Here is a 72,089-nt window from a genome sequence, read left to right as displayed (position 1 = left end):
CCCAATTCGTGTCTAGATTTTGGCGAGCATTCTGTGCTAGGATGGGCATAGATTTGTCTTTTTCGTCTGCTTTCCATCCTCAGACTAATGGCCAGACCGAGCGGACGAATCAGACCTTGGAGACATATTTGAGGTGTTTTGTGTCTGCAGATCAGGATGATTGGGTTGCTTTTTTGCCTTTAGCGGAGTTTGCCCTCAATAATCGGGCCAGTTCTGCCACCTTGGTGTCTCCCTTTTTCTGTAATTCGGGGTTTCATCCTCGATTTTCTTCTGGTCAGGTGGAATCTTCGGATTGTCCTGGAGTGGATGCTGTGGTGGAGAGGTTGCATCAGATTTGGGGGCAGGTAGTGGACAATTTGAAGTTGTCCCAGGAGAAGACGCAGCTTTTTGCCAACCGCCGGCGTCGGGTTGGTCCTCGGCTTTGTGTTGGGGACTTGGTGTGGTTGTCTTCTCGTTTTGTCCCTATGAGGGTTTCTTCTCCCAAGTTTAAGCCTCGGTTCATCGGCCCGTACAAGATATTGGAGATTCTTAACCCTGTGTCCTTCCGTTTGGACCTCCCTGCATCTTTTTCTATTCATAATGTTTTTCATCGGTCATTATTGCGCAGGTATGAGGTACCGGTTGTGCCTTCCGTTGAGCCTCCTGCTCCGGTGTTGGTTGAGGGCGAGTTGGAGTACGTTGTGGAAAAAATCTTGGACTCCCGTGTTTCCAGATGGAAACTCCAGTATCTGGTCAAATGGAAGGGATACGGTCAGGAGGATAATTCTTGGGTGACTGCCTCTGATGTTCATGCCTCCGATTTGGTCCGTGCCTTTCATAGGGCTCATCCTGATCGCCCTGGTGGTTCTGGTGAGGGTTCGGTGCCCCCTCCTTGAGGGGGGGGTACTGTTGTGAAATTGGATTTTGGGCTCCCCCGGTGGCCACTGGTGGAATTGAACTGGTGTGCATCATCCTCTCTGTTCACCTGTTTCCATCAGGATGTGGGAGTCGCTATTTAGCCTTGCTCCTCTGTCACTTCCATGCCGGTCAACATTGTAATCAGAAGCCTTTCTGTGCATGTTCCTGCTGCTAGACTACTCCCAGCTAAGTTGGACTTAGTCCTTGTTTGTTTTTGCATTTTGTTCCAGTTCACAGCTGTAGTTTCGTTTCTGTGTCTGGAAAGCTCTTGTGATCTGAAATTGCCACTCTGATGTTATGAGTTAATACTAGAGTCTTAAAGTAATTTCAGGATGGTATTTTGATAGGGTTTTCAGCTGACCATGAAAGTGCCCTTTCTGTCTTCCTGCTATCTAGTAAGCGGACCTCAATTTTGCTAAACCTATTTTCATACTACGTTTGTCATTTCATCTAAAATCACCGCCAATATTTGTGGGGGCCTCTGTCTGCCTTTCGGGGAAATTTCTCTAGAGGTGAGCCAGGACTATATTTTCCTCTGCCAGGATTAGTTAGTCCTCCGGCCGGCGCTGGGCGTCTAGGGATAAAACGCAGGCTACGCTACCCGGCTACTGTTAGTTGTGCGGCAGGTTTAGTTCATGGTCAGTTTAGTTTCCATCCTTCCAAGAGCTAGTTCGTATGTTTGCTGGGCTATGTTCTCTTGCCATTGACAACCATAACAGGTTGCTGACACTTTTCCCTCTTTTGACTTTCTGATTACACAGCTTGCATTTGACAAAGCAAATGTCATCTGCAACTGTGTCAAAAAAGGACCAGGCACTGCAAGTCTTGGGAACGCCCGTTTTGGCTTTTGGAAGAGGCATGCTCCTAATGGGTGCCGAAGTGGAGGCTACAGGCAACGCAGTCTTCCCCCTCCCTCTCCCTCCTTTTTGGGCCGTTCGGGGAATCTCTTTCTCAGAGCTGCTCCCACCACCTTCCTGTACCTCACGTTATGATGGGACAAGGAAATCATCATCTACCCTACCCTCTTCCAACATCTGCTTCTCCTGGGTAGTCTCGGCAACACGGTACGCACCAGAAAGTGGCACCTGACTCTCATCATCAAATGCGTACTGAGGTGTGCTGACCGTAGGCACTGGCCCACCCGCCTCATCGGATTCATAGAGACAAAGCTGTTGCGCATCACTGCATACTGCCTCTTCTTCAGTTTCTCGAATGCTGCTTGGCTGGCCCCCTCTTTCCAAGCCAAGAGATTCAGAGAACAGAAGTAGAGATGACTCCTGTCCTGGGCTCTCTGACTGCCTGGGCAATTTGGCAGCTGGTGAAGAGACAGATGGGTGCTCTTCAGTGCTCTGTGTCTGAGAGGATGTGGCACTAATTGAAGTCGATGCATTAGCTGCCATCCATCCGACAACGGCTTCAATTTGTTCGTCCCGCAGCAGTGGGGTACGGCGAGCTCCTACAAAGCTGCGCATGAAGGACTGTTCCCTGCTAAAACTGGGGGATGATGAGTCACTGGTGGCCGCGGCAGGCACAGAATCCCCACGTCCTCTCCCTGCAGAAACTCCACACCAATGACCACATGCCCTACTCCCTGCCTTCTTCATCTTGGTAGACTGATAAAGATAGGCAGAAAAGTACTAAGGGCTTAGTGTGCTTATTCCTGAACAGCTGCTAACAGGTATAAGAAACACTAATTTTATAAAGTGTGGACTAGACTTTAATATGATCTAATGTGGCCTACACAACTGTAAAGTGGAGTGTTTGGTGAACTTTATTAACTTTTTGTTTTTTTCACAAAAAGACACTGGATGTGCCCAAAGATGTAAAACTGATCGTATCACAAACTTTTTGAAGCGATTACAATGCAGGAAGGTAACCTACAATGCAATAGATGAGGCTCCAAAAAATAGGCTAATACTAATCTGGCTGGGGCTGCAGGGCACAAGGCTGCAGAAAGGCTCCTCTATGTACTCCTATATAGTGTTTTTCCGCAATCTAGCAGGATACGGATGGAAACCCACTAATAGGATAAATCTGGAAAAATGTGCAGCAGGCAGCACTAATTGAAAAAAGGACAATGGAACAGTATGAGGCAGTGACGCACGCTGAGCTGACTACAACCAGCTGTGGCTGCAGAACAGGCTACAGCATGAGTGTCAGGACTCTGAACATTTTTTACCTTTTGTGCATTACTGCCCTTTTCCAAGATGGCGTCTTTGGTCTCATGTGCACTGTGTCTTCCTGCTATAAAACTCCACCCCAGCCTTCAGTCTGTGCTAGAGTATTCTGCCTTGCATCCAGCTCCTGACCTCTGATTACTCCCTGGCTTTATACCTGCTCCTGTGAACCTGTGTGGTGATCCTGCTACTCTGCTCTGAGTTCCTGCTGCATACACCAGTTCCAGTAATCCTCCTTCATCTGCTGCTCGTATTTACTTCCATCTGCATTTGCTGGACATGTAAGCTGTTTGCTGCTCTGCAGAAACCTGAGACTATTAACCAGGCCTGTTATGGTTCTCAATGGCAAGAGAACATAGCCCAGCAAACATACGAACTAGCTCTTGGAAGGATGGAAACTAAACTGACCATGAACTAAACCTGCCGCACAACTAACAGTAGCCGGGTAGCGTAGCCTGCGTTTTATCCCTAGACGCCCAGCGCCGGCCGGAGGACTAACTAATCCTGGCAGAGGAAAATATAGTCCTGGCTCACCTCTAGAGAAATTTCCCCGAAAGGCAGACAGAGGCCCCCACAAATATTGGCGGTGATTTTAGATGAAATGACAAACGTAGTATGAAAATAGGTTTAGCAAAATTGAGGTCCGCTTACTAGATAGCAGGAAGACAGAAAGGGCACTTTCATGGTCAGCTGAAAACCCTATCAAAATACCATCCTGAAATTACTTTAAGACTCTAGTATTAACTCATAACATCAGAGTGGCAATTTCAGATCACAAGAGCTTTCCAGACACAGAAACGAAACTACAGCTGTGAACTGGAACAAAATGCAAAAACAAACAAGGACTAAGTCCAACTTAGCTGGGAGTTGTCTAGCAGCAGGAACATGCACAGAAAGGCTTCTGATTACAATGTTGACCGGCATGGAAGTGACAGAGGAGCAAGGCTAAATAGCGACTCCCACATCCTGATGGAAACAGGTGAACAGAGAGGATGATGCACACCAGTTCAATTCCACCAGTGGCCACCGGGGGAGCCCAAAATCCAATTTCACAACAGTACCCCCCCCTCAAGGAGGGGGCACCGAACCCTCACCAGAACCACCAGGGCGATCAGGATGAGCCCTATGAAAGGCACGGACCAAATCGGAGGCATGAACATCAGAGGCAGTCACCCAAGAATTATCCTCCTGACCGTATCCCTTCCATTTGACCAGATACTGGAGTTTCCGTCTGGAAACACGGGAGTCCAAGATTTTTTCCACAACGTACTCCAACTCGCCCTCAACCAACACCGGAGCAGGAGGCTCAACGGAAGGCACAACCGGTACCTCATACCTGCGCAATAATGACCGATGAAAAACATTATGAATAGAAAAAGATGCAGGGAGGTCCAAACGGAAGGACACAGGGTTAAGAATCTCCAATATCTTGTACGGGCCGATGAACCGAGGCTTAAACTTGGGAGAAGAAACCCTCATAGGGACAAAACGAGAAGACAACCACACCAAGTCCCCAACACAAAGCCGAGGACCAACCCGACGCCGGCGGTTGGCAAAAAGCTGAGTCTTCTCCTGGGACAACTTCAAATTGTCCACTACCTGCCCCCAAATCTGATGCAACCTCTCCACCACAGCATCCACTCCAGGACAATCCGAAGATTCCACCTGACCAGAAGAAAATCGAGGATGAAACCCCGAATTACAGAAAAAGGGAGACACCAAGGTGGCAGAACTGGCCCGATTATTGAGGGCAAACTCTGCTAAAGGCAAAAAAGCAACCCAATCATCCTGATCTGCAGACACAAAACACCTCAAATATGTCTCCAAGGTCTGATTCGTCCGCTCGGTCTGGCCATTAGTCTGAGGATGGAAAGCAGACGAGAAAGACAAATCTATGCCCATCCTAGCACAGAATGCTCGCCAAAATCTAGACACGAATTGGGTACCTCTGTCAGAAACGATATTCTCCGGAATACCATGCAAACGGACCACATTTTGAAAAAACAGAGGAACCAACTCGGAAGAAGAAGGCAACTTAGGCAGGGGAACCAAATGGACCATCTTAGAGAAACGATCACACACCACCCAGATGACAGACATCTTCTGAGAAACAGGAAGATCCGAAATAAAATCCATCGAGATGTGCGTCCAGGGCCTCTTCGGGATAGGCAAGGGCAACAACAATCCACTAGCCCGAGAACAACAAGGCTTGGCCCGAGCACAAACGTCACAAGACTGCACGAAGCCTCGCACATCTCGAGACAGGGAAGGCCACCAGAAGGACCTTGCCACCAAATCCCTGGTACCAAAGATTCCAGGATGACCTGCCAACGCAGAAGAATGAACCTCAGAAATGACTTTACTGGTCCAATCATCAGGAACAAACAGTCTACCAGGTGGGCAACGATCAGGTCTATCCGCCTGAAACTCCTGCAAGGCCCGCCGCAGGTCTGGAGAAACGGCAGACAATATCACTCCATCCTTAAGGATACCTGTAGGTTCAGAATTACCAGGGGAGTCAGGCTCAAAACTCCTAGAAAGGGCATCCGCCTTAACATTCTTAGAACCCGGCAGGTAGGACACCACAAAATTAAACCGAGAGAAAAACAACGACCAGCGCGCCTGTCTAGGATTCAGGCGTCTGGCGGACTCAAGATAAATTAGATTTTTGTGGTCAGTCAATACCACCACCTGATGTCTAGCCCCCTCAAGCCAATGACGCCACTCCTCAAAAGCCCACTTCATGGCCAAAAGCTCCCGATTCCCAACATCATAATTCCGCTCGGCGGGCGAAAATTTACGCGAGAAAAAAGCACAAGGTCTCATCACGGAGCAATCGGAACTTCTCTGCGACAAAACCGCCCCAGCTCCGATTTCAGAAGCGTCGACCTCAACCTGAAAAGGAAGAGCAACATCAGGCTGACGCAACACAGGGGCGGAAGAAAAGCGGCGCTTAAGCTCCCGAAAGGCCTCCACAGCAGCAGGGGACCAATCAGCAACATCAGCACCCTTCTTAGTCAAATCAGTCAATGGTTTAACAACATCAGAAAAACCAGCAATAAATCGACGATAAAAGTTAGCAAAGCCCAAAAATTTCTGAAGACTCTTAAGAGAAGAGGGTTGCGTCCAATCACAAATAGCCTGAACCTTGACAGGATCCATCTCGATGGAAGAGGGGGAAAAAATATATCCCAAAAAGGAAATCTTTTGAACCCCAAAAACGCACTTAGAACCCTTCACACACAAGGAATTAGACCGCAAAACCTGAAAAACCCTCCTGACCTGCTGGACATGAGAGTCCCAGTCATCCGAAAAAAATCAAAATATCATCCAGATACACAATCATAAATGTATCCAAATAATCACGGAAAATGTCATGCATAAAGGACTGAAAGACTGAAGGGGCATTTGAAAGACCAAAAGGCATCACCAAATACTCAAAGTGGCCCTCGGGCGTATTAAATGCGGTTTTCCACTCATCCCCCTGCTTAATTTGCACCAAATTATACGCCCCACGAAGATCTATCTTAGAGAACCACTTGGCCCCCTTTATGCGAGCAAACAAATCAGTCAGCAGTGGCAACGGATATTGATATTTAACCGTGATTTTATTCAAAAGCCGATAATCAATGCACGGCCTCAAAGAGCCATCTTTCTTAGCCACAAAGAAAAAACCGGCTCCTAAGGGAGATGACGAAGGACGAATATGTCCCTTTTCCAAGGACTCCTTTATATATTCTCGCATAGCAGCATGTTCAGGCACAGACAGATTAAATAAACGACCCTTAGGGTATTTACTACCCGGAATCAAATCTATGGCACAATCGCACTCCCGGTGCGGAGGTAATGAACCAAGCTTAGGTTCTTCAAAAACGTCACGATATTCAGTCAAGAATTCAGGAATCTCAGAGGGAATAGATGATGAAATGGAAACCACAGGTACGTCCCCATGCGTCCCCTTACATCCCCAGCTTAACACAGACATAGCTTTCCAGTCAAGGACTGGGTTATGAGATTGCAGCCATGGCAATCCAAGCACCAACACATCATGTAGGTTATACAGCACAAGAAAGCGAATAATCTCCTGGTGATCCGGATTAATCCGCATAGTTACTTGTGTCCAGTATTGTGGTTTATTGCTAGCCAATGGGGTGGAGTCAATCCCCTTCAGGGGTATAGGAGTTTCAAGAGGCTCCAAATCATACCCACAGCGTTTGGCAAAGGACCAATCCATAAGACTCAAAGCGGCGCCAGAGTCGACATAGGCATCCGCGGTAATAGATGATAAAGAACAAATCAGGGTCACAGATAGAATAAACTTAGACTGTAAAGTGCCAATTGAAACAGACTTATCAAGCTTCTTAGTACGCTTAGAGCATGCTGATATAACATGAGTTGAATCACCGCAATAGAAGCACAACCCATTTTTTCGTCTAAAATTCTGCCGTTCACTTCTGGACAGAATTCTATCACATTGCATATTCTCTGGCGTCTTCTCAGTAGACACCGCCAAATGGTGCACAGGTTTGCGCTCCCGCAGACGCCTATCGATCTGGATAGCCATTGTCATGGACTCATTCAGACCCGCAGGCACAGGGAACCCCACCATAACATCCTTAATGGCATCAGAGAGACCCTCTCTGAAATTCGCCGCCAGGGCGCACTCATTCCACTGAGTAAGCACAGCCCATTTACGGAATTTCTGGCAGTATATTTCAGCTTCGTCTTGCCCCTGAGATAGGGACATCAAGGCCTTTTCCGCCTGAAGTTCTAACTGAGGTTCCTCATAAAGCAACCCCAAGGCCAGAAAAAACGCATCCACATTGAGCAACGCAGGATCCCCTGGAGCCAATGCAAAAGCCCAATCCTGAGGGTCGCCCCGGAGCAAAGAAATCACAATCCTGACCTGCTGAGCAGGATCTCCAGCAGAGCGAGATTTCAGGGACAAAAACAACTTGCAATTATTTTTGAAATTTTGAAAGCAAGATCTATTCCCCGAGAAAAATTCAGGCAAAGGAATTCTAGGTTCAGATATAGGAACATGAACAACAAAATCTTGTAAGTTTTGAACTTTCGTGGTGAGATTATTCAAACCTGCAGCTAAACTCTGAATATCCATTTTAAACAGGTGAACACAGAGCCATTCCAGGATTAGAAGGAGAGAGAGAGAGAAAGGCTGCAATATAGGCAGACTTGCAAGAGATTCAATTACAAGCACACTCAGAACTGAGAAAAAAAAAAAAAAAAAATCTTCAGCAGACTTCTCTTTTCTCTCCTTTCTCTGTCAATTAATTTAACCCTTTAGGCCGGTCAAACTGTTATGGTTCTCAATGGCAAGAGAACATAGCCCAGCAAACATACGAACTAGCTCTTGGAAGGATGGAAACTAAACTGACCATGAACTAAACCTGCCGCACAACTAACAGTAGCCGGGTAGCGTAGCCTGCGTTTTATCCCTAGACGCCCAGCGCCGGCCGGAGGACTAACTAATCCTGGCAGAGGAAAATATAGTCCTGGCTCACCTCTAGAGAAATTTCCCCGAAAGGCAGACAGAGGCCCCCACAAATATTGGCGGTGATTTTAGATGAAATGACAAACGTAGTATGAAAATAGGTTTAGCAAAATTGAGGTCCGCTTACTAGATAGCAGGAAGACAGAAAGGGCACTTTCGTGGTCAGCTGAAAACCCTATCAAAATACCATCCTGAAATTACTTTAAGACTCTAGTATTAACTCATAACATCAGAGTGGCAATTTCAGATCACAAGAGCTTTCCAGACACAGAAACGAAACTACAGCTGTGAACTGGAACAAAATGCAAAAACAAACAAGGACTAAGTCCAACTTAGCTGGGAGTTGTCTAGCAGCAGGAACATGCACAGAAAGGCTTCTGATTACAATGTTGACCGGCATGGAAGTGACAGAGGAGCAAGGCTAAATAGCGACTCCCACATCCTGATGGAAACAGGTGAACAGAGAGGATGATGCACACCAGTTCAATTCCACCAGTGGCCACCGGGGGAGCCCAAAATCCAATTTCACAACACAGGCCTCCCTGGTTGAGCTAAGATATTATTTGAACTGCCTTATAAGCTTGTCTATCTATGTTTGGACTAAGACAAGGATTTATTCGTGTCAAGTATCCTCAAGAATAATTGTGCTTCATAGACTTTCTGCGTGATTGCATTTTCCTCTTTTCATTTTCATCTTGCAGGATACGGATGGAAACCCACTAATAGGATAAGTCAGAAAAAATGTGCAGCAGGCAGCACTAATTGAAAAAAGGACAATGGAACAGTATGAGGCAGTGACGCACGCTGAGCTGACTACAACCAGCTGTGGCTGCAGAACAGTCTACAGCGTGAGCTGCACTCACACACAGACCTTGCAGACAGCCATGAACAGCGCTGCAAGGCAAAAACAAGGTTCTCACACAGCGGTTGCTAAATTAGCCTGGGTAAAGCACAATGAAGCAAATCGCTATCTCAAACTATCCCTCAGTCAGAATAGCAGTGTCCTGTCCCTAACTGAATTCACAGCAGGGTGAACCCAAAATGGCGGCAGCGGCTTTTATAGTGCATCATGACATTATCTCAGCAGCCAATCACAGCCATGCCCTTACTTACATGCCTAACATGCATAACAGGATGTGCCCGCACTTCTTAGGATTCCTCATTGGCTGAATTAATTCAAACTGGCTCATTGCACTATGGGAACTTCCGATTCCAGTATTCGATATACTGAAAGTATCGGAACTCAGTATCGGAATTCCGATACCGCGAATATGGGCCAATACCCGATATTTGCAGTATCGGAATGCTCAACACTACTAATAAATAATGTATGCAGTTTGCATTGTGCAGTCTGGTGATAGATCCGCTTTAAAGAGGACCTGTCACCACTGCAACATTTTTTGCTCTTTTTATTTTTCCGCTGATCCCCTGAGTACCCTATATACACATGTGGTCAAAATTGTTTCTACCCCCCTTTTAATGACAGAAAAACCCACAATGGTCATAGAAATAACTTGAATCTGACTAAAATAATAATAAATAAAAAATCTATGAAAATGAATAAATGAAAGTAAGACATTGCTTTTCAACCATGCTTCCACAGAATTTAAAAAAAAAAAAATTAAACTCATGAAATAGGCCTGGACAGAAATGATGGCACCCTTATTAGGGTTGAACAATTAATATAATGTTCAATTCTCTAGTTGCCTACTCCTGGCCTAGTGGATATTGATCATGTGCACTAAAGAAATACACCAGACACAGTCAGCTGTAACTCTCCTTGATCAATGTGTGGCTCAGCTCCAAGAAGGGCTTTTATTAGTGAAAACACAATGTTATATATCTCCTGTAAGGGGGCTCGGTTAGCTCTAAAATGGGAGTGATCAGATGTATTCCATTGGTTAGTGGGTTGGGCATGAGCAAGTCCATGGGCGGATCCATGAGGTCATCAGGGTGGGTTGGTCCGTGAGGTCATCAAAGTGGGCGTCGCTGTGGGTGGATCCATGAGGTCATCAGAGTGGGCGTCATCTTGGATACCAGACCACACGGTCTGCTGATACAGGAAATGGCAGCCATCTTCAGTGTCTCCATTGTTCATCTTGGATACATTTAGCACACGGCTCTGGTAGAGGAGATGGCAGCCATCTTAAGTGTCTTACGTTGTCTGAGGAAAACTTATGTAAGGTTAAACAATACATGTTATAGGTTGCTTCCCTTAATTACCTTATGTGTTGAGGTTAATTAAGTATTTGATCTTATGGCTCTCCTCAACAGTCCCCCCTAAATACTTTATTAACCTTTTCTTTTATCTTGATCCCACCGTGGTTCTCTAACCCACCGATATTAAGTGTTATTATGACATCAGAAGCTTCATGACAATATGGATGCTATAGACACCAGAGAATGTGTGACTAATTATGGGTATACTGCGGAGGTATATCGGAACGTGTTACCAGCGTCTTCGGGACTTCCCAACCTGCTGGATCTATTACTCTCCAATCTCCCATCTCCATGGTTACTTGGAGTAAAATACACATGTGCGACTAACCCTGTTGTACACATCCTAGATCTGACCGTCTTGCCCGGGAGGCGGAATTGGAGTTTTCACCAGTTTGAGACAAGTTTTCCCTTGTGGAAAACCTCCCTTTGTAGCTGGACTTTGACAAGCAGGTCAGATCCTACTCTGTCCCTAACTGTCTAACAAGTTTATAATGTGAGAGATGGATCCAGGAGGCGCTCAGCAATCCTGACCGAAGTAGGAGTAGTCAGGAGCACTTGGTAGGGACCCTTAAATCTCGACTCCAGGAATGTTTTTTTCTGATGAACTTCTTTACCAGCATGTAGTCACCAGGTTAGAAAGCATGGGTACCTTCACTGGAATCTGGACCTGGAATGGATGATAAAACTCGTACATGTGTTACTGACAGTTCTTTAGTAACAACAATTAACAACAATTACAGAATTTACAAGAGTATCACTTCCCAAGGCTAGCTGTTGTGGAAAATATTGACCCAATCTTGGAGGCCCCTCCAAAAAGAATCTCGTATGGTGTGAGTTTAGTGGAACCCCTTGGAGTGTTTCTGACTGAGTATAAGGCAATGTGCAAAATGTCTGTCCAAGTCTGACCTCCTAACTGGCTTTCAGTATTTTATTTTTGAAGGTGCCATTCAGTGTTTCTACTTTCCCACTGCTGTGTAGGTGATATGGAGTATGTAAACCCAAATCAGCTCCCACCAATGTCCATAGTTCCTTAGTCAGTGCTGCAGTGAACGCAGGTACTTGGTCACTCTCAATTACCTCTGGGACCCCATATCTGCATACTACTTCAGTCACCAGTCTCTTAACAGTCACTCTGGCAGTCATGTTGGTTACTGGATAGGCTTCGGGCCATCCTGAGAACATGTCAGTCACTACCAGTACATACTCGCACTTCCCTACTTTTGGCATTTGAATACGATCGATCTGAACTCTCTGAAAGGGATAAAGTGGTTTAGCCAAATGTTTCTGAGTAACTTTCTGAGGCGGTGCTGGATTGCATGTTGCACACACAATGCAGGACTTGCAATATTTTTGGGTGACAGTAGAAATCCCAGGTGCCATGTAGGTCTTCCAAATCAGGTCATTCATCCGATTCTTGCCTCTGTGGGTGATACCGTGTGCCCATTCTGTCACTGAAGGGTACAGATTACGGGGTAGACAGACCTTTTTGTTCATCCTCCAGACTCCATCTTCATCCTTTTTAGCTCCTCCTTCTTGCCATGACTTCTTTTCATCATCTGATGTCTTGTCTTGATGTAGATGGATGATTCTCATAAGAGAGCCTTTAGTCCCTTCTTCAGTGTCTTGTGACACGTACACCGCTGCTTTTTCTTTCCTAAATGGATCCGCAGCATAGGTTTTTTGCTGTTTTGTCAGCAAAGAAGTTCCCCCTTGGTTCTGGAGAATCCAGTCTCCGGTGAGCTTTGATCTTGATCACTGCAACCTTTGAAGGTAGATCCAGAGTGACCACAAGTTCTTGCATGGTAGCAGCATGTTTTACAGGAGTTCCACTGGACGTTAGGTATCCTCTGGCTGCCCAGATACTGCCGAAGTCATGAGCCACTCCAAAAGCGTATCTTGAATCCGTGTAGATGTTGACCACCTTCTCCGTTGCTTCCTGACAAGCCAGCGTCAAAGCTTTAAGTTCCGCTTCTTGTGCAGACGTGCGGTGGTAGGGATCCGGCTGAGATGACCTGGTCATGTGTAACCATGGCATATCCCGTATGGAACCTTCCTGTTTCATCTGCAAATCTGGAACCATCAGTGAAGAACATCAGGTCAGCATGTGGGAATGGGTCTTCAGACACGTTTTTCTTGGAGGCTACTTCTTCCTGCATTTGTTCAAGACAGTCATGATCCTCTGAGTGTGTAGAGGCATCTTCTCCGAGAGCATCAGTATCATCCACATCCCCCCTGGAAAGAGGAAGCAGCGTGGACAGTTTGAAGATGCTGCAGCGGACAAGAGTGACATTATCCGGAACCAAGAGTCAACATTGGAGTCTCATATGATGCTGCACCAACAGATGTTTAGGTTCCAACAATAGCAATTATGTCGTGTGGAGCCATTAAGAGAACTGGATGTCCTCAGATGATATCAGGATTTGGGATTCCAAGAGCTGGTGCAGACTGTATGGCCTGTTTAAGACCGTAGAAAGCTTCCACGGATTTTGTTCATAGTGGAAACGCTGACGTCTTGAGGTCATCGTACAATGGCTGCATCAGCTTTGAGGCATCTGGAAACCTTTTGCGACAATAATAATTGATAGGTCAGCCAACTCATCCGAGGCCCTTGTCTTAGGTTCTTGGCAGAACAAAATACCAGAGTCCCATGTGGTGTCACTGGTGTCAAGGTGAAAATATACTTTCTTATATATCTTTATACTCTCTTTGTACTGCTATACTTTTATACTGTGAAACAATAAGTTTTTCCTATCTGCTAGTTAATGCAAATGTAATTGTATTTAAAGATGGCCGCCAGGGTTCAGTTTCGTTTCTGGTTTGTGTCTGGAGGGATGATTCATTTCTTCAGAATCGAAACTCAGGAATGTGAAGAAAGGGAGGATTCACCAGAAGACGTCAGAACAAATCAGGAAGACTGGATGCTAGCTTAAACCCCGCCTAATGCACGCCTTCCCCTAACACTCAATATAGTATTGTGTATTTTAGAATAAAGCCAGTTGGTGTGACCGCTGCAGACATGTGTGGATGCACGGGGCATTAACTAAGTTTGAACCAGCTACCTGTCTGATTTATTCTTATCCGGTACCAGATGCCCTGCACACATATTAATTTGGAATGACTGGTGAAGGAAGGGTATATTGTCGTTTTACGACCCCGACAATTTGGCAGCCCAACGGGGGGCGTGGCCAGCGATCCGAGGCCCCCTGGACCCATGCCTGGATGTCTGTGGATGATACCCGTAGTGGCTGACCTCGAGGACTGATCACCCTCTGCACGCGGTAAGTGGCGATCATATACATTGTATGTGTCACACTTGCTAGTGCCTCAGCCGTTATTGGTTTGTCTGTAGTCTCCTTGGGTCCGGGAGGTGAATGATCGAGTGGTGAGATCAAACGTGATCCTGTGCCACGCTCTGAACCAGCAACTGAGAGACGTCGCATCCTGTGCGACCTCTGTACACCACACCTCCCTCACCGGTCATTGTACTCCGTTCAATCATCCTACCCATGACTATTGTCTAGTAGTGAAGTGGACTGAAAAATTGAGCCAGTTGTAGGTTGTGGGGCAGCTTAGAGGAAGGGATAGGAGACGCAGCCTCTGTGATATTGTACCAGCTAGGTAATTAAGACGTCCCGAGCAGGGACCACCTGTATTTCTGTGGAGGGCTCTCACTAGGAGACCGCCTCCCGACTGTTTAGAATATCGTGGCAGGATAGTCTGTTAATCGCTGTGTTCAGGTTAGGGACAGAAAATATTGAGCGCGAGGCTCGTCTTTTTCTAATACGTTGAGCGAGTTTCCGTATTGTGGGACACCAGCGTTGATATCGCTGCCAGCGATCCTGAGCTATAGCAGGGCGTAGTATTCTGTGAGCCAAGCTGCGTATCTTAAAGCAGAAGAAGTCAGTGCCCCACAAGTTAGATGAGGATGCCGTGGAAGTCAAGACAATGGTCACGGGAGGGCAAGAAGGCAGTCAAGAATGTTGAGAGATTGTATAAGCATGTAGGATTGCCCTAGTCAGGGAGATTGCAGCCGGCTATGTGGCCCAATCTCATAGAAAATAAACGAGGCATGTTGAAAGATAAAGGATTGTTAGAACAAGCGCAAGCTCATCTGCGAGTTGCGCGAAGCTTAAAGAACAAAGGATGAAAATAGGTTGATGGAGAGGAAGGATCAGACAATGCGGAGCCCATGTTTGGTTATAAAATGCCTGTGAACTGTGATCTTACAGATTGTAAAATGGCCGCCGTGCCACTGATGATGAAAATGTAGTCCCAGCCACCGCCCTGTAATGGCGGCGGAAAGAGCTCTCCAAAAGCATAGGTGTGTCCTGTTTGTGTTGTGCAGAATCCAACCTGGGCGGAGACCTGCCTTGTGTGTGCGTACGGACCGTCCTTGGGGCTCCGCCCAGACCACGGAGGATTATAGGAAAGTTTTGTAGAAATTAGGTCTGAAAACTGCTGTAATTTGTGACTGTAGAAGATACGGAGCTTTGTATCAGTGCTGTGTACTGTGGGGGAGGGGCTGAGCAGACCGCTGCGAGATTTTTTTTTTTTTTTTTGTCAGTTCTCCTTATGTGCGCTGTGGAATGCAGCGAAAGTTCTTATCTCCGTGTTACCAGATGGGAGGGGGCTGTGTGAATCCCTGCGCGACTTGCTTGCAATTTTTCCCCTCGGTGCTGTGGGCTACGGGGGAGGGGGGGGTGCGGGCAATGTATTGCATTCCAAAGTTTTCTTTGTCCTTGGTTTAGTCAAAAGAATTTAGCCCAGCAGAAAAGATAAGGGTTAAATCACTAGCCGTAGCAGTTCTTGCTCGCTCACTGGCCCCCACCGTTGCAGCTGCGAGGTCATAGTGTTCCTTATCTCTATGTAACAGACTCCAACTCCAGTTCTCCCACCTTATATGAATTCAGTCCCCTACTCAAATATTTCTTTTAACCCTATGTCTGCAGACTGCCTTGCAGACAGAGCTCACCTATGCAGGACATGCTACAGGTGTGCTGACTCAGCTTCATGGAGACAAATAGAGACCTGTTGCTTATTACAGCAGCCGCCTGGATAGGGTGGCAAGAGGAAGTCCCTCCTGTATTTGGACTGTGTTGTCTGTCCAGCTATTGCTACACAAATCTTCAGAGATTGTTTTGGATTACCCACTGATGGTCCACACCCCACACGATGTATATAGTATCCCTAACCAAGTACAATCTAGCCACATGTCCATGACCAGACAGCTGCGACTTCAGTCTGCTATTCTCATGCCTACTAATGTGATATTGAAAAGGTGCACTGTCCTGAACCCCGCTACTCTTCTCCTAGTTCCCCTGGATCCAAAGGGGGGAGGAGTAGGTGACATATAGGTGACATGAAAAAAGGACACTCTTTTTCTTTCTAAAATGGATCCAGAGGAACAAGATTAGGTTTCCAAACCCCATGATTGTCTAGAATTGATGTCTCAGGAAACGGCTGGTCTCTAGTGTGCCCATTCTAATGCTGATTTTGAGCTTTTTGTAGATGGATCCCGTCACCAAGATGACCAAGGACGCTACTGTACCAGATATGCTGTGGTCTCAGAACATGAGATAATCAAGGCAGAGTCAATGCCAGCTCATATGTCTGCACAAGAAGCAGAGCAAACTAGCAGAAGGTAAGACTGTAAATATCTACACTGATTCCAGGTATGCTTTTGGCATTGCACACGGTTATGGGCCTATCTGGAGAGCCAGGGCTTTCCTGACAGCAAATGGCCACCCCTTTAAACATGCGGAGGCAGTCCAGCAACTTATGAATGCACTACAGTTTCCCACCCAATCAGGCATCATAAAGGTAAAGGCACATACAAAGGCACTGGTGGACGGACAAAGGGTAACGCACTGGCAGACCAGGCTGCGAAGAAAGCAGCAAGCACTCCTGTAGCCTCTCAAGTACATCACCTGGACACCCCACCATCTCCACTTGTGTTGAAAGACATCTTAGCCCGGTTACAAGAACAGGCAAGTAAGGAGGAGAAAGATAGGTGGCAAAAGATAGGGGCTTGCTCTGATACCGTTACCGGACTATGGGGGAGGGGTGAAAAGGTCTGCCTACCACAGGTACTGTACCCAATGATGGCACAGATTCTGCACGGGAATGTGCACCACTCGAAGACGGCCATGTGTGACACCCTATAGAAACAATGGATTGCCCCCGAGTTTTCTACCTGCGCAGAAAGGCAGGTACAGAGCTGCATGATATGTGCCACACATAATCAGGGTAGGACAGTGAAAACCCCATCCAAACACACTCCCCGGCCCTTTAACCCATTCCAGAGACTGCAGATTGATTATATTCAGTTATTTAGGGTAGGGAGTGGGACGTATGAGTATGTGTTGGTCTGCATTGATTTATTTTCAGGTTGGCCAGAAGCCTACCCAGTTGCCAAAGCTACGGCTAAGACAACGGCGAAGACACTGATGGCTGAGATCATATGCAGGTATGGAGTTCCTGAAGTCATTGAGAGCGATCGGAGTTCCCATTTTACTGGAGAGATCATGTCAGAGGTAATGGCAGCACTGGGGGTAAGTCAAGCATTGCATACTCCATGCACAGAGTAGTGGAAAAGTGGAGAGACTAAATAGAATTTTTAAGCTTAAAATCCAGAAGGCAATGACAGAGACCGGTAAACCATGGACAGAATGTCTCCCTCTAGCTTTGTTTTCAGTAAGATATACCCCAAACAGGAAGACAGGACTGTCACCGTATGAGATTCTGTTTGGCAGGAGCCCCAATCTTGAATGTTTCTTTCCACAACAGTTGCAGCTCAAGTACCAGGACTTGACTAGCTATGTGCAGGCCTTACATGGACACCTTGCCAAAGTGCATTTAACTGTCTTCAGTTCTCTTCCAGACCCAGACAAGGTTCCTGGACACCATCCCTTTGTGCCAGGAGACCTGGTGTATGTGAAAAAGTTTGTGCGCAGAGATTGTCTCCAGCCGAGATTTGAAGGACCTCACACGGTGATCCCGGTCACCCCCACTGCAGTAAAACTTGAAGGAAAGAGCACCTGGATTCACGCTTCACACTGTAAAAGAGACCGAACCAGTGTTTAGTCACAGAAGTGACTGAAGGGAAATGTTGCTGTTGTTTTTGATCCTGGAACTGAGGGCCATCCTCGCCCCTACCTCTTCGGCCCCTATTGTAAATAAGAATTCTGGTCCCACTATTCTCTGGGTAAACCTGACAGCCCTGGTAAATATCTGGCGATTTGATTTCTGTGATGTAGTCAAGTGTCCCGAGACTGAACGGGTGGTAGAGGAGATCATCCAGTTTTATATGTGCGTTACCAGAAATGACAACAATAACCGTTATTATTGGTCAGATGCTGCTTGGAATACGGGAGATCATTGGGGATATAAATCTAGTGAAGCCATGTTCCCAAGGATGGGACGGGTAGGAGTCTTCGTGAGAGAATGCATCTAACAGCCCTTCTGCAACCACTTAGGGGCTGTAAATGGGGTAAAAATTGTTACCCCCTCCTCCTGAATCTTGAAAACCCCTAGTCTGCTGATCTGCAGACGTTTGTACTGGGAAGATATTATAATTATGTATTTAGTAGTGGATACCATGGGAATTTAGGCCCAGGTGAGCGTTTGCAAAATATAGTTAATGAAGTGATCCCCATTCCAGGTCTCGGTTGGCAAGAGGTTTTCTCCATAGAAACACAAACAGCCCCAAGGAAAAACCTGTGGTTAGAATGGGTGAGATACAATGTAAGAGTCCAGAATATCTCTGTAGGATGTATTGCTTGTGCTGCTGCGAATACACACCTATACACACATGCATTGCTTTTTCCTGATGACACCACTGCCTGTGTCATGAATCTGTTGAAAGGTTTGAAGTCCACTGATTGCCCAGATTACGTCCCACTGATTCATAAGGAACCTAAACTAAAGGTCCCAGGAGAAGTAACTGTATTAGCTGACAATTACACCTGCTATAATTTCCACGACACCACAGGTACACCAGTAGGGATCTTCGAGACAAGTTTCTGCGAAGAGAACAGTTCTCTAGATACTGATTTGCTAATTAAACATACACAATATATGTACACCAAAGATACCTGATGAACCTACCAGAAAGAGGAGAAGTCTTGATCAGCTCCACATGAGTTATGAAGAAGATCCACTAGTATATATATTGATGCCATTGGAGTGCCAAGGGGGGTGCCTGACCAGTTTAAAGCCCAGAACCAGATCTATGCTGGCTTTGCTTCTATAATCCCACAGGTGCAGATTAATAAAAATGTTGAATGGATCAAATATATACATATATTACAGTGAACAAAGATTTGTCAATTATAGCTGTGATGCCTTCCAGGGTATAGTTGAGGATTTGGGCCCTAACACTTGTATGACCCGTGCTGCAACCCGACCTAAGAGAATTACACTGAATCCTGTCCAGACAAGATCACATGCAGTGATATAAGAAGCTGACACAGGATTGTGGTTGGTGGATAGTGGGGACATTAACTTTTGGGAGTAGGCTGACAGTAATCCTTTTGGGAAGGAGCTGTAGACCAGCATGTCATGTCGCCCCCCACCACCAGAGAACCAACCACATCAGGTAGGGCAAGACAGATACAGGAGTATTATCCCTGGAGGCCCTCTGACTAGCTAGCTATGCAAAAACAATTGGCTGACCCTGAGAACCAACCTTTCTCATTTTACAAACAAATAATGACAATATGATAGATGTATAAGTACACCTGGGCAGGCCTAGGTAGATAGTGAAAGCAATCTCGACTGGCACCTTCCTCAATCAAGAAGTAGACCCACCAGAGTATGATGGTACTGATCCAAGGGAGATCCCTAAGTACATTCCCCTCAAGAGAGTAGACAGAACCCCCCATTCTCAGATGATACTAAGATTTAGTTTAGGGACAGTGGGAGAACTCCATGTGAGGTTAGTGAAGGGTTCAGCTGCCTGGAGGCCTCTCACTAGGGGAGAGTTTCTGAGGTGTCTGGATGAAGAAATCCACCTCCCCTTTCCCCATCACATGGACAGTCTCGAAGGATCTTTCTTTAAGGGAAAAACTTAGTGTTTAGGGGGGATTGTCAAGGTGAAAATATACTTTCTTATATATCTTTATACTCTCTTTGTACTGCTATACTTTTATACTGTGAAACAATAAGTTTTCCTATCTGCTAGTTAATGCAAATGTAATTGTATTTAAAGATGGCCGCCAGGGTTCAGTTTCGTTTCTGGTTTGTGTCTGGAGGGATGATTAATTTCTTCAGAATCGAAACTCAGGAATGTGAAGAAAGGGAGGATTCACCAGAAGACGTCAGAACAAATCAGGAAGACTGGATGCTAGCTTAAACCCCGCCTAATGCACGCCTTCCCCTAACACTCAATATAGTATTGTGTATTTTAGAATAAAGCCAGTTGGTGTGACCGCTGCAGACATGTGTGGATGCACGGGGCATTAACTAAGTTTGAACCAGCTACCTGTCTGATTTATTCTTATCCGGTACCAGATGCCCTGCACACATATTAATTTGGAATGACTGGTGAAGGAAGGGTATATTGTCGTTTTACGACCCCGACACTGGCAAGTGAGGCATCATTGAATGCGGCCTCCATAACAGGCCAATATGCATCGCCCGCTTTAAGATTTGCCAGGGAAATGAGATCTTGCCACGTGGCTGAGTAATTCCTTTGTATTTGAAGCATGCTCCTGTAGAAAGGCATCGGCTGTTTTTCTGGATCTGGAAGTTGGTTCAACAGAGTAGCAGCTTGCTGGGGTGTAAACTTGACATAGATGGTGGGCTCTTCAGACATGAGCATTGGCACTGTTGGTGGTGGCACCTGAGGCGGGAGTAGAGATGGCACCGCGAGTACAGATGTAATCCCTTGTTTATGAGGAGCAGGAGGAGGTAACAGTCCTGGAATGAGGACCTCTATTTGGGCAGCTCCAGTATCATGGTGTGGGGTCCAGGTGATGCAGGCAGTCTTAAAAGCTTTAACAGTCCTGTCCTCATTACTAATTAACCTGATTTCAGAGAGGCAGCAAATGCTTGGGGGGCTACACTTGTTTATTATAATTTCAACAATTTCCCTTGTACATGCATGAACAGGGAAACCGAAAATGCCAACACCAATGGCGGGAATTGTCAAGGTCTCAATGTGCTCACTAATATTTGCATACTCTAAAATGCGAGTTATTGCTGCACGAAGTTGTTGAGCACTAACGTCTGGATGAATAGGGTCATAAGTAGGGGTCACAGCATGTATGATCATTCTACATGGAAGATTGCCAGCTTTAGTCACCGCTATGTCCCCAACAGCTATCTGACCACGTGACTCAACAATGATATGACTGTCAGCTTGAATAGTCGCCCCTCCTGCTTCCACTATAGCTCTAGCTACACCTCCATTGTGCTCTAACCGAGAATTGGCAGCATTAACAATAGCGTCTGTCTCCATTGTTGTTATGTCACCCTTTCCCACCAACTAACAAGGGTCCCTCAGGAAGTTCTTTTTCAAAAAAATAGGTTGCCAACATTCCCTCCCCTTTGTGCTTCCTGTGCTATTGGTATCCCCCTCCCAGATTGAGCCCCCCCTTGATACAGTCGCCACCGTCCCATACAGGTGTGCGCTTGGCTGCGAGACAGCCTGTGAGGTACTGGGTATAGGGTTATGTAGGCTGCGTGAGAGTGCTGTTGTGGAAGCATTGGGAGGAGAGGCCGCTGCTTGGAGCATCTCATGTGGGTGTGCGGCTAAATTGGCAGTGGAAGTGACAGTAGAAAGGGTAGGTGCTGGGGACGATCCAGCTGGGAGGACTGCTGGATTCACATCAGGAGTGATAGGGGAAAGGATTGGTGCCCCATTGGAAACACTGAGATAGGAAACATGGGTAAAGCCTTTTTATTTCCTGAAGGAATATAGTATTGGCCATCAGTGGTCATTACTGGGTAACAAGGATTTAGCGAAGTGGTGTGTAGCCTTAGTCTGAGATGTTCACCACCAGAACCAGCACATTCGCCATCCACAACATGGCCGCCGTCAGAATTATATTTACCACCAACAAGATGGCCGCCATCAGAATTATATTTACCACCAACAAGATGGCCGCCGTCAGAATTGTATTTACCACCAACAAGATGGCCGCCATCAGAATTATATTTACCACCAACAAGATGGCCGCCATCAGAATTATATTTACCACCAACAAGATGGCTGCCGTCAGAATTGTATTTACCACCAACAAGATGGCCGCCATCAGAATTATATTTACCACCAACAAGATGGCCGCCATCAGAATTATATTTACCACCAACAAGATGGCCGCCATCAGAATTATAGTTACCACCAACAAAATGGCCGCCGTCAGAATTATATTTACCACCAACAAGATGGCCGCCGTCAGAATTATATTTACCACCAACAAGATGGCCGCCATTACATTTAGCACCTGGCTCTGGGCCACCATTTTGGCTGCTATTACATTTAACACATTCGCCATTAACAAAATGGCCACCATTACATTTAGCACATGGCTCTGGGCCACCATTTTGGCTGCTATTACATTTAACACATTCGCCATTAACAAAATGGCCACCATTACATTTAGCACATGGCTCTGGGCCACCATTTTGGCTGCTATTACATTTAACACATTCGCCATTAACAAAATGGCCACCATTACATTTACCACATGGCTCTGGGCCACCATTTTGGCTGCTATCACATTTAACACATTCGCCATTAACAAAATGGTTTTGTAATACACAACTCAAAACTCTATTCTTTCTATTCCTTTTCTCTTCTACCCAATTTCCATTTTTTTTTTTTTTTTATATATAGACTTTCAGAGACTCTTTCTCCTGCCCTAGCAATAGACAACAATCCATTATCTTCTAGGATACCTTTTCTTTCTTTCAAGACAAGCTTCCACTCCAGGGGCTGTAACCATCCCCCCTTCTGGCATTCCACACAATTTCCACTAATGTGCATGAGTGTAACTTGCCATCTGAATTTGGCTTAGTGCCTATACGGCAGAACTGCATTAATTTCTCCATCTTTCTATAGATATACAGTATATATATATATCTATCTATCAAGATAACAAACACCAAACAAACAATAAGACGGGGGAGATTACTCAAACCTGAGATCCTAAAGGGAACTGAGTCTGCAGTACCCAGTTCCTATTGCTTCTTGTCACGTGGTCCCTGTCTGACTTCCGTGCTCCGTACTTTACAAACCAATTATTCCCTACTTTGTCAAATTGCTCCCTAACTTACCGGTCCCCGTGCAGAGTCAATTACTCGATGTCACGGGGCAAAAAAAAAGAAAAACTATAAATTTAATTGGCCCAAACTGAGCCAATTGCTCCAAGTTTCAATGAGCCGCTACACAATTTATTATGCCCGAACTGAGCCAATTGCTCCAAGATTTACCGGACCCCCTAGGCCGAGTCAATTACTCCAGGTCCTAGTCTCTCTTGTACAGAACTGAAAATCTTATCACAGGCGACAACCGTATACCACAGACAAAAATTATTTTTCTACACTTGCTTGCTTTCCTTCCCTAAAAAAAAACAAACTTGTTTTTCCCGTCCTACCACATGCTTTTCTTTCTGTAAACACTTGCTTTCCTTCCTAGAAACCTGTCCTGTTCCAAACACAATGCTTCTCCTAACTACCAGTGTAAAAACCCGTTTTTCCTGTTTTATCACTTGCCTCTAGCCCTCTGTAAACACTTGCTTTTTTTTTCTTTCTTAGAAACCTGCTTTGACTGTCCTTACACAATACTTCTCTTCACTATCAGTCATCTCCCCTCTTCACAACATGTAACAGGCAGTAGGCAACTAAAACATGTGACGGTTCTTGCAATTAAATGACCAGCAGCGGAGATACCCTTTCTGCCGTCTTACAGATACCAAGAAAACCGGACACGGTCAGGCAATCTGCACAGGATACCCCGAAGGACACAGGTAAAGACTACAGATTATAAAAAATCAGCAGACTTACCGTGTTCTGTTAAGGAGTTGATCAGTCTCCAGGTTCGGGGTACTCAGTGCATCCAGCCGTTCCAGTCGCCGGTTTTCAGGGTTCAGGGCTCTCCTCTGCTGGCCCCAGGTTGGGCGGCCAAATATTAGGGTTGAACAATTAATATAATGTTCAATTCTCTAGTTGCCTACTCCTGGCCTAGTGGATATTGATCATGTGCACTAAAGAAATACACCAGACACAGTCAGCTGTAACTCTCCTTGATCAATGTGTGGCTCAGCTCCAAGAAGGGCTTTTATTAGTGAAAACACAATGTTATATATCTCCTGTAAGGGGGCTCGGTTAGCTCTAAAATGGGAGTGATCGGATGTATTCCATTGGTTAGTGGGTTGGGCATGAGCAAGTCCATGGGCGGATCCATGAGGTCATCAGGGTGGGTTGGTCCGTGAGGTCATCAGAGTGGGCGTCACTGTGGGTGGATCCATGAGGTCATCAGAGTGGGCGTCATCTTGGATACCAGACCACACGGTCTGCTGATACAGGAAATGGCAGCCATCTTCAGTGTCTCCATTGTTCATCTTGGATACATTTAGCACACGGCTCTGGTAGAGGAGATGGCAGCCATCTTAAGTGTCTTACGTTGTCTGAGGAAAACTTATGTAAGGTTAAACAATACATGTTATAGGTTGCTTCCCTCAATTACCTTATGTGTTGAGGTTAATTAAGTATTTGATCTTATGGCTCTCCTCAACACCCTTAGCTTAATATTTTGTTGCACAACTTTTTGAGGCAATCACTGCAATCAAACGATTTCTGTAACTGTCAATGAGACTTCTGCCCCTCTTGACAGGTATTTTGGCCCACTCCTCAAGAGCAAACTGCTCCAGTTGCCTCGTGTTTGAAGGTTGCCAGCATGTTTCAGCTCTTTCCAAAGATGCTCAATAGGATTTAGGTCAGGGCTCATAGAAGGCCACTTCAGAATAGTCCAATATTTTCATCTTACCCATTTTTGGGTGTTTTTAGCTGAGTGTTTTGGGTCATTATCCTGTTGCAAGACCCATGACCTGCGACTGAGACGTAGCTTTCTGACACTGGGCAGCATATTTCTCTCTAGTATCCCTTGATAGTCTTGAGATTTCATTGTACCCTACACAGATTCTAGACACCCTGTGCCAGATACAGCAAAGCAGCCCCAGAACATAGAGCCTCCTCCATATTTCACAGTAGGGACAGTGTTCTTTTCTTAATATGCTTCATTTTTCCTAACAGTACGGCCCCGAGTTTGCCAGACAGAGAGTTAACAAGCCAGTACAAAACAGCAAGTGTGAGATGAAGAGAGTGTCTCGGGTAGGTTTCCCAAGGCATCAGCAAACAGAGAAGCTAAGTAAAGGCCAGAGTGGCAAGCTAACTCCCCCAAGAAAAAAAAAGACGTGGTACTGCGGGTTGAATTATAAGACACTCACTTACTGGACTATAGTACTGTGCTAGGTTGTGATGAAGACAGAGGAAGGTGGTAATAATCCTGAGAAACGCCAGCACTATGTGTCATTGTGCTAGAAGACTGCCATGTATAGTCCAGAAAAGGATCATGCGGTACCAAGTGGCACCAGATCAGACGTGGAGGACAGATTACATCAGTCAAGGCCTGAGTAATTGATCTGACCTGGTCAATACGCAGAGTTCCTACTATGTCTGTCAAGGCCTGAATCTCAGACCTGCACCAGTCAAGACCCAGAGCCCAAATTATGCTTGTCAAGAATCAGAACCCAGACCTCATCCTTTCGAACCCGAGAGGCATCCTCCGGAGGGGAAGCACCGAATATTGGTGAGGAGACTTCGTCCGAGAGAGGACTCCTGAGGTAGTGAACAGACAGCGTGAGTGAGCCGAGCCATCACTTCCAGCACTGACGTATAGTACAGGGGTTGGCCTGGGCTAGGACAGTGGACAGGGCTAGGGTCAATTGAAATGAGAGGCACAACATGCTTTTTTAGACTTCGTCAGGAGAACTTGCGGCCTAGCGGAAAGAACCGGCAAGCCACGCTAGGGCCATTGCTTCAGGAGGAGACAACGTAGTAGCCCCCATTGCAACGCGTGTATCACCTGTTTCAGGGACATGAGAATAATCCATAAGAGACTTTCCTAACTTTTAAAATGATCTCCATGACTCATTATATGTTCCGTATTGTATAATTTACCTGTGATTATTCAGTTTCATACTATTTAACTGTTTCTATGACTACTGTAAGCTCCCACCATATCAGAGGTAATAAATAGTTCATTGGCTTTTCCCGCCTCGTGTCCATCTATGTGTTGCATCCGGTCACCTGGTTTGCGCTTGTGGCAGAAATAAGAAAGCTTGGAAGAAGTAGAGAGACCGTGTGTGAAGATCCTTCATGTTCTAAAGGAAACCTTTGTGAAGTTATGCACCCGCTATCTATTGTACATAGTACTCACCAAGTTAATGTTGAGTAAAAGACTGCTTTTTTTTTCGGTGGTCATCTCTATCACTGAACTATTTAAAATCCGGTCCTGGCCAGTTGAAGTCACGGGTATAATGTGGCCTGTAAATGTAAAGCACCCCATAGACAAAGACCACACATCCAGCCAGGCCCCTCATCTTCATGTAACGTACCAAGGCATGGAAGATGAGTACCTCGCCCACAGCTACTGCCCCATGCCACGTTACAGCTGCCCAACAAGCACAAGCAGCAGGCTGACATATAGCAAGAGCCAACATAAAGGAGAACACACAGATAAGAAAGAATCTAGGACACTTGACAGTCACATTAAGGAAGGTACAGATGGCAGAAGGTGCAAACACTTAAACTTGAGGGCATGGTAATATAAAAGATCAGCTATGAATATTAATTAGTATGAAAATAAGAATTTGGTGCATTGACTGTCAGAATGTGACACGTCTACAGTTGTAATATACATTTTAACATAAGTTGCTGCTTCATTTCCTCTGAATCTGCCTGGAACAATGTCTTGCGCAAATAAAGTGATTACCTATCCTTTTCTTTTATGTATAGGCCGCTGTTTGTTTTCCAGTCAGCTGAGGCTGACATTACTTTCTCCCTTCCCCCGCCTTCCCAATGTTGTTTTGTATTCTTTTACCCCCTCTAGTGGTAAAACAGGAAAGCAAATTCCTTATTTTTTTAATCTACTGATTAGTATCTGGTTCTCTCATAATGTCTCATTCACCGTTGTAGAAGTCAATTCATAATTTCAGAGTTATCAAAAGATATATTCTATATATTAGTTTTGGATCTGGGTCCATCAATGTGTGTGATAATTCTTTTTGGAAAAAAAAAGTATATTTTTTTCCTTATTTCTGGACTTAACCCCTTTTCGACAGTCAGTAATAATACGTCCACACGTCCTGGTACTTATTGATGCGGGACGGATTATTGCGTTCTCACAATTGTGCATGCACACAGCCTGTGTGCAGGTGGTCGCAGCTGATCCTGACAGCTGTCACCCAGCACTAAGTGTTAGGAGCGGTCCCGCCCTGCTCCTGGCACTTTAACCCCCGAACCCGACATGACATCACCAGAGCTGTTAAAGTTGCTAGAACATGCACAGAGCATGATCAGCAACTTTATCTATCAGTGCACAGCTGACAGCTTGCATAGCACAGGAATGCTGCTGCATCCCCATGCTATGCAAGCGATCAGCCTGCAAAAAATGATAGTCCCATAGTGGGACAAAGTAAAAAAGTTAAAAAAAAGTAAAACTTTTTTTAAATAAAAAAATGTTGTACCCATAAATAAATATTTACATGGAAAACAAAGTACGCACATTTGGTATCGCGGCGTCCGGAATGACCTGACCTATAAAACGATACTAATTAACCCCTGTAGTGAACACCCTAAAAAAATAAAAAACAAGGCAAAAAAAATGATTTATCATCAAACCGCTGAACAAAAAGTGGAAGAAAATGTGATCACAAAGAAGTATATAAATAAACATGGTACCGCTGAAAACATCACCTTGTCTCACAAAAAACAAGCTGCCATACAGCTCCATCAGCGAAAAATAAAAAAAAGTTATAGCTTTCAGAAAAAGCAATGCAAAAATATTTTATTTTTCTATAAAATCGTTTTTATTGTGCAAAACTGCCAAAACATAAAAAAATATATAAATGAAGTATCACTGTAATAGTACTGACCCAAAGAATAAAACTGCCTTATCAATTTTACCACACGCAGAATTACATAAACCCCCCCAAAATTCCTGAATTGCTGTTTCTTGTTCATTCTGCCTCTCAAAAATCAGAATAGAAAGCGATCAAAAATGTCATGTGTCTGAAAATGGTACCAATAAAAACATCAACTCGTCCCGCAAAAACAAGCCCTCACATGAATCTGTGGGCCAAAATATGGAAAAATTATAGCTCTCAAAATATGGTTATGCAAAAAATGTGTTTATGCACTAAAAATCTCTTTTCGTGTGTGACAGCAGCTGAACCAAAAAAACCCTATATAAATCTGGTATCGCTGTAATCGCACTGACCCGAAGAATAAAGTTGTTTAATCACTTATACCATACAAGGAACGGCGTAAAAAATAAACAAAACCAGTTCTTCACCTGCTGTTGATTTTTTTATTCTGCCTCCCAAAGATTTCAGTAAGGCTCTGTACACATTTATACTGGGGTTTGCGCTGAGCGCATACATCAGGGTTTCCGTGTATATCTCTGAAACACATGATTCGGATGGAAGCCTTCACGGAAGATTACGAGTCAGATGGAGGCACTCTGGACACCGTCTGACCTGTGATCTGGCAATGCCTGTTTTTTTTAGGATTCCATAAAAATGCCATCAGCCACAGTTTTGTGCACTTCTGAAAAGAAGGACACCACTGAAGAGGCCAGGCGGAGTTCAGAATAAATCTGCTGCCTCGCTATAGTGAATTGATCTCTCGGAGGTTTCTGAATAATGTCACTAAGAGATTTAGATGGAAACCCCAAAGTAATTGCTCAGCATAGAGCGCCGGATAATTGTGATCTCAAACGTTATGTAAAATGTTCCTAATAAAAGCTTCAACTCAATCCACAAAAAAAGCAAGTCCCCACTCAGGCCTGTCATCTGTTAACGGAAATATAGGGGGCTTCCACTTTACTGGTAGTACAAAGGCTCTGGAAAAGTGAAATGGCTCCTCACGGGTCAAAAGAAATTCAGCAAATTCTGTGATCCCAAATCCAAATGCCCGCCACCATTCTGAGCCCCACAGTGTACCTAAGCCACATATAGTGTCCACATGTTTGGCATTTCTGAAGTGATGAGAGCTCACCTAACTTACAGGTGCATGTTTCCAGAAGCACAGGCTGGGCATAACGTACTGGTGACTGCAACGTAATGGTGACTGCAATGTACTGGTCACTATAACGGCAGCAGTTTGCAATTTTTACTCAACAACATTCATTGCTGCTTATTTCTGGAAAATACCCATGGAGTCAAAATCAGCTCTACACCTGTTCATAAATTCCCCAAGGGATATAGTTATAGATATAGAGCTCTGTATATGGAATCTGCAAACTGTTCTAGGAAAATCTGTGCTCCAGGAGGCAAATAACGCTCCATTGCTCCCCAGTCTCTCCATATGACTAAGGCTACTTTCACACTTGTCCGTCGGTACGGGGCCGTCGCAAACTGTCGGCCCGGCATACCGACGGACGGTGTGCTAAATTAGCACAACGTGGGCAGCGGATGCAGTTTTACAACGCATCCGCTGCCCATTGTGATGAGGGGGCGTTTTTTTGTGCTGATGGTCCGCCAAAACACGACGCATCCATCGCACGACGGATGCAACGTGTGGCCATACATCGCAATGCGTCGCTAATGCACGTCTATGGAGAAAAAACGCATCCTTTGCAACTTTGCAGGATGCGTTTTTTCTCCAAAACGATGCATTGCGATGTACGTCACACAACACAAGTGTGAAAGTAGCCTTAGTAGTTCTGTACAGCCACATATGGGGTATTGCCACTTTCAGTAGAAATTGTGGGACAAATTATGGTGCTAGTTTTACCCACTTCTTGTGTGAAAATGTAAAATCTGGGGCTAAAACAACATTTTTGGTGGTAGAAATGTACTGTAGTTATTTTTTCATCACTGCACAATGGTATAAAATTCTGTGACACACAGTGGTGTAAATATATGATCACTGCACACCTAGATGAATTCATTGAGAGGTGTAGTTTGTAAAATGATGTCACTTATGGGGGCTTCTGCTGTTCTGGCACCTCATGAGCTCTTCCAGTGGGTCATGGCACCTGCAAACCATAACAGTAAAATCTTGCACTCTTTGCCTTCTGAGCTTTGCAGTGTGCCTGAAAAATTCCATTCCAGCAAAATCTGAACTCCAATATGGCGCCACTTCACTTCTCAGCTTTGCACTGTGCCAAAAAGTAGTATTCTACCACATATGGGGTATTGGCATGCTCAGGAGAAATTACACAACAAATGTTCGGGTCCATTTTTTCTTGTTACCATTGTCAAAATAAAAAAAAATCTGAATTAAAAAATTCTGAAAACATCTGAAGTAATTATTTTTTTTGAAAGTTAAATGTTCATTTTTTTCTACTTTCCAAAAAGTCATGTGAAGCACCTGAAGGGTTAATAAACTCCTTGATAGTGATTTTGAGCACCTTGAGGGGTGCAGTTTTTATAATTGTGTCACTTTTGGGTATCTTCTATCATATAAACCCCTCAAAGTGACTTCAAATGTGAGGTGGTCCCTAATAAAAATGGTTTTGTAAATTTTGTTGGAAAAATGAAAAATCCACTTTTAACCCTTATAACTTCCTAACAAAAAAAAAATGTGTTCCATAATTGTGCTGATGTAAAGTAGACATGTGGGAAATGTAATGTATTAACTATTTTGTGTGACATACCTCGGTGATTTAAGGGCATGAAAATTCAGTTTGAAAATTGCGAAATTTCACAAATTTTCTTTGTTTTTCACAAATAAACACAAATCATATTGAAGAAATGTTACCACTATCATGAAGTACAATATGTCATGAGAAAACATTCTCAGAATCACCGGGATCTGTTGAAGCGTTCCAGAGTTATAACCACATAACCTGACAGTGGTCAGATTTGTAAAAGTTGGCCTAGACATTAACGTGCAAACCACCTACGGGGGTAAAGGGGTTACTGTCTAGATAACATAATGTATTCTATTTCTATTGGTAATATTAACCCCTTAATCCCATATGACGTACTATCCCGTCGAGGTTGGGTGGGCCCATATGACCACCGACGGGATAGTACGTCATATGCGATCGGCCGCACTCACGGGGGGAGCGTGGCTGAATATCGCAGCTGACATCCGGCACTATGTGCTAGGAGTGGTCATGGACCGCTCCTGGCACATTAACCCCCGGAACACTGCAATCAAACACGATCGCAGCATTCCGGCGGTACATGGAAGCATCGCGCAGGGAGGGGGCTCACTGCGTGCTTCCCTGAGACCCTCGGTACAAGGCGATGTGCTCACCTTGTACCGAGCATCTCCTCCCTGCAGGCCCCGGATCCAAAATGGCCACGAGGCTACATTCGGGTCCTGCAGGGAGGTGGCTTACCAGTGCCTACTCAGAGCAAGCGCTGGTAAGCCTGCAGCCCTGCATGTCAGATCGCTGATCTGACACAGTGCTCTGCAAAGTGTAAGATCAGCGATCTGACCCTATAACATGATGTCCCCCCCTGCGCCAATGTTATAAAGTAAAAAAAAAAATATTCCTAAATAAAGAGCAAAAAAAAATATTGTTCCCATAAATACATTTCTTTCTATATAATAAAAAAAACAAATGTTACCAATAAAAACGTCAACTCATCCCGCAAAAAACAAGACCTCACATGACTCTGTGAACCAAAATATGGAAAAGTTATAGCTCTCAAAATGTGGAGACGCAAAAACTATTTTTTGCAATAAAAAGCGTCTTTTAGCCAATCATAAAAATCCGCTAAAAAACAGCTATAAATAGTAAATCAAATTCCCTTTATCACTCCCTTAGTTAGGGAAAAATAATAAAATTAAAAAAATGTATTTATTTCCATTTTACCATTAGGGTTAGGGCTAGGGTTAGGGCTAGAGTTAGGGCTAGGGTTAGGGCTAGGGTTAGGGCTAGGGTTAGGGCTAGGGCTATGGTTAGGATTAGGGCTAGGGTTAGGGCTAGGGTTAGGGCTAGGGTTAGAGTTAGGGTTAGGGACATGGCTAGGGTTAGGGTTAGGGTTAGGGCTAGAGTTAGGGTTAGGGCTAGGGTTAGGGCTAGGGTTTGGGCTGGAGTTAGGGTTAAGGTTGGGGCTAGGGTTAGGGTTTCAGTTAGAATTAGGGGTTTCCACTGTTTAGGCACATCAGGAGCTCTGCAAATGCGACATGTCGTCCGATCTAATTCCAGCCAATTCTGCATTGAAAAAGTAAAACAGTGCTCCTTCCCATCCGAGCTCTCCCGTGCGCCCAAACAGGGGTTTACCCCAACATATGGGGTATCAGTGTACTCAGAACAAATTGGATAACAACTTTTGGGGTCCAATTTCTCTTGTCACCCTTGGGAAAATAAAAATTTGGGGGGCTAAAAAAACATTTTTGGGGAAAAAAAATGATTTTTTATTTTCACAGCTCTGCATTATAAACTGTAATGAAACACTTGAGGGTTCAAAGTTCTCACAACACATCTAGATAAGTTCCTTGGGGGTTCTAGTTTCCAATATGTGGTCACTTGTGGGGGGTTTCTACTGTTTAGGTACATTAGGGGCTCTGCAAACGCAATGTGAGGCCTGCAGACCATTCCATCTCAGTCTGCATTCCAAATGGCGCTCCTTCCCTTCCGAGCTCTGCCATGCGCCCAAACGGTGTTTCCCCCCACATATGGGGTATCAGCGTGCTCAGGACAAATTGGAAAATAACATTTGGGGTCCAATTTCTCCTGTTACCCTTGGGAAAATACAAAACTGGGGGCTAAAAAATAATTTTTGTGGGAAATTTTTTTTTTTAATTTTCATGGCTCTGCGTTATAAACTGTAGTGAAACACTTGGGGGTTCAAAGCTCTCACAACACATCTAGATAAGTTCCTTAGGGGGTCTACTTTCCAAAATTTTGTCACTTTTGGGGGGTTTCAATGTTTAGGCACATCAGTGGCTCTCCAAATGCAACATGGCATCCTATCTCAATTCCAGTCAATTTTGCATTGAAAAGTCAAATAGTGCTACCTCCCTTCCGAGCTCTGCCATGCGCCCAAACAATGGTTTACCCCCACATATGGGGCATCGGCGTACTCAGGACAAATTGTACAACAACTTTTTGGGTCCATTTTCTCCGGTTGCCCTTGGTAAAATAAACAAATTGGAGCTGAAGTAAAGTTTGTGTGAAAAAAAGTCTAATGTTCATTTTTATTTAAACATTCCAAACATTCCTGTGAAACACCTGAAGGGTTAATAAAATTCTTGAATGTGGTTTTCAGCACCTTGAGGGGTGCAGTTTTTAGAATGGTGTCACACTTGGTTATTTTCTATCATATAGACCCCTCAAAATGACTTAAAATGTGATGTGGTCCCTAAAAAAAAATGGTGTTGCAAAAATGAGAAATTGCTGGTCAACTTTTAATCCTTATAACTCCCTAAGGCTACGTTCACATTTGCGTTGTGCGGTGCAGCGTCGGCGATGCAACGCACAACGCAAATGTAAACGCATGCACAACTCAGCGTTTTGTGCAATTTATTTAAACATATTAAAATTTGGAAAAATGCTGGCAAGCGATAAATTACATCATTTGGATGAAAGCTGCCATATAGTCGCTGGACGCGTTTCGGGCACAAACAGTGCTCTTAGACTTCACTATCATGAAGTACAATATGTCACGAGAAAACAATGTCAGAATCGCCAGGACTCGTTGAAGTCTTCTAGAGTTATAACCTCATAAAGGGACAGTGGTCAGAATTGTAAAAATTGGCCCGGTCATTAACGTGCAAACCACCCCTGGGGCTTAAGGGGCTAATTATATTTATTGTGTGTTGTTGTTTCCAAGGAATCTGAGAGCAGCATGATGTAGAGAGAAAGATTCTAATTAAAGTGATGTGTCATTTACTAGGCTGCTTGCTGTGGTTTTGATAAAATCACTGTTCTATCAGAAGGATAGTAAACGTGCAGCCATGTAGTCCTCCATATTCATGTGCTTTGTATAGATCAACCTCTACCCTTATGCACAGTGTACACAGAAAACTGTCAATCAGTGGTGTGGAAGGGGTTATACAGAGCTCAGCAATCAGAGAACTGGTAGATCTGCAATAGAGAAAACAATGATTTTAATACAATGACAGCAAGCAGTCAAGTAAGGGTGCAGACGTCCATACAAATGAGTCCGAGATTGGGCCACAGTGCATGGACTGACCCTAAGGGCTCATACTCACCAGTGAGAAACTCGGATGAGTCTCGCATGTTAATACCCGGCGCTGCACCCGGCACTCAGGAGCGGAGTGTGCAGCCGCATAGGAATACATGTGGAGCGCCCCGTCAGGGCTGTGGGGTACTCGGTTCTGGGTCCGGTGTTCACAGGGGGATGTCACGGTGGCTGACCCGGTCCGTGGCCCTGGGACGTCCGTATATAAGGCAAAGGTCTTTAAAGGGCTAAAGTTTATGTTCGTTCAGACCTATGTAACATTGTGCAGGGAGCTAGCCATGGACAAGGTACTTGTCTCCTGTGCCCCAACACATGAAGGTGAGGATCCTGGCTGGATGTGTGTACTTGTGCTGTGAGGAGTCGGGCTCTATGCCGATGCAGGCTGCATGTCACTGATGACGCTGGTTTTCCAGAACCAGATGTTTCAGAGCTCAGTGAGTGACCACCATTTGAAAATAAACTTTTTACTGAACAAAAACTTGGTAGTGATTAAATACAGGCTATAGTAGGCAATTATGTTGATGAAAATTTCTGTTAAAATACCGAGCATCTTCCTTCTTTCGTCTTTTGTCCTCTATCTGCACCTTTCATCATTTCTTCACCACAACCAAGCTCAATATTACAGTCCAGTTTGTAAAAGTCCTAAGCTCAACCCATGATCCTGCATCCTTTATCCCTTAGGGGAGCTACTTCACTGGTATGGCCGGTATGCATCTCTTCTGTCTAACGCCCTGGAACTCCCGCCCAGGGCATACTCTTTATCACACCGACTTTGTCCCGTCTAGGCCCGTTACCTCTGTGAGTTAAAAACTCTAGGCCGTACTGCAAGGCTTCCTGACCCAGGACCTGTCTCCAGTGACTCTGTTTTGTCAGCCACTTCTCTTCTGCCTCTGTGCTCAGGATCTCGCTATCCTCTGCCCCTGTCTCTCTCTTCAGAGACACCAACGTCATTCGGCACTGCTCACATTAGGCCTTTCTTTTATGCACACTGAGCACATTTTGCCACCCTAATAGGAAACTGTCTCTTTTCCTTTAGTTTATCCCCTCCCATTCTGGACTATTCGCAAACATTAACTCTCACTTTCCCTACTGTTAAATTACACACATTAAGGTATCACACAATTCACATTACACAAAATAACAATATACTTGTTCTTCAAGGGGGAATATGGGCAATATTTCCATATCCTTATACCTATGCCATAGCGCAATTACTCCATTTATTCACCTGGAATGCAGTCCCTCAAGTTAAGTAAATCTGAAATGTTGAATGCAGAACCACAGCATTCGAGCATATGGATCTTCGCTTACAAAATGATCTACGGAAAGTTCATCTTGGAATATGCAATACACGCATGTTTTTGAATGAGCCTAGAAATGAATGAAAGTTACACAGCTCAGATGTTCTGCGTTCCCTGACACTGATTTACAAAGCTTTAAATAGATCCACCGACAGTAAATCTATGTGATCACACCTGTCTCCAAATGGAATTATTTGAATAGGGTATGATTACCATTCATTTGCATCTCATTTTCACAGTCATCACTTCCAATGTTGATGCTAATTTCACCGTCACGTGTCCATAGCACAACAGGTATCTCCCCTGCACAGAAAATATCTCCCAAAGTCGGAATATAACCTAATGTACCAACAGACACAGCACTTGGTATACATGGATTTTCCCAAGGGCAAGGAAATTGTCGAAACAAATCAGCAGAGATTTCCGAGCAGGTCTCCTCCAGCTGTGACTGTACGTATCCGTAGCTGACTGTGAATAATCTTGTCCAGAGGATGGCTTCAGTGATGGGATCCCAATAGGCTATAGAAATCATCATCGTCTGGCTGCCTGGCAACCAAAGGACTCCGATTATAAGACTGAAAGGGCAGATGCAGTTATCGGGATGAAACAGCTAAACACACATCCGGGAGGAGAGATTTAAAGTGTGTCACGGTATTTAGGCTAAAAGGATTTCAGCAAAAAGACTCCATGTTCTATGGGAATAGAAGGCTCTGAAATGCGTGTGCATGGATGACATTGCTTTCAGGTGCAAAGACGATAGCGTTTATTCGGATTTTCTCATTTCATATGTAATTAACAGGATGATGACGCAGTTCTGCATTGCTATAATGGTTTGTTCATGTCATCAAAGACCACCAATGCCAGGAACTGCATTGCAATTCCACTACATTTTTGCAATAATTACTTGGTCAACAATAAAAAATGAATAGTGACCACAATATTCCCTCCATGGCATAACGTCAGTTAGAACAGCATTTAGATCTCATCCAACAGCTTCCTATATTTTAACTTTCACTCCCCTTATGAGTGCGAGGAGGGATTGAAGGTCAGTTCTGCTTTCACAGTTCAATGACTTGAAATCTTGGAGTGCTCGAAAATAATAAAATTGGTCTCACTTACCACCTGCTTCTCCAACGCCAACTCTCCGCTGGTCTTCGCCAACATTGTTTTGATGTCACTTCTACAGTGCAACAGTGGTTTCTTAGTCTAGTGGTTTGTTGCACTGGTCATGTGCTATGGCTGTGAGATCACTGGCGGGGAGCAGTGGAAAGATGGAATGGCACTAAGTAAATCATGGTGATTTTTGTTTATTTCAAACAATCCCAGTCTTTGAGCCATTAGGCCATGTGCACACGTTCAGTATTTTTCACGTTTTTTTCGCGTTTTTTCGCTATAAAAACGTGATAAAAACGCAAAAAAAACACGAAAAAAACGCTAACATATGCCTCCCATTATTTTCAGGGTATTCCGCATTTTTTGTGCAAATGTTGCATTTTTTTCCGCGAAAAAATCGCATCGTGGAAAAAAAGGCAACATGTTCATTAAATTTGCGGAATTGCGGGGTTCCGCACACCTAGGAATGCATTGATCTGCTTACTTCCCACACGGGGCTGTGCACACCATGCGGGAAGTAAGCAGATTATGTGCGGTTGGTACCCAGGGTGGAGGAGAGGAGACTCTCCTCCACGGACTGGGCACCATATAATTGGCAAAAAAAAAAAGAATTAAAATAAAAAATAGTGATATACTCACCTTCGATGGCCCCGGAGTCTTCCCGCCTCTCAGGTGCATGCTGCCACTTCGGTTCCTATAGCTGGTGTGTGGTGAAGGACCTGCGATGACGTCGCGGTCTTGTGATTGGTCGTGAGACCGGTCATGTGACCGCTCACGTGACCGCGACGTCATCGAAGGTCCTGCACACACACATCATCTATAGGAACGGACGCCGCTGAGGAGATCTTCTGTCTGCAGGTGAGTATAACCATTTTTTTAATTTTTTTTATTACTTTTAAACATTCTATCTTTTGCCATTGATGCTGCATAGGCTGCATCTATAGTAAAAAGTTGGTCACACTTGTCAAACACTATGTTTGACAAGTGTGACCAACCTGTCAGTCAGTTTTCCAAGCGATGCTACAGATCGCTTGGAAAACTTTAGCATTCTGCAAGCTAATTTCGCAATGCTAAAAAAACCGCGAAAAAAACGGGAAAAAAACGGAAAAAAAAAATGCGGATTTCTTGCAGAAAATTTCCGGTTTTCTTCAGGAAATTTCTGCAAGAAATCCTGACGTGTGCACATACCCTTAAACTGTGAAAATGAAAAAACCATTTACCGTAATCTCTGCTTCCCTAAAGTAGGTCTCCCCCTTTCAAGTGGTGCTGCTGCTGGTGCTTGTTTGAGAGATGGGAAGGGGATGGCAAAAATGTGCAAGGCGGCGCTAATGCCACTTGTGGAGCATCTTGTCTTAGAACTCTACATTGTGATGTTTCTATCATTCTCCTTTTTGAAAATGTATGAATAAATTGACAAAAGGGCAATATCATTGTCGATTGTCAATCAATAGCCCATTTTTTAGGTACATCGACTCATTGACAAGATCCATGGTAAGGCACAGTTGTCATTTTTTTCATACATCTCCAAGAGAAACATGACGTAGAGTTCTAAGAAACGTGTGGAACATAGGTTCTAAAATGGAAATGTCTTGAGCGCTCACAAGTACTTCTTAAACGGCACAGGTCTTATCTATTGTGGTGCCGATGACATTACAACTCTACATACTGTACCTACTGAGATGCGAGCATGATCGAAAGATATGGTGCTCATGGTGTAGTCTACTCAACAAGACAGGGTTGTAATGGTATATTGGCATTGTTCTCTTCCGATACAGAACTGAGTAGTGCTGGATGGATGGACTTTACAAATATACATACATTAGAATGTGCTCTTTAATGATAGAGTCAGGGGTGATTACTATGAGATGTCTAAGACCGGGTAAAGCCACAGAAAATTGTATGGCCTCCATACTTGCCTCTTGGTTGGATCTGTCTGCTATTTTTGCATGTTTGTTAGAGAAGGGTGCTCTAGGCAACTTTACAATTAAACAATATTTTGCCAATTCATAATGATTAACATAAAATGTTTCTTGGACTGTTTTTGTCTTCATTGTTATTTTTTAGTAGAAAAATGCCATTTTATTAAAAAAAGCAAAAAAACAAAAACAAAAAATAAAACAAAACAATTATAGTGATTAACAGACATAGTAATTTGGGTGATAGTAATAAATTTAATTCAATCATCTACTTTAGATGTTGATTGAATGGTGATCTCTACATTAAAATGTGTTATCATGTTGACAGTTAAACATTTTATTTTTAATCAGGGTTAGTGATGAGCGAGTGAACTCATTGCTTGGGTTTTCCCGAGCATGCTCGGGTGACCTCAGACTATTTGTTACTGTTCGGAGATTACGTTTTCATCACGGTAGCTGAATGATTTACAGCTATTAGCCAGGTGGAGTACATGTGGGGGTTGCCTGGTTGCTAGGGAATCCCCACATGTACTCAGCCTGGCAAGTAGCTGTAAGTCATGCTGCTGAGGCGATGAAAACTTAATCTCCGAGCATTTCATTTCATTCAAGTAAATAAGGCAGCACACTGCAGCGCTGAAACATGCAAACATGAAACATGAAAACTGAACTGCATTACTGCACTAGAAATATGAAAAATGAGAGCGTTTAGCGCATAAAAATGGCCAATTTTATGTGTACCTGGTAGCCACTTTATGGCATCTCTCGTATACCAGGTCCTACGCTTTCCTTTCCTCACTGAGAATAAACGTCTCCATCTAAATGGGTACCTGTGAAACCTCTTCTTAGACTAACATTCTCTCTCTCTGTGGAGGGGTAATGGACCTGTTGCGATTAAAACATCTGTGGCTAAGAGGCGGAGTGCTCGATCAGAAGGCTAAAGAATACATTTCAAAAAACTGACCGTCACATCCAAACATAGACTAAGTGTGAACAGGTGCTGAACCTAGAGTCACCAGCTCATATACAGTCAAGTAAATAAGGCAGCACACTGCAGCACTGAAACATGCAAACATGAAACATGAAAACTGAACTACATTACTGCACTAGAAATATGAAAAATGAGAGCATTTAGCGTATAAAGATGGCCAATTTTATGTGTAGCTGGTAGCCACTTTAGGGCATCTCTCGTATACCAGGTCCTACGCTTTCCTTTCCTCGCTGAGAATAAACGTCTCCATCTGAATGGGTACCTTTGAAACCTCTTCTTAGACTAACATTCTCTCTCTCTGTGGAGGGGTAATGGACCTGTTGTGATTAAAACACCTGTGGCTAATAGGCGGAGTGCTCGATCAGAAGGCTAAAGAATACATTTCAAAAAACTGACCGTCACATCCAAACATAGACTAAGTGTGAACAGGTGCTGAACCTAGAGTCACCAGCTCATATACAGTCAAGTAAATAAGGCAGCACACTGCAGCACTGAAACATGCAAACATGAAACATGAAAACTGAACTACATTACTGCACTAGAAATATGAAAAATGAGAGCATTTAGCGTATAAAGATGGCCAATTGTATGTGTACCTGGTAGCCACTTTAGGGCATCTCTCATATACCAGGTCCTACGCTTTCCTTTCCTCGCTGAGAATAAACGTCTCCATCTGAATGGGTACCTGTGAAACCTCTTCTTAGACTAACATTCTCTCTCTCTGTGGAGGGGTAATGGACCTGTTGCGATTAAAACACCTGTGGCTAATAGGCGGAGTGCTCGATCAGAAGGCTAAAGAATACATTTCAAAAAACTGACCGTCACATCCAAACATAGACTAAGTGTGAACAGGTGCTGAACCTAGAGTCACCAACTCATATACAGTCAAGTAAATAAGGCAGCACACTGCAGCACTGAAACATGCAAACATGAAACATGAAAACTGAACTACATTACTGCACTAGAAATATGAAAAATGAGAGCATTTAGCGCATAAAAATGGCCAATTTTATGTGTACCTGGTAGCCACTTTAGGGCATCTCTCGTATACCAGGTCCTACGCTTTCCTTTCCTCGCTGAGAATAAACGTCTCCATCTGAATGGGTACCTGTGAAACCTCTTCTTAGACTAACATTCTCTCTCTGTGGAGGAGTAATGGACCTGTTGCGATTAAAACACCTGTGGCTAAGAGGCGGAGTGCTCGGTCAGAAGGCTAAATAATACATTTGAAAAAACTGACCGTCACATCCAAACATAGACTAAGTGTGAACAGGTTCTGAACCTAGAGTCACCAACTCTTATATAGTCAAGCAAATAAGGCAGCACACTGCAGCGCTGAAACATGCAAACATGAAACACGAAAACTGAACTACATTACTGCACTAGAAATATGAAAAATGAGAGCGTTTAGCGCATAAAAATGGCCAATTTTATGTGTACCTGGTAGCCACTTTAGGGCATCTCTCATATACCAGGTCCTACGCTTTCCTTTCCTCGCTGAGAATAAACGTCTCCATCTGAATGGGTACCTGTGAAACCTCTTCTTAGACTAACATTCTCTCTCTGTGGAGGGGTAATGGACCTGTTGCGATTAAAACACCTGTGGCTAAGAGGCGGAGTGCTCGGTCAGGAGGCTAAAGAATACATTTAAAAAAACTGACCGTCACATCCAAACATAGACTAAGTGTGAACAGGTGCTGAACCTAGAGTCACCAACTCATATACAGTCAAGTTAATCTCCGAGCAGTCATAAATACTCGGAGACCACCCAAGCGTGCTCCTTGAAAACCCGAACAACGAGTACACTCGCTCATCACTAATCAGCGTTATAAAGCCTAATTATTATAAGACAAGAAACACTGGCGCACTACTAATAGTATACTGTCGGTTGGAGGGGTGCAACAAGAGTGGTAGCGTAGATAGCACAAAAATGGATAGAGAGGACCACTCCAAAAGAGAGCACACCGCTATATAATTATGTATAAAGAGGCAAAACTTTTATTGATACAAAAATATAAAAACACTTAAAAAATACATGTATACAACAACATCCCCAGTGCAACTGCCAAAATATAAAAAGGTCATGATATATATAGTAAAGATACAAAGATAATATGCATAGTCATAATGAAAAACCCACCTAGACTATAGAAAATACCATAAACACACACCCCGGGAAGGTATAGAACCGATGGGCAATAACCACCGATAAGACCAACCATGAAGCAACACTCCCTAAGGCAAATGTACCCGAAATGCCTGTATGCAGACGCAAGATTACACTGTCAGTGGTCACAAGACAGCAGCATAGAGGACAGCAAAGAGAGGTAAGTATTGCAACAGAGGCCAAGGCACATGAAACAGGAGGTACTGGATGAAAAATAGTGCCTACATCCACTACCGCAGCCTAGAAAAGGTAAAAATCAGTGGAATAGCCATATATCACAGCTGAAATAAAGGTGCTGCAGCCGGGGGGAGGTAAGGTCAGGCAGACAGCAGCGTGGGGAGAAGCCCAACGCGTGTCGCCGTTGCAAGGACGGCTTCGTCAGGGGAAGATGTAAATAAAATGATCAATAGCAGTTTATATACCTTTTAGTATGATCAGGTACAGGAGCGAGGCAAGCCAGGGACTGGAAGAGGAAGTGACACAGCATGAGGGCAAGGAGCCGTGCAGGCAGACGTCTCTGCCCATAGTACACAGTGCACATGTGCGGAAGGAGTTCAGCACATGTGCATTATGAACCAAGGGGGAATGGAATGCCCCAATGAAAGAGGAAAAGTATATGCAGGATGTAACGCATTACATTACTGGCTTGCCTCGGTCCTGTACCTGATCATACTAAAAGGTATATAAACTGCTATTGATCATTTTATTTACATCTTCCCCTGACGAAGCCGTCCTTGCAACGGCGACACGCGTTGGGCTTCTCCCCACGCTGCTCTCTGCCTGACCTTACCTCCCCCCGGCTGCAGCACCTTTATTTCAGCTGTGATATATGGCTATTCCGCTGATTTTTACCTTTTCTAGGCTGCGGTAGTGGATGTAGGCACTATTTTTCATCCAGTACCTCCTGTTTCATGTGCCTTGGCCTCTGTTGCAATACTTACCTCTCTTTGCTGTCGTCTATGCTGCTGTCTTGTGACCACTGACAGTGTAATCTTGCGTCTGCATACAGGTATTTCGGGTACATTTGCCTTAGGGAGTGTTGCTTCATGGTTGGTCTTATCGGTGGTTATTGCCCATCGGTTCTATACCTTCCCGGGGTGTGTGTTTATGGTATTTTCTATAGTCTAGGTGGGTTTTTCATTATGACTATGCATATTATCTTTGTATCTTTACTATATATATCATGACCTTTTTGTATTTTGGCAGTTGCACTGGGGATGTTGTTGTATACATGTATTTTTTAAGTGTTTTTATATTTTTGTATCAATAAAAGTTTTGCCTCTTCTAATATATAATTGCCTAGAATACTACTTCCTGCAATTTGTGCCAACTTCCGTGGCTTTGTCCGGAGCTAATGTCCGGAGATAATGTTCGGAGCTAATATCCGGAGCTAATGTCCGGAGCTAATGTCCGGAGCTAATGTCCGGAGATTAATTGCCTAGAATACTACTTCCTGCAATTTGTGCCAACTTCCGTGGCTTTGTCCGGAGCTAATGTCCGGAGCTAATGTCCGGAGCTAATGTCCGGAGCTAATGTCCGGAGATAAGTGACGTCACCAGTGTCCTACACCCAGGCAGAGCACAGGGGCCCCAGGCAGCATATGGGGCCCCAGGCAGAGCACAGTGGCCCCAGGCAAAGCACAGGGGCCCCAGGCAGCATATGGGGCCCCAGGCAGAGCACAGTGGTCCCAGGTAGAGCACAGGGGCCCCAGGCAGCCTATGGGGCCCTAGGCAGAGCACAGGGGCCCCAGGCAGCATATGGGGCCCCAGGCAGAGCACAGTGGCCCCAGGCAGAGCACAGGGGCCCCAGGCAGCATATGGGGCCCCAGGCAGAGCATAGTGGTCCCAGGCAGAGCACAGGGGCCCCAGGCAGCCTATGGGGCCCCAGGCAGAGCACAGTGGCCCCAGGCAGAACATGGGGCCCCAGGCAGAGCACAGGGGCCCCAGGCAGAGCACAGGGGCCCCAGGCAGAGCACAGGGGCCCCAGGCAGCATATGGGGCCCCAGGCAGAGCACAGGGGCCCCAGGCAGCATATGGGGCCCCAGGCAGAGCACAGTGGCCCCAGGCAGAGCACAGGGGCCCCAGGCAGAACATGGGGCCCCAGGCAGAGCACAGGGGCCCCAGGCAGAGCACAGGGGCCCCAGGCAGCCTATGGGGCCCCAGGCAGAGCACAGGGGCCCCAGGCAGCATATGGGGCCCCAGGCAGAGCACAGTGGCCCCAGGCAGAGCACAGGGGCCCCAGGCAGCATATGGGGCCCCAGGCAGAGCACAGGGGTCCCAGGTAGAGCACAGGGGCCCCAGGCAGCCTATGGGGCCCCAGGCAGAGCACAGGGGCCCCAGGCAGAACATGGGGCCCCAGGCAGAGCACAGGGGCCCCTGGCAGCATATGGGGCCCCAGGCAGAGCACAGCGATATTTTGGACCACTGTGCGGTGTTTCAGACCCCCTGTGTGATGTCTGGGGCCCTGTTCTTAAGTATATTAAAGATTAAAGTAACGTATATTAAAGTATATTATAGATCAAATTTGACACGTTTATGAGCACCATTGAGTGATATACTCAAGAATGACATAATTTTTCAACATTTTATGGTTTCAAACTGTAAACACTCAGAGTTTTTTTTACTTCAACCAGAAAACCTTAACGGTTCATAAAAAACTTGACTGTTCAGGATATGATAAAAGTCATAGTATTCTGAATCTTTAACTTATAAAGATACCTTTACATGGGGTGATTATTGGTTCCAGAGAGGCTTTCGGCCGATAATCGTACATATGGCTGGTGACAGGACAATACAATATAAACGTTCAAAGGTAAACACTGATAACATTAAAATCTAATATATAATTGCCTAGAATACTACTTCCGGCAATTTGTGCCAACTTCCGTGGCTTTGTCCGGAGATAATGTCCGGAGATAAGTGACGTCACCAGCGTCCTACACCCGCTCAGGGTGGACAAAGATATATGCCTTCGTGGTGCGCGGCACTTTTCTGATTGGTTGCCGCCTGCCGCGAGCGACCAATCAGAAATGTGCCGTACTGTGACACACTCCGCCCGCCATTTTGGTGTGATTTTTGAATTTTTACCTCACAGCAAGTTTTTACTGCGTGGAGGCGGTCCCAGTGACGTCGCTCTTCAAGCTCCTGCCGAATTTCGTCAAAAAAATGATAATACCATTTACCAAAACTTTATACAGTATATTTAGTTGTGAAGTGGTTCAGTGACATTTTCACACCAATTTTGAACTTTTGTTTGGTGTTTTCTCCATATACTGCCTATTATTCACTGACTGTTATACTGAGAGACTGCCATTTATTAACCTCTTCTTTGCCACACTGGGTATATTGCTCTATTATTTGCCACATAAGGACATTGTCCATTATTGCCCAGCAATTTCTCTGCAATATAAACTGCCTATTTATTAATATCTGTATTCCTGCAAAGAACTATTGCCTATTATTAACTGGCTATTTTCCTACTACCTGACACTGCCTCTTATTAACCTGTTGTTTGCCACCACCACGCTTAAAGCTGTTTAGCTTAGCCAACATGAGCTCTAATAGTAAGGATACTAATGACACAGAGCCCAAAGCTGCTGATGGCACACATAAGATTAGGTCTGATATAAAGTATACTAATAATGCAGAGCAAAAAGACGCCGATGCCACACGTAAGCGTAAACAGCGTGTTAACAAGAGTACAGAGGATAGATGCAAGCGCCTGGACACTGTTAAGTATAGTAATGACACAGAGTCCAAAGCTCCTGATGGCGCACGTAAGATCAGGTCTGATATAAAGTATGGTAATGATGCAGAGCGAAAAGCCGCCGATGCCGCACGTAAGCGTAAACAGCGTGTTAACAAGAGTACAGAGGATAGATGCAAGTGCCTGGATACTGTTAAGTATAGTAATGACACAGAGCCCAAAGCTGCTGATGGCGCACGTAAGATCAGGTGTGATATAAAGTATGGTAATGATGCAGAGCGAAAAGCCGCCGATGCCGCACATAAGCGCAAACAGCGTGTTAACAAGAGTACAGAGGATAGATGCAAGCGCCTGGATACTGTTAAGTATACTAATGACACAGAGTGTAAAGCTGCTGATGGCGCACGTAAAATCAGGTCTGATATAAAGTATGGTAATGATGCAGAGCGAAAAGCCGCCGATGCCACACGTAAGCGCAAACAGCATGTTAACAAGAGTACAGAGGATAGATGCAAGTGCCTGGATACTGTTAAGTATACTAATGACACAGAGTCCAAAGCTGCTGATGGCGCACGTAAGATCAGGTCTGATATAAAGTATGATAATGATGCAGAGCGAAAAGCCGCCGATGCTGCACGTAAGCGTAAACAGCGTGCTAACAAGAGTACAGAGGATAGATGCAAGCGCCTGGACACTGTTAAGTATACTAATGACACAGAGCCCAAAGCTGCTGATGGCGCACGTAACATCAGGTCTGATAATAAGTATACCAATGACGCACAGCGAAAAGACACCGATGCTGCACGTAAGCGCAAACAGCGTGCTAACAAGAGTACAGAGGATAGATGCAAGCGCCTGGACACTGTTAAGTATACTAATGACACAGAGCCCAAAGCTGCTGATGGCGCACATAACATCAGGTCTGATAATAAGTATACCAATGACGCAGAGTGAAAAGCCGCCGATGCCGCACGTAAGCGCAAACAGCGTGCTAACGAGACTACAGAGGACAGACAGAAGCGCTTGGACACTGTTAATGCTGCTTGCAATAAACGCATTACTAATGAGTCTTTTGAGGACAAAACTAATCGATTAAGTAATAAAGCTGCTGCTGCACGCTCTCAACGTTGCAAACATAATATTTCCACGTCCTCAGTCATAGATTCTGCCCACAATACAGCTTCTTTGTCTCCATTCATAGAATGTGTGCAGCCTGAAGCTCCTTTAACCGTTGGTAAATCTGCACGTAAGCGCAAACACTGTCCTACTTACACTCCAAATGATAAACGCCGTCGCCTGCACACCGTTAAGTCTGCTTATAAGACATGCTTCACACCTGACTCTTCTAAGGCAACAAACAAACCATTACCAAATGCAGCTGGTGCACGCCGTGAACGGCGCAAAAAAACCGCTTGCACCTCCATATTAATAAACCCTGACCACGATACACCTTCCAACTCCTCAGTGATTGAATCTGTGGACAGTGAAGATCCTCTACCAGGTCCACGCTTTATATATGTTGGCTTAAAGAATCATTCCAATGCTCCGTTACCACAACCTGTACCTCAACATCCTACAGGTTTTACTAATGATGACAGTACCATAGTAGAACACTCCTGTGGTCCTATGAACTATTTATGTGAACATTGTCAAGCATTACATTTTAATGCTGAGATACCAGCAGATAAAAATTTTACTCTGTGTTGTCACAAGAGTAAAGTGCATATACCTATACCCCAATATCCCGAGGTCTTTAAACGATTGCTGACAGGGGAGAGTGAGTTCAGTAAGAATCTCATGGAAAATATTCGTAGTATTAACAGCTCATTTGCTTTCGCCTCCATGGGTGCCAATATATCCCCTCCACCTGGACATGGCCCTTACTGTTTCCGTATACATGGACAAATATATCATCGTACTGGAACCCTACATCCCAGTGATGATCAAGTTCCAGCTTATGCCCAACTGTATATTTTGGATACCGCTACCGCGAATGAACAACGTTTAAACTGTGAACAAAATCAAAAATGTCATCCCACTTTGATGAGTATAATTGCTCTTCAGTTAGACAATGTGAATCCCTTTGTTGCTGCCTACAAAATGTTACGAGATGTGGAACATGAAGAACATCTTAAAGCTGAAGCTAATGGCACTCTCATGCCAAATATCATCATGGCCCTTAAACAAGATCGGAATCAAGACCCTCGCCGATATAATAATCCAACTGTCAATGAAGTTGCTGTCGTATTTGAAAATGACAATGGAGAGCCACCATTTAATCGTGATATTTTAATACATTTACAACCGGACCCCAAAAATCCTTTGGCGCCAAGAACACAACAGGTCAGCATTCTACACAGTAATTTAGATGCTTTACTCTATCCTTTATTTTTCCCTTACGGAGACCAGGGCTGGCATGATGGCCTCAAGCAACAAGGGCAAAGTCCACGCAGAGTTACACAACTGCAATATTACTGCTATGTGCTGTCTGTCCGTAATCAGTTTAATCCACTCCTGAATGGTGGCAAACTCACTCAGCAGTACTTAGTGGATGCTTATGTGAAAATCGAGGCAAATCACCTAAATTATATCCGTCAACACCAAAAGGATTTGAAAGTAGAGGATTATTGTGTACTCCAGGAACATCTCCAGAAAAAATCCATTGAGAAGGGCATCCCCATTGGAAAAACGGTCATTTTACCATCTTCGTTTGAAGGCAGTCCCAGGAATATGCAGCAGCGGTACCAGGATGCCTTGGCTATTGTGACTAAATATGGTCGTCCTGATCTATTCATCACCATGACCTGTAATCCGAAATGGAATGAGATTACTAAGAATTTGGAACCTTGGCAGCGTGTGGAACATAGACCTGATTTGGTGGCACGTGTTTTCAAAATAAAACTGGAAGCACTCTTAAAAGACATTAACAACGGATTATTTGGGAAAGTTTGCGCTATGGTTCATGTAATTGAATTTCAAAAACGTGGCCTTCCACACGCTCACATTTTGATTATTCTGGACAGCAACTCCAAATTAAGGACTGAGGAGGACATAGACAATACAGTGTGGGCTGAAATTCCCAATCCTACCCACTACCGTCAGCTCCATAAAATTGTTCTCCAACATATGATTCATGGTCCGTGTGGACAACACAACCCAAATTCTCCCTGTATGGATCTGGGGAAGTGTACAAAAGGTTTCCCTAAAGATTTGCAACGAAGAACCATCATAGCTAAGGACGCCTATCCTACTTATCGCAGACACTTTGGCCCATCTTTTCAACACCATTCTAACATGATTGACAATTCGTGGGTGGTTCCATATAATCCGTTCCTGCTATTAAAATACAAGTGCCATATAAATGTCGAAGTTTGTGGTTCCATTCAGGCTGTGAAATATTTATTTAAATACGTCTACAAAGGACATGATAAAGCCAATCTTGAAATCTGCCAGACTAACATCCAACATGATGAAACACACCAATTCATGGATTCAAGATATGTCAGTGCACCAGAGGCAGCTTGGCGAATATTCTCATATCCAATGCATAAACAATCTCATAGCATCATTCGCCTTGCTGTACATCTACCGCATTCTCAGCCACTCTATTTTCATGAGGATGACTCTATTGGAAACATCAAACAAAAGCTCCATCAAAATTCTACACTTATGGCCTACTTCAAGCTTAATCAGAACGACCATCATGCTCATATTTATTTATACCGTGAAATTCCCGAAAACTATGTTTGGAAAGAAGGTTCTTGGGAAGTTAGAAAGCGAGCAGGTGGTTCTGTGATTGGACGAATGTATACTGTCAGTGTGAAAGACCAAGAACGCTACTATTTAAGATTGTTATTGTTACATGTCAAAGGTGCAACCAGTTTTGACAGCATAAAAACTGTACACGGAGTCACACATGAAACCTTCAAAGATGCGGCATTAGCTCTTGGCTTACTATTTGATGATAGTCTGTGGAGAAATACATTACTTGATGCCAGTATTCTCAACATGCCAGCACAGCTACGTGACATGTTTGCCTACATTTGTATTTTTGGTCCTCCAGCTAAACCTCGGGACTTATGGGATGAATTTAAGGAACACTTTGTAGAAGACTACTGCTATGCATACCACTCCGACGCTCTGGAGTGTGTCAATTGTGAAGGCTATGCTATGACAGATGTCCAACATGTTCTTAAAGCTCATGGCAAAACTTATACTGATTTTAATTTGCCACGTCCAGTCAAGAAACAACACCTCCTCCCACAGTATGATAAAGATTATGAGTTATCAGCAGCTGCTGAAATGAAAGCTACTCTAAATGAGGACCAACTTTTTGCTTTTGATGCTATCACTCAAGCTTTAGAAGACACTAATTCTACAGCAAAGTGTTTTTTCCTTGATGGTCCTGGTGGCAGCGGAAAAACGTACCTATATCATCTACTCCTACATCAGCTAAGAGGACAAGGAGACATTGTGTCACCTGCTGCCACTACTGGAATTGCCGCCAACTTGCTACAAGGTGGACGAACCATTCATTCTCTTTATGGGATTCCAATTCCTGTGAATGAAACATCTGTTTCCAGGATTAAGAATGATACCGATGCAGCAAAAGATTTGCACAGCACTAAACTTTTTATTATTGATGAGTGCACAATGCTATCCAAATATGCATTGCATGTCATTGATAGAGTTTTACGTGATGTCATGACAACAAATGTAGCTCACAAAGAAAAAACACCGTTTGGAGGTAAAGTGATTGTTTTTGGAGGCGACTTTAGACAATGTCTTCCTGTCATCCCTCATGGGACAAGAACTGATGTTGTAGAGAGCTGTATAAAATATTCACAACACTGGCAACATTTTACTCGCCTGCCACTTATTAACAACATGCGCTCCATTGATCCTCACTACAGCAGTTGGTTGCTTCAACTGGGAAATGGTGAACTATCTAATGAACATAACCTTGGAGATGATGTAATTGAAATTCCTCCAGACATGGTATGCACTGGCTCTTTAATAATTGAAATTTTTGAGATAATCTTTGTATTGATGTGAATGACACCGAAAGCATAAATACAGCTGCATCTCATGCAATTTTATGTCCAAAAAATGAGGACGTTGAGAAAGTCAATTCCCAAGTCATGGATTTATTGATAGGTGACTATACTGAATATATCAGTGATGATTCCATCGATCCTGATGAAGCTGATGACCTCGATCAATACCCACTTGAGTTTTTGAATTCACTAACACCAACTGGAATGCCTTCACATCGGCTGAAACTTAAAATTGGCACCATTGTCATGTTATTACGTAATCTGAACACGAACAAAGGCCTCTGCAATGGTACGTGGCTCATTGTCACTACCTTACATGCCAATATCATACTGGCTAAAGTAATTAGTGGGTCAGCAGCAGGAAATGTGGTATTCATTCCACGAATTGATTTGTGTCCATCAGAGACTGGATTACCTTTTAAATTAAGACGGAGACAATTTCCCATCAAGCCCGCATTTGCAATGACCATAAATAAATCTCAAGGCCAGACCCTCCATCGAGTTGGCATTTATCTACGAGAACCTGCTTTTGAACATGGTCAATTGTATGTTGCTTTTTCCAGGGTGAAGCAATGTTGCAATGTGAGGGTTAAAGTGGTTAATACACCACTTCAAGGACAATTATTGGCTGATAGTACTAAAGTCTTCACACGTAATATTATCTACAAAAATATTTTAGTTTAAAGTTACTTTTCTTTTTTTTCATTATTCAGTTTTTCTAATAACATAGACAGCAATAGGCAAATTCTATGTATAGAGATAAGGAAAAAAAACAAAACAAAAAAAAATTAGTGTAGCCATAGACATATAGATTTTAAGTACTTATGTAGGAAATACGTATATAACATACGTACTCATTAGCATATAGGGTTAATAACTCTATATCATATCTACATAAATTTAGAAATATGATATATCAATACATATTTTTATAGGTAAGTAGAACACACATTAAGTACAAGATGTAAGATGTGTATCATCCAAATGCCTGTATTTGGTGATAGGAACCTGTATTTGAAGCTCCAGCAGTATAGCTGCTGAGAGATTTCATTTTGTTTTTAAAAAGGGTGAGGTTTTTGTGAACAGGTAAGAGACGGGTGGGATGGCTGTTCACACACATCTCTATCTCCAGGTGTGTTCTGTACATAGAAATAGATATATAGATAGGTACATATTTAGATAGATAGGGAAAGAATAGAGATTTTGCTTTCACATCAACATTTTTCTGCTATTTGGAGAATTTATGGTGGAAAAAAGGCTATTTCTGCACTTCCTGCCTAAGGGCTGACCCACGCCACTCTTGCTGTAAGTTGCATGCAATGTATACGGAATTTGTACTTCACTTGCGGCAGGTGCGGCACATGTGGTTTCTGCAGTTTTCGCCACAAAATCTCCACTTACCAGTGTTTTTGTTGTGGCTGCATTTAATGCAATTGTCGAAGCTGCGTTTGCCGCATTTACTGCAAGTTAACTCCAAGCTTCATCTACATTGCATGGCACTTGCTGAAAGTGTGTTGTAGGTCAGTTCTTTGGTGCCAAGTGTGGAAGTTGTATTGTTTTTAACATTACTTCTGCAAATATCAGAAACATGCAGATGTGAAAGAGGTTTGAGTATTAAGAAATAGGAATCAGTTAGTTAGGACCCATCAGTTCAAAGGCTACCGTGACGTGGTTGATGGGCATGCTTATATTAGCCCATCGGTGTACTATGAACGTTGATTTCTTAAATTTTACACTTCTGTAAAAATAAACACAAAAAATTTGGATACACAAAAAGGCTTTTATTTCTGTTGTACTTATTAGAATTATTTAAAATGAAGGCTTAGCTAAGCCCAAGAGATGATTAAAAACGTTTCATACCAACCCATCAGATGTAAAATTACTGTGAAAATACCTGATGGGCACACAAGTATGCGCCAGTATGGGTACTAAGAGCTTTTCCACATAATAATGAAATATTTTAAAATGTCATAGAACATACCAATATACATAGTTATTGATACATATTATTTATTATTTACATTATTGTTCTTAAGCAAAGAACCGTTGTTGTGGCATTTGCCACAACACGCAAAGTTGTTGTCTGATGTCTTTCATCACTCCCCTCATAAGCATGTTCATGGATCCTGTGTAACTGTACCTTAAATAACAAGAATTGTCAAGAGCTGGTGAGTGCAGCCATTTATTGTTCTTTCTTACTATTATTTATTAATTGTATTATTCTTACATTTGAATAAATAAAGTATATATGGATTCTAGACTCCCGATTCTTTAGAATCGGGCTGCCATCTAGTTATACATAATTATATAGCGGTGTGCTCTCTTTTGGAGTGGTCCTCTCTATCCATTTTTGTGATAAAGCCTAATTATATCCCTATGCCCGAATGTGTTGCATGAAGCATGAAACAACCAATGGCTGAAGATCAGCAGGATCAGCACCGACATACAGTCAACAAAGCTTCTCATTCATTAATGGCCTATTTAATTGCTTAGTAGTCAAGTGCCTGGAGATTTAAAGCATGCCATCAATGTAAAGGCTGGCCTAGATGTACTGAGAGCACAGAGCTCTGTTATCATTAAACAAAAGAAGAGAGAAATTGCTTGATCTTTGCTCCTTAGTGCTTGCTCAAGCACCACCAAAAAAACAACAGTGGAATTGGGCCTGTGATGTGCGAATCTCACAAATTGATTAAAGATCTTTGACTGTGCTCTTATATTATTTGTTTGACAGCTGGATAGGATTGTTACAGTGCAGGATTATGCCTATTAAGAATAAGGAAGCAGATTGCAGATGTTTTTTTTTTTCATACAGTCTTTAATATTTAGCACCATTACTTCTTATGACCATATGTCATGTCCAATTTCGGACTGCTGATTGTATTGTGAGTCACTGCCAGATTTGTATGGGGAGTGGCAAGGGCTCTGTTCTAGAGAACACAGGAGCGCTAGGCCGAATGAGCATTCCAGTGTATGGGACAGCCGACAAACATGGCTGGCAGCCAAGCAAGGTTCATAAACTCTGGATAGCCATTGGTGATGCTTCACAATAGTAAAATACAATAGTGGATGTAAAGTGTACATGATTATAGACAGTATTCATGGAGCATACCGTTTTTTATGATCACACTTTACCTAGCATTCTGTATACTTTGTCCTTTGAGAAAATTTGCCCTTTTAACAATGATTGTCTGTCCTATTTATTTATTTTATTTGACTTGAAACTTTTATCTTTTTGAAGCACATAAATATTAATCTGGCTATAAGTAACTGAGTGGTATGGTCTCCAGGAACACAAATGTCAGACCAAAGCTCTTAAGTGGTTCCATCCAGCTCTGGTGAAATTCTACTGAATAAACAACCTCTACCTGTATAAACTGTCTGGTACTTATTGTATGTGCATATATAAAACTATGCATTATATGTACAATAATTAGGCAAATTATATTTTTATGATTTTTTTATTCAACAATTACAGTTCAGTGGGTTAATCAAAAAGATTAATAAACCTTAAGGCTATGTGCACACGTTCAGGATTTCTTGCAGAAATTTCCTGAGCAAAACAGGACACTTTCTGCAAGAAATCTGCATGCGTTTTTCTTGCGTTTTTACCACGTTTTACTGCGTTTTTGGTGCCTTTTTTTGCAGATTTTTCCAGAGGTTCCCAATGCAATAATATAGTGGGAAATCCGCAAAAAATCAGCAAAATTAATGAACATGCTGCGTTTTATACCGCGATGCGTTTTTTCGTGGAAAAAAAACGCATAATGCGCACAGAAATTGCAGAATGCATTCTAAATGATGGGATGCATAATGTATGCGTTTTCTTTCGCGTTTTTAAATTGACATTTTGTCTTTCTCAGAAGACTATGTGTGCAAAATTATTAGGCAACTGTTAGTGTGCAGAATTATTACACAACTAAATGAAAAATGCACGTTTTCCAATCTCAATTGTTCATTTTTACCCAAACAACTCAAAATCTACAAAAGTACATTTCTGATATTCAAAAAATATATATCAGTGATCAATATAGCCACCCTTCTTTTCAATAACAGTTATAAACCTTCCATAAATGGAGCCTGTCACTTTCTTGATCTGTTGACGATCAACTTTTTGGGCAACATCAGCCACATCCACCCAGACACTGTTCAGAGAGGGGTACTGTTTTCCTTTACCGTAAATCTAACTTTTAAGAAGGGCACACAGGTTCGTTCTCAATAGGGTTTAGGTCAGGTGTCATTCTTTCATCATTAAGGCCGGCCTCACACTAGCGAGTTTTACGGACGTATGAGCGCATAAACTACGTCCGTAAAATACGCATAACACACGGCCCAAAGATTCTCTATGGCCCAGCTCCTATCTGCCGTATATTACGCTTCCGTAATATACGGTCTTGTACGGCCGTAGAAAATCGCAGCATGCTACGTTTGTCACCCTATTGCGCAAAAAAAACGCCAATGAAAGTCTATGGGGGCGAGAAAAATACAGATTACACACGGACAAGCAGTGTGACTTGCGAGAAATACGCAGCGGTGTTAGTGAAAAGCCGGTAATTCAATTGCCGGCTTCTCATTTCTCCTTCACAAACCCGACAGGATATGAGACATGGTTTACATACAGTAAACCATCTCATATCCCTTTTTTTTTTGCATATTCCACACTACTAATGTTAGTAGTGTGTATGTGCAAAATTTGGGTGCTGTAGCTGCTAAAATAAAGGGTTAAATGGCGGAAAAAATTGGCGTGGGCTCCCGCGCAATTTTCTCTGCCAGAGTAGTAAAGCCAGTGACTGAGGGCAGATATTAATAGCCAGGAGAGGGTCCATGGTTATTGCCCCCCCTGGCTACAAACATCTGCCCCCAGGCACCCCAGAAAAGGCACATCTGGAAGATGCGCCTATTCTGGCACTTGGCCACTCTCTTCCCACTCCCGTGTAGTGGTGGGATATGGGGTAATGAAGGGTTAATGTCACCTTTCTATTGTAAGGTGACATTAAGCCAGATTAATAATGGAGAGGCGTCAATTATGTCACCTATCCATTATTAATCCAATTGTATGAAAGGGTTAAAAAAACACACACACATTATTAAAAAGTATTTTAATGAAATAAACACACAGGTTGTTTTAATATTTTATTGCTCTCTCAATCCACCTGAAGACCCACGCTCTGCAAAATAATAAACCAACAATATACATACCTTCTGTTGATCTGTCATGTCCCACGAAGTAAATCCATCTGTAGGGGTTAAATCATTTTACAGGCAGGAGCTGTGCTAAAGCACTCGCTCGTGCCTGTAAACCCCGGGTACTGAAAGGAAAGCTGGGTGATCTGTACTTACATTGAGTCGCGGTGAGGCGCCCTCTGCTGGATGTCCTCATGAACTGGAGCCTTGGAAAAGTTCCCACGCTCGAGTTCATATGAGTTCATCCAGCAGAGGGCGCCTCACCGCGACTCAATGTAAGTACAGATCATCCAGCTTTCCTTTCAGCACCCGGGGTTTACAGGCACGAGCGAGTGCTTTAGCACAGCTCCTGCCTGTAAAATGATTTAACCCCTTCAGATGGATTTACTTCGTGTGACGTGACAGATTAACAGAAGGTATGTATATTGTTGGTTTATTATTTTGCAGAGCAAGGGTCTTCAGGTGGATTGAGAGAGCAATAAAATATTAAAACAACCTGTGTGTTTATTTCATTAAAATACTTTTTAATAATGTGTGTGTGTTTTTTTAACCCTTTCATACAATTGGATTAATAATGGATAGGTGACATAATTGACGCCTCTCCATTATTAATCTGGCTTAATGTCACCTTACAATAGCAAGGTGACATTAACCCTTCATTACCCCATATCCCACCGCTACACGGGAGTGGGAAGAGAGTGGCCAAGTGCCAGAATAGGCGCATCTTCCAGATGTGCCTTTTCTGGGGTGCCTGGGGGCAGATGTTTGTAGCCAGGGGGGGCAATAACCATGGACCCTCTCCTGGCTATTAATATCTGCCCTCAGTCACTGGCTTTACTACTCTGGCAGAGAAAATTGCGCGGGAACCCACGCCAATTTTTTCCGCCATTTAACCCTTTATTTTAGCAGCTACAGCGCTGAAATTTTGCACATACACACTACTAACATTAGTAGTGTGGAATATGCAAAAAAAAGGGGATATGAGATGGTTTACTGTATGTAAACCATGTCTCATATCCTGTCGGGTTTGGGAAGGAGAAATGAGAAGCCGGCAATTGAATTACCGGCTTTTCACATATATCGCGCTGAATTAAATATAAATACAGAATATATATATGTGTCTCAATGACATATATATATATATATATATATATATATATATATATATATATATATATATACTGTATATATGTTTTACCGAACATTTGAGCACATAAATCCATTAGATGTCGGTTTTGCAAGCCTGCGAGAAAATATCGCAGTACGGATGCCATACCGATTACATACGGAGAATGACATGCGCAAAATACGCTGACACACCCTGCCTACGGATGACATACGGACCACTATTTTGGGGACTTTTCTGCGTATTACGGCCGTAAAAAACGGACCATATTTACATACGCTGAGTGTGAGGCCGGCCTAAGGCCTTTATTGGCAACCAAGCATTGGAGACTTTGATGCATGCGATGGAGCACTGTCCTGCATAAAAATCACAGTTTTCTTGAAAGATGCAGACATTTTTCCTGAATCACTGTTTGAAGAAACACTGTCTTTTGAAACTGGCAGTAGGTTTGGGAGTTGATTTTCCATCTTCAAACCAAATAGGTACAGTTAGCTCACCTTTAATAATACCAGCCCTTTGCAGTACTCCACCTCCACCTTACTGGCATCTGGGTCAAAGTAGAGGTCTGTACCTGTTATTGATCCATGCGCCATCCATGTGCCTTCCATGTTTAACATTACAAAGCATAGGAAAAGCTTTTGTAATTGATTTATTTATTCATACATGACAAATACTGTTGACACACTGACCAAATATTGATGACATCCTGATCGAAAATACTGATGACATCAGCACGATTTTTTTGCATACATGAAAAAAGCTAACGTCTGGATGATGCCTAACAGAATGAAGCAAGTGTGAACAGGTGCAAACTGCTGTGATTAATGCATAAATACCAAACAATACAGCAGCACAACATATGCAGTAAATTGTATGCAAACTTCTAATCTAATATATAAAGCTGAATGTGTGTATGTATGTGTGTATGTGTGTATGTATGTCCGGGATTGGCATCTGCACCGTCACAGCTACAGCCACAAAATTTTGCACAGTCACACGTCTGGACCCCGAGAGCGTCATAGGCTATGTTGTGAGGTGAAATTTTAACCCCGCGCTTTCCAATTCACCAAACAATTTTGCCCCTATCTACATAATGGGGAAAAAGTGAAAGGAAAAGTGTTGGAGGCGTCGCAGCTACAGGCACAAAATTTTGCACAGTCACACGTCTGGAACCCGAGAGCTTCAAAGCTATGTTGTGAGGTGAAATTTTAACCCCGCGCTTTATCAGTCAACCAAGATGAAGAAGGCAGGGAGAAAGGCACGTGGGCGTGGGCGCGGAGCAGGGAGAGGACGTGGGGATTCTGTGCCTGCTGCGGGCACCGGTGACTCATCATCACCCAGTTTCAGCAGGGAACAATCCTTCATGCGCAGCTTTGTGGGAGAGCACCGTACACCGCGCAGCCGTTGTCGGATGGATGGCAGCTAACGCATCGGCTTCAATTAGTGCCACATCCCCTCAGACACAGAGCACTGGAGAGCACCCATCTGTCTCTTCACCACCTGCAAAATTGCCCAGGCAGACAGAGAGCCCAGGACAGGAGCCGTCTCCACACTCCCAGCCCAGTCTACAGCCATCGGTAGTACAGGCATGGGAGAAAAGGCGGCCTTTCTCGTCAAACCACCTACGAGCACAGGCTCTGACTGCAGGCATTGCCAAACTTCTGTCACTGGAAATGCTGTCATTCAGGCTGGTGGAGACTGACAGCTTCCGTGACTTGATGTCATTGGCAGTCCCACAGTACAATGTGCCCAGCCGCTTTTATTTCAGCAGGCAAGCCGTCCCTGCCCTGCACAAGCATGTGGAGGGACACATAAAACACGCGCTACTGAACGCCATCAGTAGCAAGGTCCACCTCACCACCAATGTGTGGACCAGTCACCATGGACGGGGCGATACCTTTCCCTCACTGCCCATTGGGTTAATGTTGTTGAGCCGGGTACAGATCGTGCGAGTGGCGCACTCCAAGGATTGCAGGAATCCAGTCTGTATGCATTGACTCCTCCTCTTACACAAGTTCCTCAGAATCATCGCTGCAGGAGCCGTCACAGTCCACCTCCACATGGACCCGTGAACGTTTACCTGTTACGACTGACATGAGCACAGCCGTGGCCAAACGTCAACAGGCCGTCTTGAAATTAATTTCTTTGGGGAATCAAAGCCACACAGCGCAGGAGCTCTGGAATGCCATCAAGCAGGAGAGCGATGTGTGGTTTGTGGCAGCGAATCTCCAGCCAGGCATGGTAGTGTGTGATAATGGCCGAAATCTGGTGGCAGCTTTGGGCCTCGGCAACCTCACTCACATCCCATGTCTGGCACATGTGCTCAACTTGGTCATGCAGAGTTTTTTGAGGGACTATCCGGATCTTGATGCACTGCTGCACAAGGTCCGCCTAGAGTGTGCTCACTTGCAGCGTTCCAGCACGGCAAAATCGCGCATTGCGGCTCTGCAGCGCCGATTCCGCCTTCCGGAACATCGCATCATATGTGACCTACCTACCAGGTGGGATTCCACGTTACATATGTTGGAGCGGTTGTGTGAGCAGCAGCAAGCAGTAATGGAGTACCAGCTGCATCAGGCGCAAAGAAGTCGCACTCTGCGCCGTTCAGACTTCACAACCACAGAGTGGGCCACTATGAAGGACGTCTGCCTGGATTTGCGTCTTTTCGATTATTCCACGCGGATGGCGAGTGCAGATGATGCACTAGTCAGCATGACTGTCCCCCTTATCTGCCTGCTTGAAAAATCACTGCAAGCGCTAAGGGATGATGTTGAGGAAGAGGTGGAGGATGAGGATTCACCATTTCCATCATCTTCTGGACAGTCAGCGCCACGTGGTTCCTCACAAACGCGTAGGCAGGGGACACTTTGTGAGGAGGATGAGGAGGAGTCAATGGAGGAGGAAGACATCGGTCCAGAGGAGGGAGTTACAGAATTGTCCAGTAGTCAGTGTGTACAGCGAGGGTGGGGTGATGACGAGCGTGCAGAGATCACGCCTCAAGCAGGGGACAGCGTTTCTTGGCCAGTTGGCAGTCTGCAGCACATGGTTGATTACATGTTGCAGTGCCTGAGAAACGACCGCCGAATCGCCCACATTCTCAACATGTCTGATTATTGGGTGTTCACCCTCCTCGATCCTCGCTACCGGGACAACGTACAAAGCCTCATCACACCGTTGAACCGGGAGCGTAAAATGCGGGAGTACCAAGACACACTGGTGAATTCCACCATCTTCTCCAGTCCAACTGAGAGAAGTGCTGCTAGTGCTTTACAAAGCAGCTCAGTGCGTCCAGGCAGTGGAGGAGGCTCTGCACAAAGAGGGAGCAGAAGCAGTGCCTCTGCCCAAGGCAAGACCAGTATGGCCCAACTGTGGCACAGTTTTGTGTGCCCGCCACAAATGTCTACACCATCACAGACGGCTCCAGTCAGCAGGAGGCAACGGTTCCGTCAGATGGTGACAGACTACATGTCTTGCCCTCTTGCTGTACTCCCAGACGACTCTTCCCCTTTCAAGTTTTGGGTCTCTAAGCTGGATACATGGCCAGAGCTAAGCCAGTATGCATTGGAGGTGCTGGCTTGCCCTGCGGCTAGTGTATTATCGGAACGCGTCTTTAGTGCTGCAGGTGGTGTACTAACAGACCGTCGCATGCGACTATCCTCTGACAATGTTGACCGGCTTACTTTCCTGAAAATGAACCAGGCCTGGATCTCGCAGGAATTTGCCACTCCTCTTCCTGATTAAATAATTGGGTGACTGTCTACAGTATCCAGGTCTCCTGTTGTGTTCATCTTTCTACCACCTGAACTGTAATTCCTGGGCTCCAACACCGCCAGTTGAGGCTCAGAAGTGCCGTCTGCACAGTCAAAACATACGACCCAGTGTTATTGGGTGTCAGTAACGTCAGCTGATCCCCAGCTGTGTAGCCGGCAATGTGTCCTGCGACCGCCACGCTGACACAACAACTGAAATGTAAGGGAACCTGTCCCCCCCCACAGGCGATTGTTACTGAAATAGCCACCTTGTGCAGCAGTAATGCTGCACAAGGAAAAGGTAACTATTTTTGTTTAGCTCCTTGCACATGCAGAACTTAACACTTTTAAAGTGTGTCCACTGATACCGTAAAACCATCCCGGAGGTGGGACTTTCCTTTGTAATGTGACGCAGCACACCTGTCATTCCTACCCCCTTAGCGCCGTGCGCCGCCTCCTCCGCATTGTTTAATTCTGTCCCGGAGCCAGCACTGTTATGTTATCCCTTGGCCAGGCACACTTTGCGGTGCCCGTCTTTTGACATCATTTGGTGTCAGGCTGGCTGCGCCTGTGCGGCCGCGCTGGCCAAGATCCCGCCTCGCAGTGTCTTCTGATTTAATCACACTGCGGGCCTGGGATCCATGGGCATGCGCAGTGCATATCTTCACCTCAGGCTGTCACTCATCTCCCTCCACCTTCTTCATACTGTGCGCCGTCAGCTGATCCCTAATAGCATGCCACGGCCGTGACACCGCACAGTCTGAAGAAGCCGGAGGGAGGGGAGTGAGAGGCGAGGATATGCACTGCGCATGGCCACGGATCCCAGGCCCGCGGTGGGATTACATTAGACGACACTGCGAGGCGGGATCTCGGCCAGCGCGGCTGCACAGACGCAGCCAGCCTGACACCAAATGATGTCAGAAGATGGGCAGCGCTAAGTGTGCCTGGCCAAGGGATAACATAACAGCGCAGGCTCCGGGACAGAATCAAACAACGCTGAGGAGGCGGCGCACGGCTCCAAGGGGGTAGGAATAAAGGCACAGATGATTGGCCTCGGGGAGACCAAAACATCCAACACCGCGGAGACACCATCACGTGTTTCTCAACGCAGTGATCCAGAACACTGCCCCCATCCCTTATGGGAAATATGCAAAAGCATGTAGGATAGCTGCGGAGACACCATCACGTGTTTCTCAATGCAAGCAGTGAATAGCCAGACCTTTCCCCGGGAAGAAACAACCACAGGAAGGGCAGCATCCAATAAAGGAAAACCACCTATGCCAAGCATGGTATCCATCCACAGACAGCTGTTTTGGGGTGTTTGCCCCTCATCAGTGTGGAGCAGGAATCTGGCTATTTGGAGCAGTGCCTAGTAAAAGGCTGTAAAGGCACAGATGATTGGCCTCGGGGAGACCAAAACATCCAACACCGCGGAGACACCATCACGTGTTTCTCAACGCAAGCAGTGAATAGCCAGACCTTTCCCCGGGAAGGAACAACCACGGGAAGGGCAGCATCCAATAAAGGAAAACCACCTATGCCAAGCATGGTATCCATCCACAGACAGCTGTTTCGGGGTGTTTGCCCCTCATCAGTGTGGAGTAGGAATCTGGCTATTAGGAGCAGTGCCTAGTAAAAGGCTGTAAAGGCACAGATGATTGGCCTCGGGGAGACCAAAACATCCAACACCGCGGAGACACCATCACGTGTTTCTCAACGCAGTGATCCAGAACACTGCCCCCATCCCTTATGGGAAATATGCAAATGCATGTAGGATAGCTGCGGAGACACCATCACGTGTTTATCAATGCAAGCAGTGAATAGCCAGACCTTTCCCCGGGAAGGAACAACCACAGGAAGGGCAGCATCCAATAAAGGAAAACCACCTATGCCAAGCATGGTATCCATCCACAGACAGCTGTTTCGAGGTGTTTGCCCCTCATCAGTGTGGAGAAGGAATCTGGCTATTAGGAGCTGTGCCTAGTAAAAGGCTGTAAAGGCACAGATGATTGGCCTTGGGGAGACCAAAACATCCAACACCGCGGAGACACCATCACGTGTTTCTCAACGCAAGCAGTGAATAGCCAAACCTTTCCCCGGGAAGGAACAACCACAGGAAGGGCAGCATCCAATAAAGGAAAACCACCTATGCCAAGCATGGTATCCATCCACAGACAGCTGTTTCGAGGTGTTTGCCCCTCATCAGTGTGGAGTAGGAATCTGGCTATTAGGAGCAGTGCCTAGTAAAAGGCTGTAAAGGCACAGATGATTGGCCTCGGGGAGACCAAAACATCCAACACCGCGGAGACACCATCACGTGTTTCTCAACGCATATTTCCCATAAGGGATGGGGACAGTGTTCTGGATCACTGCGTTGAGAAACACGTGATGGTGTCTCCGCGGTGTTGGATGTTTTGGTCTCCCCGAGGCCAAAGCATCTGTGCCTTTACAGCCTTTTACTAGGCACTGCTCCTAATAGCCAGATTCCTACTCCACACTGATGAGGGGCAAACACCCCGAAACAGCTGTCTGTGGATGGATACCATGCTTGGCATAGGTGGTTTTCCTATATTGGATGCTGCCCTTCCCGTGGTTGTTCCTTCCCGGGGAAAGGTCTGGCTATTCACTGCTTGCGTTGAGAAACACGTGATGGTGTCTCCGCAGCTATCCAACATGCATTTGCATATTTCCCATAAGGGATGGGGGCAGTGTTCTGGATCACTGCGTTGAGAAACACGTGATGGTGTCTCCACGGTGTTGGATGTTTTGGTCTCCCCGAGGCCAATCATCTGTGCCTTTACAGCCTTTTACTAGGCACTGCTCCTAATAGCCAGATTCCTACTCCACACTGATGAGGGGCAAACACCCCGAAACAGCTGTCTGTGGATGGATACCATGCTTGACATAGGTGGTTTTCCTTTATTGGATGCTGCCCTTCCCGTGGTTGTTCCTTCCCGGGGAAAGGTCTGGCTATTCACTGCTTGCGTTGAGAAACACGTGATGGTGTCTCCGCAGCTATCCTACATGCATTTGCATATTTCCCATAAGGGATGGGGGCAGTGTTCTGGATCACTGCGTTGAGAAACACGTGATGGTGTCTCCGCGGTGTTGGATGTTTTGGTCTCCCCGAGGCCAATCATCTGTGCCTTTACAGCCTTTTACTAGGCACTGCTCCTAATAGCCAGATTCCTACTCCACACTGATGAGGGGCAAACACCCCAAAACAGCTGTCTGTGGATGGATACCATGCTTGGCATAGGTGGTTTTCCTTTATTGGATGCTGCCCTTCCCGTGGTTGTTCCTTCCCGGGGAAAGGTCTGGCTATTCACTGCTTGCGTTGAGAAACACGTGATGGTGTCTCCGCAGCTATCCTACAAGGGGGTAGGAATGACGGCTGTGCTGCGTCACATTACAAAGGAAAGTCCCACCTCCGGGACGGTTTAACGGTGTGAGGGGACACATTTCATACGTGTCTAGTTCAGCCTTTGAAAGGAGCATCATTAAAAGAGTCCCCTTTTCCTTTTGCATCATTGGTGCTGTACAAGATGGCTCTTTCAGCAACAAATGCCTGGGGTAGGGGTTAAAGGTTCCCTTTCAACTTGCTCCAGTGCAGGCTTCGGCCTACACTCTGCTCCTCCTGCTGACCCCGGGCTCTAACACCACCAGTTGGCACCCGGAAGTGCTGGCTGCACAGAGCCAAACACCTCGCCAATGTGTGAGTGGGGTTCAGCAACGCCAGCTGTTCCCCTGCTGTGTAGCCGGCAATGTGTCCTGCAAACGCCACGCAGACACAAAGCTGCCGCCAGTGCAGGCTTCGGCCTACACTTTGCTCCCTCTCCTCCTGCTGACCCTGGGCTCTAACACCGCCAGTTGGCACCCGGAAGTGCTAGCTGCACAGAGCCAAACACCTCGCCAATGTGTCAGTGGGGTTCAGCAACGCCAGCTGTTCCCCTGCTGTGTAGCCGGCAACGTGTCCTGCAAACGCCACGCAGACACAAAGCTGCCGCCAGTGCAGGCTTCGGCCTACACTCTGCTCCCTCTCCTCCTGCTGACCCTGGGCTCTAACACCGCCAGTTGTCGCCCGGAAGTGCTAGCTGCACAGAGGAAAACACCCGCCAATGTGTCAGTGGGGTTCAGCAACGCCAGCTGTTCCCCTGCTGTGTAGCCGGCAACGTGTCCTGCAAACGCCACGCAGACACAAAGCTGCCGCCAGTGCAGGCTTCGGCCTACACTCTGCTCCCTCTCCTCCTGCTGTCCCTGGGCTCTAACACCGCCAGTTGGCGCCCAGAAGTGCTAGCCTCACAGAGAAAAACACCCGCCAATGTGTCAGTGGGGTTCAGCAACGCCAGCTGTTCCCCTGCTGTGTAGCCGGCAACGTGTCCTGCAAACGCCACGCAGACACAAAGCTGCCGCCAGTGCAGGCTTCGGCCTACACTCTGCTCCCTCTCCTCCTGCTGACCCTGGGCTCTAACACCGCCAGTTGTCGCCCGGAAGTGCTAGCTGCACAGAGAAAAACACCCGCCAATGTGTCAGTGGGGTTCAGCAACGCCAGCTGTTCCCCTGCTGTGTAGCCGGCAACGTGTCCTGCAAACGCCACGCAGACACAAAGCTGACGCCAGTGCAGGCTTCGGCCTACACTCTGCTCCCTCTCCTCCTGCTGTCCCTGGGCTCTAACACCGCCAGTTGGCGCCCGGAAGTGCTAGCCTCACAGAGAAAAACACCAGCTAATGTGTCAGTGGGGTTCAGCAACGCCAGCTGTTCCCCTGCTGTGTAGCCAGCATTGTGTCCTGCAAACGCCACGCAGACACAAAGCTGCCGCCAGTGCAGGCTTCGGCCTACACTCTGCTCCCTCTCCTCCTGCTGTCCCTGGGCTCTAACACCGCCACTTGGCGCCCGGAAGTGCTAGCTGCACAGAGAAAAACACCCACCAATGTGTCAGTGGGGTTCAGCAACGCCAGCTGTTCCCCTGCTGTGTAGCCGGCATCGTGTCCTGCAAATGCCACACAGACACAACAGACCTCCAAATGCCTCCAGTGCAGGCTTCGGCCTACACTCTGCTCCCCCTGCTGACCCTTTGCTCCAACCCCACTAGTTGGGGCTCTAAGAAGACAAGCTTGAATAGGTCCCCATCCTGGTTCCAGTACCGTCAGCTGGTTCCGGGCAGAGCCTTTGGCTTAGGTGCCTCCCTCTGGGTATCCGAGTTCCACCATCGTCAGGTGGTCCTTGGTAGTGCTTTCAGGCACGGGTACCTCCTGCTTAGTAACTGGGTTCCAGTAACGTCAGCTGGTCCTCGGTAGTGCCATTGGCTCTTGGACCTTCGGCTACCCATCTGGGTTCCAGTACCGTCAGCTGGTTCTCGGCAGTGTCTTTTGCTCTTGTACCTTCTGCTCCCCATCCTGGTTCCAGTACCGTCAGCTGGTTCCGGGCAGAGCCTTTGGCTTAGGTGCCTCCCTCTGGGTATCGGAGTTCCACCAACGTCAGGTGGTCCTTGGTAGTGCTTTCAGGCACGGGTACCTCCTGCTTAGTAACCGGGTTCCAGTAACGTCAGCTGGTCCTCGGTAGTTCCATTGGCTCTTGGACCTTCGGCTACCCATCCGGGTTCCAGTACCATCAGCTGGTTCTCGGCAGTGTCTTTTGCTCTTGTACCTTCTGCTCCCCATCCTGGTTCCAGTACCATCAGCTAGTTCCGGGCAGAGCCTTTGGCTTAGGTGCCTCCCTCTGGGTATCCGAGTTCCACCAATGTCAGGTGGTCCTTGGTAGTGCTTTCAGGCACGGGTACCTCCTGCTTAGTAACCGGGTTCCAGTAACGTCAGCTGGTCCTCGGTAGTTCCATTGGCTCTTGGACCTTCGGCTACCCATCCAGGTTCCAGTACCATCAGCTGGTTCTCGGCAGTGTCTTTTGCTCTTGCACCTTCTGCTCCCCATCCTGGTTCCAGTACCATCAGCTAGTTCCAGGCAGAGCCTTTGGCTTAGGTGCCTCCCTCTGGGTATCCGAGTTCCACCAATGTCAGGTGGTCCTTGGTAGTGCTTTCAGGCACGGGTACCTCCTGCTTAGTAACCGGGTTCCAGTAACGTCAGCTGGTCCTCGGTAGTTCCATTGGCTCTTGGACCTTCGGGTAGCCATCCGAGTTCCAGTTCCATCAGCTGTTTCCCGGCATTTTCTCAGCCTTCTTGTACCTTCTGCTACATTTCCAAGTTCAAGACCCTAATGGCCCTGGGATCCATATTCATGTAAAAAATAAAGAATTAAAATAAAAAATATGAATATACTCACCCGTCCGGTGGCCCCTGGACCTTACCGATTGTAACCGGCAGCCTCCGTTCCTAAGAATGAGCAGTTTAGGACCTTCGATGACATCGCGGCTTGTGGTTGGTCGCGTGCCACTCATGTGACCGCTCACGTGACCAATCACAGGCCGCGACGTCATCGCAGGCCCTAAACTCCTCAATGAGGAGTTTAGGACCTGCGATGACGTCGCGGCTTGTGATTGGTCACGTGAGCGGTCACATGAGCGGCACGCGACCAATCACAAGCCGCGACGTCATCAAGGGTCCTAAACTCACTGCATTCTTAGGAACGGAGGCTGCCGGTTACATCGGTAAGGTCCAGGGGCATCCGGGGGGGTGAGTATATCCATATTTTTTATTTTAATTCTTTATTTTTTACATGAATATGGATCCCAGGGCCTGAAGGAGAGTCTCCTCTCCTCCAGACCCTGGGAACAATACACTGGGAACTTCCGATTCCGATTTCCGATACCACAAAAGTATCGGAACTCGGTATCGGAATTCCGATACCGCAAGTATCGGCCGATACCCGATACTTGCGGTATCGGAATGCTCAACACTAGTGTACAACCAAATATTAAGTTGAGGGTGCCAACAATTTGTCATGCCCATTTTTAGGGGTTTCTGTGAAATCATGTCCACTTTGACATTTTTCTCTTTTTTTGTGTGTTGTTGCAATATGCACAAAGGAAATAAATATGTATGTAGCAAAAAATGTGTAAATGCAATCATTTTCTAAGAAGAAAACTTGATTTTCTAGAACAATTTCAAGGGTGTCAACACTTTAGGCCATGACTGTATCTATAACACCAATTATGATAAAGTTGAAAAGTTGTGTAAAATGTAATGAAAATATTAATACAATGATTTGGTAGTCTCTTATAGTCATGTTTTATTCACAACAAAATATAGGACACGTGTCAGAAGTTGACAGAAATTTTTCCATTTTATTTGAAAAATGTACTGTAAGTTATTTAGAAATTCAGGGCAGCAATACATCTCAAAAATATTAGGACAGGGCCATGTCTACTATTGTGTAGCATCTCCTTTTCTATTGCAACAGGTTGTAAACATCTGGGATGTGGTGATACCAATTGCTGAAGTTTTGGGAAATAAATATTGTCTAATTCTTAGCTGCTGAACAGTCTTGAGTCTTCTTTTCTGGATATTTACCATATATGCTCAAGTATAAGCCGACCCGAGTATAAGCCGACCCCCCTAATTTTGCAACAAAAAACTGGGAAAACTTGAGTATAAGCCTAGGGTGGAAAATGCAGCTGGTAAATTTAAAAAAAAAAAATAGATACCAATAAAAGTAAAATTAATTGAGACATCAGTAGGTTAAGTGTTTTTACATATCCATATTGAATCAGGAGCCCCATATAATGCTCCATGCAGTTCTTTATGGCCCCATAGATGCTCCATATAATGCTCCATGCAGTTATGGCCCAATAGATGCCCCATATAATGCTCCATGCAGTTATGGCCCAATAGATGCCCCATATAATGCTCCATGCAGTTATGGCCCCATAGACGCTCCATATAATGCTCCATGCAGTTCTTCATGGCCCCATAGATGCTCCATACAGCATTGTGCCACATGTAATGCTGCTGCTGCAATAAAAAAAAAATCACATACCTCTCGTCGCTGCTCCTCAGCGTCCCATCTCTCTGCACTGACTGTTCAGGCAGAGGGCAGCATGCACACTAATACGTCACCGCGCCCTCTGACCTGCACAGTCACTGCAAGAGGACAAGAAGACGGAGCGGCACCCTGCTGATGGAACGCGGACAGTTGAATATGAAATATTCACCAGCTCCTGATGCTCGTGACGCTGTCCCTGCCTGTCCCATGGTACCGCAGCTTCTTCCTGTAATGAGCGGTCACCGGTACCGCTCATTACAGTAATGAATATGCGGCTCCACCCCTATGGGAGTGGAGTCCATATTTATTACTTTAAAGAGTGGCACCACGTGACCGCTGAATAGAGGAAGAGCTGCAGCGCGGGAGACCATGGGACAGGCTGGGACAGCATTAGGAGCACCAGGAGCAGGTGAGTATGCGACGGTCCTCTCTCCCTCTCACCTGCCGACCCCGCCGCCGACCATGACTCGAGTATAAGCCGAGAGGGGCACTTTCAGCCCCAAAATTTGGGCTGAAAATCCCGGCTTATACTCGAGTATATACGGTAGTTTCATAATGACCAAAATATTTTCTATGGGTGAATAGACTTGGCTGCAGGTGGCCAGTTAATCAATGTAATTTCCTGCAAAGCCATACTGTTTTGATGGATACAGTATGTGGTTTAGCGTTATGATGTTCCAAAAATACCTTGCACTAATAGTGCCTTTCAAAATGTGTAAGCTGCTCATAGCATAGGCACTGATTCAACCCAATACCATCAGGGATGCAGGTTTTTAAACTGTGTGGTGATAACAAGCTGAATGGTCCCTCTCCTCTCAAGTCCTTGGGATGCAGCATTCATGGTTTCCATAAACAATTTACATTTTTGATTTACAATTTTGATTTATCTGACCACTAAGTAGTTTTCAATCTTTCCTTAGTCCATTGTAAATGAGCTTTGGCCCATAGCTTTAGCCTTTTGCTTAGCATAATAGAGTTTGAATTTGCATTTGTGGATTCCACAGCATACTGTGTTCACTCATAATCATTTTTGGAGGTATTTAGTTATTTGCACCACCAAATTATACTTGTTTTTAATGCAGTGCCACCTAAGGGCCCATTGATTATGAGCATTCAATATTGATTCGTCTTTTCACTTGTGCATATGGATTGCCCCTCTGAATCTTTTGGTGATATTGTCTATTTTAGATGGTAGGATGTTCAAAGTCTTTGCAATTTTACGTTGAGGAACATTTTTCTAAAATTGTTCCCAAATTTTTAGAAGCTGATTGGTGAACCTCTGACCATCTTTGTTTTTGAGAGACTCTGCCACTCTAACATGCTCGTTTTATACAAAATCATGTGACTTAGTTTAAAATTGACCCTCGACCTTTTTTTAATTAGTACCACTTACTTCTCCAGCCATTTGTTAGCCATGTCCCAATTTTTTTGAGATATGTTGCTGCCATTCATTTCTAAATGAGTTATTTTTTTTAAATGAAATCTCATTGTGGGGAATATATGTCTCTATAAACTGACCACAGGACATTGAGATTTGAGAATTAATCCAACAGGCAGGTCTATGCTGTTTTTGTAACTCCTATAGAATCAACTGAATTTAGTCAATTGAAAATAACGTATTCAAACAAAAGTTACAAAAAGTCATATCACTTAATTAAAATATGGATTAACTCCTTTTAAAAAAATACACACAATGGATGAAATTAGTTTTTTCTAATGGAACAGGACTAATGCCTCACCGTTAATCTAGATAGACAATGAACAAAGTGGAAGTGCCATTACTGACGGAGCACAAAACGTGCACAAAGGTCCAGTTCACATGGCAGGTATAACTACTATGCTCATTGTGGTATAACGTACCACAATACATGGAGAAGAAAAAAAAATTCTCCTCCAAGATGGCGCTGCCCGCACATGTGCAGTAGCAGCTCTCGGTGTCTATAGCTGTGATCCTATAACTGCTACTGCGCAGGCGCGGGCGGCGCCATCTTCGATGAGGAATTTTTCTTCTCCAGTAAGATGGCGCTGCCGATGCATGTGCTGTAGCAGCTATGTGATCACAGCTAAACACCGATAGCTGCTACTGCGCAGGCGTGGGCGGCACCATTTTCAAATTGTTTTTTTTCCCCTAGCTGGATAACATCAAGAAAATGTATTATTGCCACACTAACCATGCGATTATGCTGCAGAGCAGGTGCGACGGCTGGAACCTGCCTGCAGAAACATTTTTTGTCTCTTTCTTTAGTATGTTAGGTATTCATTATGCAAACTAGGGGTGGGTCAGTGAGGGATCGGCGACCTGTCAGCAGGCTGCATTATGAATACATAATCAGAGCACCACATGCAGGCCGCCTTGGGGCACGATCATATAATTAACTACAAACTGAAAATAAAGATTACACAACAACCACAAGACAGATTTCATCAACCAAGCTATAATTTTAATCAGTACAACGACACCAACCTGACACTGTCTGCAGGTTACTGTGCACAATCCTGCTGACAGGTTCCCTTTAATCTTTATTTTCAGTTTTGTGTTAATGAGATTCTCATACCCTGAGGCGGGGTTGGTGTATGTGGTGATCTGATTAGCTATTCATGATGCAGACTGCTGACAGGTCACTTAACTCTCACTGACCTGCCCGCCCTAGTGTGCATAATGATAAGCAGCACATACTGAATTAAAAAAAAAACTCTTCTGCAGGCAGGTGCCAGCTATGGCACCTGAGCTGCAGCATAATCGTATGTTTACTGTGCACTTAATCTCTTTTGCATATTTAATTGAGCGAGGAAAAAAAAGTCAATCGGAGATCGCCGATAACTGCTATTGCGCGGGCGCGGCAGGCGCCATTTTCAAATTGACTTTTTTTTTAATGAATATATAATAAGAGCGCCACACACACCAACCCCACCTTAGGACACAAGAATATCAGTAAAACAAAAGATTAAGAAACAATCACAAAATGGATTTATTCAACCACGGTATAATTGTAATCAGTATAAATGCCGACCTGACACTGTGTGTAGGTTACTAAGCACAATCCTGCTTTCAGGTTCCTTTAAATAATAAAAGTTGCACTTTAGACTTTATTGTGGGGGATGCATTTATAAACTAGAGACTGCAAATTAGTTTTGTACATGGTATACGGTATCTACATAATATTAGCATTCTCCTCTTAGTGGGAACTTTTGTCTTCCTTTGCATAATATATAGCTATAAGAGATTTCCAAATCATTGCATTCTTGTTTTCTTTACATTTTACACAGCATCCAAACGTTTCTTGAAATTGGGATTATAAAAAACAAAGAATAATAAACAGCAATCTAAATGGAAAAAGTGAAGATGCAATGGAAAGAGAAGTATTAGTTCAGAACGAGCTTGTTGCAGATTTCAGCTTTCAGCTTTCAGCAGAATCATTGACCCTCAATCTGGGAGTATGAATTGTTTTATTTGCTATATACAGTAACCATTGTATTCATCATCAGCAACATGGAAGATATAGGAAATTACTGACACAAACAAGACAACTAAAAGGTTATACTGTATAGACTAAACACACTCTATCAGTTCACACAGCGCCATCTGCTTTCTGCTCAACACAGTCCCTCCAGGATATATGTACAGCTGTTGCTATTACTCCAACAGTGCCCACC

The sequence above is a fragment of the Ranitomeya variabilis genome, chromosome 5 (assembly GCF_051348905.1).
Source record: "Ranitomeya variabilis isolate aRanVar5 chromosome 5, aRanVar5.hap1, whole genome shotgun sequence".
NCBI classification, from domain to species: Eukaryota; Metazoa; Chordata; class Amphibia; order Anura; family Dendrobatidae; genus Ranitomeya; species Ranitomeya variabilis.
This window is presented reverse-complemented; position numbering follows the sequence as displayed.